This window comes from Pelobates fuscus, chromosome 8, assembly GCF_036172605.1.
Source record: "Pelobates fuscus isolate aPelFus1 chromosome 8, aPelFus1.pri, whole genome shotgun sequence".
NCBI lineage: Eukaryota > Metazoa > Chordata > Amphibia > Anura > Pelobatidae > Pelobates > Pelobates fuscus.
The window spans coordinates 131,731,229-131,803,317 of record NC_086324.1 but is presented as its reverse complement, the minus strand read 5'-3'; the positions used below and the strand labels follow the sequence as shown (position 1 = coordinate 131,803,317).

At 39.6% G+C, this 72,089-nt stretch overlaps 1 protein-coding gene across 1 annotated transcript; it reads right to left on the bottom strand.

Annotated features, from left to right (window-relative positions):
• Positions 1 to 18,364: 18,364 nt before the first annotated feature.
• On the bottom strand, positions 18,365 to 69,160 carry LOC134571750 (BOS complex subunit NOMO3-like). Its single transcript, XM_063430320.1, has 31 exons — positions 68,918 to 69,160; positions 67,932 to 68,021; positions 64,425 to 64,470; positions 63,327 to 63,427; positions 60,446 to 60,552; positions 60,137 to 60,209; positions 55,918 to 56,070; positions 54,588 to 54,725; positions 50,807 to 50,896; positions 49,574 to 49,679; positions 46,823 to 46,973; positions 44,710 to 44,887; positions 44,306 to 44,447; positions 43,816 to 43,947; positions 43,166 to 43,302; positions 42,368 to 42,455; positions 42,200 to 42,263; positions 41,108 to 41,203; positions 38,660 to 38,869; positions 37,780 to 37,862; positions 37,066 to 37,225; positions 36,340 to 36,466; positions 36,143 to 36,256; positions 31,801 to 31,928; positions 31,251 to 31,392; positions 28,507 to 28,590; positions 26,518 to 26,628; positions 25,826 to 25,927; positions 21,435 to 21,554; positions 19,725 to 19,817; positions 18,365 to 18,589 (listed from the first exon to the last, which is right to left on the bottom strand). Exons 1-31 carry the CDS (start codon positions 69,050 to 69,052, stop codon positions 18,458 to 18,460), a joined length of 3,633 nt encoding a protein of 1,210 aa, XP_063286390.1. The 5' UTR covers positions 69,053 to 69,160; the 3' UTR covers positions 18,365 to 18,457.
• Positions 69,161 to 72,089: the final 2,929 nt, after the last annotated feature.

Here is a 72,089-nt window from a genome sequence, read left to right as displayed (position 1 = left end):
CCGCGGCGACATCAGGAAGAGGGCAGAATGACACGGCAAATCACGTGGCGCAGAGCCCAAGATAAAAGCAAATCAGTAAAGAGCTAGAGTTGTGAACAGGAGACAAATAGATGCACTAAAATGAGTGGAGATGCTAAGAGAGAAATAGAGCAATAATGTAGCTATGGTTCATTGGAGAGTGAGACCCTCAGGAGACTCCCCATTTAGGCAAGAACTAAACGTCTCACATGCAGATAGGTAAATACAAGCCTTCTGCTCAATGGGAGATAAACTCAGATGCAGCTCTAGGGGTCAGTGTCAGAGAGAGAGCGTTCCTGAAATCTGCTGATGCCTTCTCATTTATTAAAGGGTTTCCGGCCTTCCACCCAGCCTTGCCTTGCAGGCCCCCAGGTACTCTTCTTGACTTGGCTCTCAGCGCTGCAGGTCTCAGCTGGGTTTCCACCACTGCCCATAAGGACTCAGATGGTTTATTCAGGTGATGTTAGAATATCCTCTGCATGAATCGGGGTAGCACGTAGCGTCCGCCATCTTCAATGCGTTGGGTGCTAGTTGTTGGGGTTTTGCTGCGCCACTTCAGTCAGGGAAGGGAGCCTCCTAGGCTAGACAAGAATCGCCCCTCTTGCTTACCAGTGGAAGCACCATGCCCTGCAAACAAACTAATACCAGAAAACAGCAAACAGCAAAGCAAGGACACTCACCCACCGCAGCACCCGAGCACAACATCACCACACTGCATTACTGGACTGCAGCTAAACGCTCCAGCAACGACCAGCATCCAGGACTGCACCACGGACAAAAGCCAATGAACTATGGCCGTAGTGCTGCAAGGGTATCGGGGGGTCCCCCTGCTACTGCAACCTCTTAACTCTCTAACTTAATTCTACAACACTATTATTCTATTCTCTGCTAACTTACTCTAAACTAGATCGCTGTCAACTATGCTACTTCATGTAACTTTACATATCTGAACCTATTGGTGGCCAAGACATCTCAAACCACTACGTTTAGCGCAAAGGCACTTATAACCATGTTCTTTATGACCCAGTCATTTCTAGCCAAAGGTTTACTGCCGTGACAGTTGCTACCAAGCCATTTTAGACCATAACTCATATTGCACAGAAATCTATTGCTACAATATGTTGAGATGCTCGTGGCTGGAATGTTTGCAGCCATGATGGTCGCGGCCATGGCACCCACTACCATAATATTTGCTGCTGCGGTGGTTATTGCCGTGACAGTGGCTGCCTAATGAGTTAATACCAGGTCGCTTAAAACAGCGACACTACTCACTAGACATATTGACAGGACACCGCCACGACCGATAGAACTAAGTAATATAAATAAGTCCGCGCACAGACAACATCAGGAGGCAAAAAGAAACCCCCACCCCCAGGATGCAGACAACGACCCACAAGGAGCTACCGGTGGTTTCATTACATGGCATAAGAAAGATATGCAGTGTTGTGAGATGTATGGCTTTTTCTTTCTGTACCACAAACACTAACACAACTGTATGGCTTTTTTTTTCCTTTCTGTAAAGCCGAAAATGCCATAAATAAAGAATTTATAAAAAAAACAAAAAACATTTAGATAAAATGGCACAATTCGAAGTTATATTTCAACCCTGGGGCTGTATGTGCAAAGGTTGAATATCCACTTAATTTCACTCTATCCTAAACATTTAGTAAAATCTCCTCCACGCCAGTTCCCTGTAACTTTCTGGATGCCCATAAACTTGAGGCGACTAGGGTCACTGTTTTGTTTAATTTTAAAGTGCTGCAATATGCTGTGTCATTCATGATTCATTTTAATATATCTGATATGTTCTTCCATGCGTATGTGTTGCTCACATATTTTAGGCTACAGGTGTATTCCAGTAAATATAGCACATTCACCGAGTGGCAAGTGATTCATTCTTTTACAGAGAATTCTTCATCTTTCTTAGAGCTTTTGAACTTGGTGATGTGTCTCTTTTTATTGTTTGAACTCCTGCATGCTAAGCATGCTCCAAAACTGTATAAACCCTTCCCATTTTCAAGAAAAGTGGAAACTCACTCTTTCTTGATATTTTTTTTAAAAATTCCCTTGTTTTTTTCTGATAAAGAAGGGTCTTGTTTTTATTTTAAATGGGTTAATGTTTTAGCCATATTGTTATAACTGTAATTACAAATAATCGGTAGATCTTTATCATTTTCTTACTCTGTTTTATCTTTATCTTGTAATAAAGGTTTTTTTTTTGCATGTTTTCAACTCTTATATAATTATTTTCCAACATCTCTTCCTTATATCCTTTTTTCAATAGATCAATGTTTAGTTGTTTTTTTTTCCTGCTCTTTGAATGTATCCTCCTCTGTGTAGTTTCTTCTAATACAGAGGAATTGGGACTTGGGGATACTATTCAGCCATAGTGAAAAATGGCAACTGGAGGTTTGAATAAACTGTTAAGATCTACTATTTGAAAATGTGTACTTGTTTTAACTTTATTGTTGTCAATAAATATATTAAGATCTAAAAACTAGTAGTAGTCTCTCTACTAAAATTGGTGGTTAAAGATATACCCCACTCATGGACATTTAATCTATATAAATAATTTTTCAAAGTGTCCTCAGTGCCTCTCCAAATAATAAATAGGTCAACTATGTAACGACGTTAGGTCATCAGGCCCCTTCACCGAGTTACTGTCTTGTTGTAAATATTGACGTTCCCAGTCTGCCATAAATAGATTGGCGTGGCTGGGTGCGAACCTGGTTCCCATCTCCGTCCCACATGCCTGTAATTGAAAAAAAACTCCATCACACCACAAATAATTGCTTGTCAAGATGAGTTCTATTGTCTACATTATTAAATTAATTTGGTCTAATTTAAAAAGTCTGGATTTTAGGTGAAATGATCGTGTACAGGGAACTTACATCAGCAGTAACTAGATAGTAATCGTCCTTCCAGTCAATCTCATTAATATGTTTCAAAATGCTACCCGTTTCCTTCAAATAGCTGGGAACTTTCGGAACAAGCGGATGTAAGCATTTATCGACATATTCGGATTGCCTGTATTATATGGAGTTTGTCTGAGACTATAGGTCTTCCAGGTGGATGTTCAGAAATTTTTTGTTAAAGTATTTACATTTTTTTGTAACTTAAAATACCTTTTTCCAACCCCTTATTTAAAAAACTATAATAACATTTGTCTTTTATTTTTTGTGTAGGGTCTGATTTAAATTTTTTGTAAGTGCTCTCATCTCCTAATACCCTAAGGGTTTCTTCATTATAATCCTCTATCTTCATGAGAACTACCCCCTCCTTTATCTGCAGGTTTAATTTTAGTTGTCTTTTTTCATTTTTTTTTCCTGTTCTAAATTTTTATTTAGTGCTTTTTTAGCTTATTGATATCAACCAACACATTTTTTCAAAAGTTGCCATTTCACCAGAATCTTGACGTATAGGGAAAAACTTAGATCTTTCCTTTAATAAAGTGTGTACATACTCATAATTTTAAATTATGGTTGAATTGGTAATAACTGGGTTTTAAAAAAAAAAAAAAAAAATGAAGACAGATCGTGTTAAAACGTATGTGTCAAATCTAGTAAGATTATTTGTGGGGGCTAATTTTAAGCCTTTCTTTAATAATTTGATTTGTGCTATATTTAAAACAGCACAAATGTGGAGTTAACTGAAAAATTCCAGCTTGTTGTTCATTTTCCTTTCTTACCTTTGTGGATTTCGACTGTCTTTTTTTCCTTCTCTGTACACCCAATCCTCCTCTACCTGCCCTTCCTCTGTACTCCTCCATCTCTTGTTCCTTTAGACTCCAAAAATCCTCTTCCCGGGGAGTTCCTGCCAATGCTTCGTATTTATTTGCTGTAGGTATACGTCATAGTCTCCTTTTATTTTGTCTAAATTTACTTTGAGCCGTGAGGAACTCATCTGAAGACCCTTAAAAGAAAATCCTCCTTTATGTAAAATTTAACCAAAGAAACCAAGGGTAATTTTTAGGGGAGCCGGAAGTTTAAAAAGACTACTAGTAAAAACCATATCAAGAAAAGAGAGTTTCCACTTTTCTTGATAATGGAAAGGGTTTCTACGGTTGTGGACCATGGTTAGCAAGCAGGAGTTTAAACAATAAAAAGAGACGCATATCAGAAAAATGTAAATGAATTATGAAGGACACAGCATATTGCAGGACTTTAAAACTAAACATAACAGTGACCCTAGTGGTCTCAAGTTTATGGGCTTCCACAAAGTTACAGGGAACTGGCGTGGAGGAGATTTTACTAAATGTTTAGGACAGAGTGAAATTAACTGCATATTCAACTTGGGACGTTACAGCCTCAGGGTTTCAATGTAGACTTCGAATTGTGCCATTTCATCTAAACTTTCATTTTAATTTATTAAGACTTGTATTTAATGCAATTTAATCCCATCATTCCTTGATATCTAACCATAGAATTCTTTGCCTACAACATTTTCACATCTATGTTATAGTACGTTATGGGTTTTTATACATATAGTATTATTTATTTAATAATATTATGTCTAAATAATTATGTGTTGTTTTTTTATTTACAATGTTATATAATGGTATACCAGTGTTTTGATTGTCAATATTGTAAAATAAATATAGCAATATATTGTGTTTTATTAAATTACAAATGAATATGATATTTCAAGGTTACCAGTATTTTTTCATTATTTTTATTAATAATTGCCTCATTTTTGTTTTCCCACTCCTATTATATTCAATTGCCCTTTTATTTTCCCCTTTTAAAATGGTGCCTACACTGTGTTTTAAGCCTCACCATGGTGGCACGAGAGGTTCTGTGCCTGCACTGCATGTCCGGGACTAAGCGCCACGTGATTAGCAGTGTCCTGGTATGTTGGTATGGGTGATGATTGCGGTCATCTGTGACATCACTTCCTTTAGGACAACCAACACTGACCACCAAAAAAAAGTACTTAAAAAAAAGGGTGCCAATTTCGGCATATTTATAGATCAACACAGATGAATATAATAGAAGAGAGGTCAGAGAGACTTAACCCCTTAATGACAAATGATGGACCGGGTTCGTCATGCTGGGGAAGCACTTAACGCAGGACCTGGTCCATTATGCGCCAAAATCGCCGCGGTGCCTCATGAAGTTTAAGGGAAGACTGGGGTTTAAACAGTACATCCCATCCAAAAGATACCAATATGGGATCAAGTTTTATAAATTGTGTGAAAGTGGCAGTGGCTATGTGTACACCTTCCATGTATACAAAGGAAGGGATAGCCACCTTGATCCCCCAGGTTGCCTAGATATAGTAGGGACAAGTGGGGAAATTGTCTGAGACCTAATCATGCCATTACTAAACAAGGGATATCACTTGTATATTGATAATTTTTACAATAGTATCCCACTTCTAAAAATGCTGTACTGCTTTGAGACCGTGGCCTGTGGCACTATTCGGAAGAGTCGCACAGGTTTCCCAAAGGCTTTAGCAGAAAAAAAACGGGGGGTGGGGGGAAACAGCAGCTCTGTGCCAGAATAAACTGCTGGCACTAAAGTACCACGATAAAAAGGTGGTGTTCATCCTAACCACCATCCATGGTGAACGCACTCGCATAGTCGCAGTTCGTGGCAGAGGGGAAATTAAACGGGTGCCAGTCTGCAGAACACATTACAATCGGCATATGGGGGGAGTTGACCTATCCGATCAACTGATGCAGCTGTATTTGATCATGCGAAAGACCAAGACATGGTATAAAAAAGTGGGCAAATTAACTTCCGGTCTGCGGTCGGAGCGAGCTGGACGTACCTGCGTGAAGCTCCGCCGGGATCGCCGGACCAACAGCGAATTTCAGCAATCAGACCGTGAGTTTACCGGCAGCTGCCTGCGGGGGAACCCGAGATGGACAAGCGGGCCCCTAAGAAGCAGACGAAAAAACACGCTGAGCAGGGAGTGACGGTGTCGGATCTCTTTGCAGCCTCCCGCGTCATGAGGAGTTCCACCCAAGATGGCGGACGGGAGAGCACAGGAGGGCCTCGATCTCCGTCCAGTCCTGGCTCCAGCGCGACACCCGGACCCCAAGAGCCAGATACTAAGCAGATACTGGCTACCTTGGCAGAGGTAAGGTCCTTCCTGGCAACGGAAATAGCCAGGAATACCGCTGAGGTCAAGGCGGAAATTCATGCCCTGGGGACCAGAACTGCAGTCTTAGAACAGCGTGTAGAGTCCATGGTGGGAGCCCACAACGCGGCCGCGGCCCAAATTAACCTCTTAACGTCCAGGTTAGCGGCGGCTGAATCTGCGTTAGATGACCTGGGTAACCGCTCGCGCAGGAATAACATTAGGCTGCGGGGTCTGCCAGAACAGGAGGGGGAAGGCTCCCTGATTGAGGTGGTCTCCTCCATATTTAAACCGCTCCTCCCAAATATACCTGAAAATCACTGGCACATAGAGAGAGCGCACCGCGCATTGAGAGCCCGCCGGGCAAACGATAACAGGCCCAGAGATGTCATCATCAAGTTTAAATTTTTTCAAACGAAAGAAGCTTTGATGAGACGCGGGAGAGAGGGCCACATTAAGTATAAAGGGGCGGAATTGGCCTTATATCAAGACCTGACACCGGACACCCTGAGGCAGAGGCGGGAATGGCGGCCTATAACGGAATTGCTCCAGCGGCATTCCATTAAATATGCATGGGGATATCCGTTTCGGCTGATGGCGTTTAAGGACGTCCGCCCTAAGATTTTACATCCGGGGGGCGACCCGGTGTCATTTCTGCACGAACTAGGGGTGCAAGAAACAGGAGGAATTACGATCCCAGATTCAGCGATGGCGACGGTGCATCCCCTCCCCCGAGATTGGTACACGGCGGGCGAGTGAGGTCTGAAGGGTGTTCTATTCCATTTTGGGGCCAACTCCTCGTGGGGATGGCTGGTGGGGGGTGTTCTGCATCCTGATTTTGGGAGGAGGTGTTTTTTCTATTTGCGGGCAAGTTCTTCAGTTTTTTTATCTTTTTTGGGGGTTTGGGGGCTCTTATACCCGCTAAAATTGGGCCCTCTACACTCGGCCTGAGGCTCTCTTAAAGGGGGGCTCCGATTTGCCATGGGGAGGGTTAGGGTTTCTATCTCCTGGCAGGAACTACCTAAGGCGAAGTTGAGGGTAGTATCCCCCTTTTTTGGGCCCTTTTGGGGACTTCGGGTCAGTGCTCATCCATGCCCGCACCTAGGTTTTGACTGAAACACAGTGCAGATGCTTGCAGGTGCATGGATGATTTTCGGGACCTGAACTTAATTTTTTCAAAATAGCCGTCGGGTGGCGGGAAGGTTATGGAGGGCGGCGGGGCGGATTGCGGCAGGGAGATAACTTGTTTTTTCTTTTTTCTGTTCCACAACTATTGCTTTATTTTAATGCATTGCCTGTTTTCATATCCTTCTAAGTATTTATATGTTGGATTGTTGCCATCTAGCTTAAACCGAGGCTAACTACCAAGATACGTAGTGGTGGGTGGCGGGGGTTACCATTGTTCCTCGCTATCTTTTTGTCAGTGTCACTCGAGCCACCTAGTAGAGCATTGTCTCAAGGGGCCCCTTAACCCCTTGAGGACCGAACTTAAGGAAGGAAAGGTAATTATGACATGTATCACACGTCATGTGTCCTTAGGGGTTAAACACGTTGTAAGGCGCGGGATTTGCGATTTTGTGATGGGAGGGGGGTTCTCGTGAGTCTCAGCTGCTCCAATTCTCATTTTCGATTACGGGGACTGTACCATACTTTTTTGGGCTCTACATTTTTCCTGAAGTGTGAGCTGGGGCTACGCTGTACTCACCATAGCTCTCCTGGCCGGGCTTTCTTAGGGGTTTATGTCACAGCTCTCATCTTTGGTGGCAACATTATGCTTTTTAGGGGATCAGGAGGGCAGGAATATCGCGGGATGGGCGGATGGATGGGGGAAGGGGAGAGCCCAGAATGGTGTACAAGTATACTGACCCTCGGCAGATTGTGGTGAGATGCCCCTACTAGGCGACTGTAACGGCAATGGAGGCTTACGATGCTTTACTATGAGAATGCGGTCTCATTTATATTTTAAATTTAGGTTGGTCTGAGTCCCTGCTCCTAGAGGACCTTTCAGGAATACTGGAGGAACAGGGACTCACACCCCACACATGCCTGGCTACCGGTAAGACCAGGCACCTGTTGTATATAATATGTTTCTCGATTCTTGTTTTTCTTCTTTCTACTTTACTCTTTTCCTTTCCCTTTTTGTTCCCTTTGCATTCCCTACCCTACTTTTCCCTGGAGGGGGGCGTGGGGGAGACACCCCTAAGGATTGGCCAGAGATTAAATGGAGTTCACCTGAGGGACGTGCAAGTCCAATCAAGGAAAGGAAGCGGGACGGCCGGTGAGAAAATATTGATTGATGTTGCATGCACTGAGCAGACTAGAGCATACAGGCGAACCATGGTCCTTCCACCAACGAGAAAGGTACCTGGGGTCAATTTAGCGCGCATGCGTAACAATGTGCCCTATCATAGCGAAACCAGTAGGGCGGGTCCATGCCGATAAAGATATTGTCACTGAATGTTAAGGGACTTAACTCACCCAAAAAAAGGCGCCTTATGTTTAGGGACCTCAAAAGATTAAACCCAGACATAGCCTTCCTGCAGGAGACACACATTCAAGCGTCAGCGAAGTTTGCGCTTAGGGACCATACATACCGCACCACTTATGAGTCTAGAGCTCTAAATAAGAGAAATGGGGTAGCAATTTTGATCCATCACAGATGCCCGCTCACTGTTACAAAGATTCACACAGACTCGGGAGGCCGCTTCGTACTCCTGTCAGGAACGCTCTACTCCCATAGTATACATATTCTTAATCTTTATGGCCCGAACGACCCCTCCAAGGAGTTCTGGGCGGAATTGACTCAGGTAATCAATGCATTGCCACATGGAATGGTGATAGTAGGGGGCGATTTCAATGCAGCTCCATGCCCAGCGAGAGGTAGGGGATCTGGTAAAAACCTCCCTAGATCACACAACAGGGGCGGGCAAGACAAATTACTACATATCTTCATACAGGATACAGGCCTTGTTGATGTTTGGAGGGCGCAACACCCTGATGAGGACGATTTTACGTTTTATTCAGCACCCCACGATACCTACTCGAGAATTGATTTCTTTTTGGTCAATCCCTCCTCGGTCCCCAAGGTGTCGGAGTCGACTATAGGCTCCATCACTTGGTCGGATCACGCAGATGTGTCCTTAACACTAGATAGACTAAGTGTGGCGTCCCCGTGGTCCTGGAAATTGAATACGTCTATGCTTCGTGATTCTGAGATTGTTGAGACGGTAAGGGGGGAATTGACTGACTATTTTGCCAGAGAAGTCGAATCAGGACTGTCTAAGGTGACGGTGTGGTCGGCTCACAAAACGGTGATTAGAGGCATTTTGATTCGCGAAGCTACACTAAAGAAAAAGCGCAAAGCCCTATTGCTATCATCCCTTCTGGAGTCTTTGCGTAAGGCTGAACAAAAACATAAGACGGACGCTACACTCACTAATTTGCGGGCGGTCCAGGACCTGAGGGCCTCGGTCAGAGGAACGCTACTTGACGAGACGGCGCTGGCTATCATTTGGTCTAAACGGACCTACTTCGAAAAAGCTAACAAGATGGACACCCTGCTGGCGAGGTCGCTCCAACCACGACAGCGGAGGACCCACATCACACAAATCAAGGATGCCTCGGGTCAAAGCCGCACAGACCCAACAGACATAGCAACGGTTTTTACAGAATTTTTCACTCAATTATACAATCATTCCACAACAGACCCGGCCAGAGTACAAAGTGAGAGGGACAGATTACAAGCTTTTCTTACCGGGCTGGACTTGCCAAAACTAAAAGAGGCGGATGTTGAATACTTGAGGAAACCTATCTCGACAGAGGAAGTGGACGTAGCAATCTCTGCCTTGAAGAGCAATAAGGCACCAGGACCGGATGGTTTTGATGGCTCTTATTATAAAATTTTTAGGGAAGAACTAGTCCCGCATATGGAAGCTTGGTTCAACGAGTTACTGGAGGGAGGACCTCCTGATAGAGACATGTCACTAGCCGATATTGTATTACTGCCGAAACCAGGTCGGGATCTGTCGTTCCCGGAAAACTTTCGCCCGATATCCCTTATCAACCACGATTCCACTACTGGCGAAAATTCTGGCCGCCAGGATTAACCCAATGCTGTCTCGATTAGTTCACCCAGATCAGGTGGGGTTTATACCAAATAGACAGCTTTTTGAGAATACCAGGCGTAATGTGGATCTCATATGGAGACAAAACATCAGGAAAATACCGACAATGTTACTGTCGTTGGACGCCGAAAAGGCGTTCGACAGGGTTAAATGGCCTTATTTATTTACATTGCTGGATCATTTTGGCTTCCCAGACCAGTTTACGACGGCAGTGCGAGCCATGTACACCAACGTCAGGGCGCAAATTTGCATTTCGGGCACAAGGATACAGCCATTCGATCTGAGCAACGGTACTAGACAGGGCTGCCCGTTGTCCCCCTTGTTATTTGCTTTATCGTTAGAACCACTCCTTCAGGCAATACGCGTAGCTTCGGACATTAAAGGGATAGATGTAGGTGGGCAAAGATATGTGGTATCGGCATTTGCGGACGACGTATTATTGACTCTGACTGAACCGAGAGACTCTATGGCGGCATTAACGACCGTACTGAAGGATTTTGGGGAGTTGGCCGGATACAAAGTGAATATGGACAAGTCTAGCGTACTACCTATAAGTATGCCAGAGACGGACGTCACTTACATAAGGATGACACATAGCCTACGAATAGCAAGGGATTACATAAAATATTTAGGCATCCGATTAACGGCAGACCCATCTCAAATGTTTCAACAGAATTACACCCTGCTGATACGGACGTTGATAGCGGACATGGAGAACTGGACTGATAAGGCGATTTCTTGGTTAGGGAGGATCCATTCTGTTAAAATTAATGTACTCCCCAGAATATTATTCCTGTTTCAGGCACTCCCGATTAAAGTAACTAGGTCTGACTTAGGGCCACTTCAACAAACGATAGGCAAATTCATATGGCAAAACAAAAAACATAGAGTCTCTCGCAACATCCTCTACCGAGCTAGGGACAGGGGCGGACTGGGCCTTCCACACTTACATTTCTATTATGAGGCAGCCCAACTGGCCCAGGTTGCAATGCGGCACTCTCCACCGGAAGAAAGGAGATGGGTAGACCTGGAAGCATCCCTTATGGGACTGGATATGCCTCAGTTCTATATGTGGACCCCTAGAGAGCACAGACCACACATCACAGTGCCCTGTCCTGCGATTATCAACTCTCTGAGGATATGGGACGCGGACGCTCCTAAGTTTTTTTTTACCTTGGCATAAATAAAGAATTTAAAAAAAAAAAAAAAAAAAAAAGTGGGCAAATGCACATTTCTATCATTTCAGTTTCAGCTCATTTCTGGGTTGCTTGAGTGCCACAGAGGGGGACCATCAGTGGAGCCTAGCAGAAGATGGAGGCAGGTCACTTCTGCTTCAGGATTCCATCAATCCCCAAAAAGAAAACCCGCAGAAAATGTGCAGGGTGTGTTACAAGAGGGGCGTAAGAGCTTAGGCCAGGTCTTACTGCCCTGATTGCCCCTCTCAGCCCGGCCTATGTATTGGCCACTGTTTTAAAATTTTCTACACCCAGGCTGAATGAGTAGACTGGTTTTGGGGTGCGATTTTAGTCATCTGTTTGGTTACCGAATCTTGGCTTTGTCTCCCGTTTATCCCGTCTTATCTGATCTTTGACCTCGGCTTGTCCTATAGTTGTTCCATTTCTCTTTACTCCTTTGACATCTGGTTTGTAACTTGACTATTCTCTGCTTGTATAGCCCGGCCATTCTAAGGACCAGTATTACAAGTTTCTCTCTCTGTGTTCTGGTTCCGGAATCCGTGACAGCGTTGCCCGGGACGCAGATGACTGGGTACTACCCCCTGATGAGTTTACGCCAAATATTCCCCCTTTCACAGCAAATAGTATGCACTTGTTCACAATTTGAATTGATTAACTGCTTATATTTAAACATAGATGTGGCCTTTGAGAGGTAATTTGTAATCATTAGCTGCTAAAATGAGACTTAGGCCCAGCATCCACTTTTGAAAAATATGAAATTGGTGTGTCTCAGATGTGCCCCTTCAACACCCACATATCCCTGAAAAAGGTACACATGGGGGTATTGTTGTACTAAGACGACATAGCTAAGCAACATATTAGGTGTTATACTGCCGTAGCACACATAAGGATTGCAAAATATACAGTAACATCTCCAAGTGTGTCAAAAAGGCAGAAAAAAATGCTAATTGCTACTAGACTTGGTACAAACTAGCAAAAAAATTATCCTATGCTAAGGTTTAAAATATGCCTTTTGAAATACCCTGGGGTGTCTACTTTAAGAAATGGTAGGCCTTTGTGGGGCAGTTTGAATTAAAAACCTGCTAAGATGCTCAAAAATTGCACATGGGCCCAGCATCAAAATTCAAAGTTTGGTAAAAACTGATATGGCTTGGTCTCCAATGTGCCCCTTCAACATCCACATATCGCTGAAAAATGTACACATGGAGGCATTGTTGTACTAAGATGACATAGTTGAGCAACATATTAGGTGTTAGACTGCCGTAGCAAAATATACAGTAACACCTCCAAGTGTGTATCAAAAAGGCAGAAAAAATGCTAATTGCTACTAGACTTGGTACAAACTATCAAAAAATGAGCCTACACTAAAGTTTAAAATATACCTTTTGAAATACCCTGGGTTGTCTACTTTTGCAAATAGTAGGCCTTTCTGGGTTTTTTGTTTTGAAAAGTGGAACTGCTATAATGCCCCAAATTGAAACATAGGCCCATCAAACCTATCTCTCAAAATTCTACTGTAAATACTGAAATGGACAGGTCTCCTATATGGCCATGTAGCTTCACAAAATAGTGCCAAAGACATACAATGGGGGTATCATTGAACTCAGCAGATGTAGCTGAACACAAAATAAAATTTTGTACAGGAATAGCAAACACCAACTTTACGAAATACACATGAGAAGATCTTTGTTATAAGTTTGTGTGTCAAAAAACAAAAAAAGAAATCACAATTGTACTTTAATATTTAGCAGAGATTGGCGGTGAAATTGCTACGTAAAAAGTGACAAAAAAACATTAGTTAAATAACCTGTGATGTCTAATTTATATAAATATATACTTTTGTGTGGCAATTTTGTTTTCTTTTATGGCTATTAAGCTTACAAGACAAGCATACCAAATTCTAAAATCGCTCCACATTAAAAGTTGTGACCTGTAACTACCAAAAAAAACTTCAAATCCTAGACACATTATATATTCTGTAAATCAGAACTAAATTAATTTATTTTTAATTACTTTCCATAACCTACACTAATTATGCACGCATTGTTATTGCATAAACTGTCAAAAAATTTTTTTTCCTTTTTTAAAAAAAAAAATAATAAGCATTTATATATGTATATGTTCCATCAAATTAAAGCCATTTTTGTCCTTAAAAAAAAACGGTATATAATATGTGTTAGTGCAATAAATGCTTTTGAAGCTGTGTCCTTAAGAGGTTAAAGTGACTGATTGAGCAATTATCTGTACATGTGACCCAAGAGGAGGGTCTAGAAGAGACTTAAGTATGGATGATTCATAGGACCATAACTACAGTAAATGAAAGAGCTCTGCAAGAGTGAAGAGCGTTTTGGCTATATTCAGTCTACACATTGGTTGTCTCTCTCCCTTTTATCTTTCTCTGAGTGAACTTTAAAGGGGACGAGAGATGTGATGCTGCCTTAAAAGCATACAAGTCTTGTTACACACACACACACATATATATATATATATATATATATATATATATATATGCAAATTTAAATGTGAGTAAACCTGCTTCTCAAGAATTTACGCATTCATTTTTAAATACCACCTGCACTATATTGTGTTTATTTTTATCTTTTATATGTACAACCAGTTTTAACAAGATAACGTGGGGTAAGTTACCCCACACACAGATATATTTTGTACTAAGTGCTCCACTTAAGGCGTAGGCTTTTTTTTATTTATATGACACTTACGAGTTTTTGAAATTTGGGTGTGGATGAGAGGGTATTCCACAAAGTGTATAGAGACGCTGTATTTTAACAAATTCACTTAAGCACTTTTTGCATACACACCCCTCCCAAAAGGAGGTGTCTTTTGTTTGAATTAAACCTTACAAGACCCTGGGAACTAGTGTTGGTTGCTCTCAACGCGCAGATTTATAATTCCCTGCAGACCACAAGGAGATGGCACATAGAATGCTGGACCCAACTGACAAATTCTCCTACGGCAGCAACGGGATGACTTCTACAAGTTGGTAAAAGGAAGCACTACTCCCACCCACTTGCTCCCCCCTTGTAGTCTTCCCTTCCATTGTTGTGTTATCCATTTACAAACTGTATATGATGCACATGTAGCACACCACTAAGGATACCCTTATACAGCTCCTAGGCCTTTTTATATTTGGTCAAGCCATTACCAAGACAACTGTATGTGGCTACAATGTCATTGCCCGACATATAATACTCCTCTTCGCTCAAAGATCTGATATGATGTACAATTCCGGCCTACCTGCACCTCTACTGAAGCAGTTTTACAGTCCTCACTGGAGATCCATCCTACAACCTGGATTGACTTGCAAGTATCCTAAGAGGAGAAAGGGTAAATGCACCCAATCAATGCCTTCTTAACTGTGGATCTGTGGAGATTCAAACTTGAATTACATTTATAATCCTGGTCATGTTATGACGTAGACTGGAAGGAGCAGGTGTGGAACAAACTGTAGAAGCATCACAATATGGCAGAGCCTAACCTGCTTCCAGAAGATGGCTAAGCAACAGAATTCAACTTTGGACAGAATTATTGTACATACAGTGATCAGCCACGGCATTAAAACCTCCTGCTTAATATTGTTTATGCCCCCTCGTGCTGACAAAATAGCTCTGATGCGTCAAAGCATGGACTCCGCAAGATCTCTGAATGAGTTCTGCAAAATCTGGCACAAAGACATTAGCAGCAGATCTTTTAAGTCATGCAAATTTCGAGGTGGGCCCTCCATGGATCGAATTTGTTATTCCAGCAAATCCCACAGTTGCTCAATCGGATTAAGACATAGGGAAGTTTAGGCCTTGAACTTTTTGTCATGATCCTCAAACCATTCCTGAACAATATTTGCAGTGTGGCAGGATGCATTATCTTGCTAAGAGGCTTTTGCCATCAGTGAATACCATTGCCATGAAGGGGTGCACATGGTCTGCAACAATCTCTGTGTAGGTGGTACGGGTCACATAAATGCCAAGGTTTCCAAACAGAACATTGCCCAGAGCATAGCACTGCCTCTGCCAACCTGCTTTCTTCCCACAGTGCATTTTGCGGTCATTTCTTCCCCCCCTAAACAATGCAAATACACCTGGCCATCCACCCGATTAAAAAGAAAATGTGATTCATCAGACCAGGTAACCTCCATGGCCAAGTTCTAATGCTCACGTCCCCATTGAAAGCTTTCAGTGGTAGACAAGGGTCATCAGGTCAGGTGTTTGGACACCTTTATCATGCACAGCATTAAGTTTGTCAGCAATTTGAGCTACAGTAGCTCTTTTGTGTGATTGAAGCAGGTCCACCCATTGTCCTCCCTTGCATCACTTCTGTAGGTACTAACCACTGCATACCAGGAACGCCCCAGAAGACTTGAAATTTTGGATTTGCTCTGACCCAATCGTCTAGCCATCACTATTGGGCCCTTGTCAAAGTCACTCAGATCTTTTTGCTTGCCCTTTTTCCTGCTTCCAACACATGAAATTCATGAACTGACTGTTCAGTTACTGCCTAATATATCACACCCCATTGATAAGTGCAATTGCAATGATGTAATCAATGTTATTCACTTCACCTGTCAGAGGTTTTAATGTTGTGGCTGATATGTGGATCCCATAAGAACATGCACTTATTTTGATCAGATCCCAGTCATATACCACAATAAATGTTTTACTGTAGAAGCTCTGCGTTATCCTACATAATTGTAAACTCTGGGACAAATAAAACAAAACAGATTTTACAGAAATCATTTCCTTTATATTCCATCTGAGGAATAGGTCACTGAGCTAATTTGTAAACTGAAAAAATAGGTCAATATGCAAATGTCACATACAATTTGGGTCCCTGATGAAAAGGAATTTACACAATGGTTTAACATACATAACATTGTGCATTCTTCACAAATTTTACGTGTAGTGCACTTTTGCTATACAATATTTTCCCAGTAAAAATCAAAGTAAAACTGTTCATGTATCAGAATTGCCCATTCCCTACACAGCCGAACATCTTGAAAAAGGTAAATACACATTATGTGGATGAGAGAAGCCACTTTAAGAAAAGGACATACAAGCCTAAATATTTGTTTTTAACTATATAAATACCAGTGCAGTGCGCTCACACCCTCCATGACAATAAGATTTAAATCACTGTGCTTTTTGAATTTATCCATTCAAATGTTTTAAAAGTGATCAGTCATGATTCAGAAATAAAACCGTTGTTATTAAGTTTCAGCAACGCAGCAGCACCTCACAGTGGAGAAAGATGTACAATACATCCATTGATGATACATAAGTACAGCAACTATCATATCGCTTCTGTCCAAAATCAATCGAAGGGACAATTACCACCTCAGCACCATAATCACTACAGCCAGTGGGAAAAGTCAGATGTCACTTAAGGGCAAAGCAGGACTGATGCAGGACCGCAATCATTTGCTAAGAGCACTCAGCTGCCTCTCTCAGCCAATGACTGATCTTACTTTGCTCTAATGTGACATCAGTTCTAAAATGGAAACGACTTGGTTTGCCATCTTACCATGAGGCAGCGACAGGGTACTCTAACCATTACAAGGACTGTAGTGGTTTTGGTGCTCGAAATGTTCGTTTAAGGAGGAAAGCTTAAGGCCAAAGCAATCAATGTAACTGAAAGTACAGAAAATTAATAATGAAACAAGTACATTATTTGTAGTTTGTTTTTTTATTCTTTTACAGTAGTCAGTCCGTAATGGCAAGATCGTGTGCAGCGATTCAAGTCTTTCTTTTACAGATTTTTAATCAGTAGATGTACACATTTGCAAATGACTGAAAACGCAAATTAATTTTTAAACACAGTGTCCATGGCCAGTGTAAAAAAAAAAAAATCTGAAATTTTATTTCGATTTATACAGCAAGAAACCAAATTACATGTTGGCTTACGTTTGCAAGAAGGTAAGAATTTAAATTAATTATTACGGGTGAAAAATGTATCCCTTCCACAAAGAGAGCGAGACATCTCATATAATGCTACGATTCTGTTATGGATATAATTAACTCTAGGAAATCGATTTGTTTTTATGCTTGGCAGAGCATTTTTTGGTTTTTTGTTTCAATGTAAAAAATGAAGTTTAAAGCCGTACACAATTGTATTTTTCAAGATGATTTGGCCCATAGTATGCATAACTCTCCAGTGTCACTTGCTATGCTATTGAGCACGCTTGTATTTATTAGATATCATATACATACATTACTGTGTGCATCTTTGTGTAGATGTACATATACATTAGGATTCAAACACAAATGTAGAAATAAGTATTTGCTAGATGGTTACATATGTATTTATATACATGCAAATCCAACTTTACATTTGGCACATCTTTGCCTCCACAACAGGCCTTTCATTAATACTGTGTTGCTGAAGACATAAACAGGGTCATTTACTAGAGTGAGAATTCATAATGAATTTAAGGCCAGAGTAGCCGAACTGACAGCAGAGTTCGGCTTTTTTGGCCTTAAATTTAAAATTCACTTTGAATTCACCTTGACGTCTTACTTTAGTGAATATTCATGAAAATATATTATAGCATGCGACTGTGCTGCCATACGAAGAAAATATTCAACAAATACTAGTCAGTGTTTATGGAGAACAATTATTACCATTAAGGCTCTACAGCTCATGGAAGCTTGATTAGTCAACATCGGCAGTGGACAACTCAGCTGTTAGATATTACTGTGTATTAAAAATAGGTCCAACAGATTGGAGGATAAATTAATTTGTCTTGAACAGTGGATAGGCAGTATTAAACAGAAAAAAAATTCTCCACTGGAAAAAATGTCATCAAAAGTGTGGATATGTGTTTATTTAAAAAGTTCACTTCAATTTTGGAAATCATTTTTTTTATATACATTAAAAAAATGTACAAATGCCGAGATGATGGAAAAGAGAACATTTATAAAAAAGACTGAATTTGAAGTCTGTAGATTCTGCATTTCCCATAGCATGGCCCCGAGGGTCCAGATGTGACACTGATGACACTTCATGCTGTTATACCTTCTTCTCACTTCACGTTCTACGTGTCTTTTGTCTTTTTGGAAGTCTTTTAGCATCCTCTGGGCTGCCAGCGTCTGTGCCCGTCTGCCCAAGAGCACGGACGCCTTGCAATCGACTTGTCAGCTGCAGCAGCAGGGGAATCAACTGACACGGGGTTGAAAGACACAGAGAGAAGTGAGTTTCTTTATCGAAAGTGGAAAAAGATTTAAGACAGGCAACTCTTAGAAGAGTTTTGGTTTACTTCAAGACAGTCATAACTCTACTCGGGTTATAATTAAATTATTTATTATTCGAGCATATCACAATTAATTTAATAAAAGCTGAGAAAGCAATTCGTACTTTAATAAATGTTATCAGAGGCTGTAGTGTATAGATACAGACTGAAAAACAAGGACCAGTGGAGTCTGTGTTTAGATGTCCATTTAAATCACATAAGTAAAAGAGATGAAATATTATGTTATGGTGCACAGGGCAATGTGTGGACAATACGATGATGAATAATTGCTTATAGGAACACTCCAAACACCTAAAGCACTTTAACTTGCTTATGTGTTTATGTGTAAAGAGTCTGTCCTCTGATTCATTGTACATAAGGTGCATATTTCAATAAAAAGCAAAAACCAAGGGATAGCTGCATTGGGAAGTCTGGGCTGGGCTGGCAAACGTTTCAAACAAGAGATCTGCCACTTTTTTCAAGCTGTATTTAGATACATGCCCAATGAAAAAGGCATGATTAAATGCATGCATGATTTCACTGGGTGTAACTACTAAATAGGGATCTTTTTTGGTATTTGGTTAGCGGAGTGCTCCTTTAAGGTAATGTAGATTTAAATTAGTGTGAGCATTATGGGAAATGTAGTTAACATAGATCTGGAATGAAATTTCTAGCCATCACTGCCCAATATTTTGCTCTGCAGTTTTTTTTAATCAAGGCAAAGGGAGGCATTATCAAAATGAAAAGGAAAAAAATAAAAAAAAATAAAACTCTTCCGTGAGCTGGCAAAAACACTCGATAAGTTTGCAGTTTCTGACACAGTGTGACCTACACTGCAGCCACAAACTATTTACACATGTCAAGTTAAACAAAGCGTGACAGATGTTTCAACAGATCTCTCCTGGCACCAGTTTTCTTATATAACTTGAGAACATGTGAGCAAAGTGGTCATTACACAGGTTCCTAAGTAATTACTATTAATATGCAGAAGGGAACGATATAAATGAGTTTGTCTGATTGGCATTCTGTAACGGCATCTTGTTTAAAGAGGAAGGATGTGCTTACCTTTTCATGATTATAAGCAGCTAATAGTAGAAGAAGAGTCAAGGGAAGAGCCAGGTAGGAGCCCTGGACGATATCTTGCTCTGGCAACTTTCGCTAAATCATAATGAAATTAAAACAATAATTAAAACAAAAGTGCAAAGATTATAAGGCACAATTGCAAACATAACAATGCTGGACAATTACAGAAAACAATCATACATTGATCACTCTCAATAGTACAAGAAATGTTCTCGCAAGTAAAATGAAGGTTGGTTTTACTCATTAACATAATGAATCCTATTCAGACAAGCACATCGCGAATGTAAGTACATCCCACCCCAGGTATGAGAAACTAAAATATTAACTACTTTTAGCAAATGTAAATGTAGATCCTAGAAAGAGACAAAAACAGGTTATGAGACTGAGAAACCGTCAATTACAGTCTGACACACAAAAAGCAAAAGATATAGAAAACAAAAAAATAAGCGACACACACAGATGTAAATGCCCAAAGATCCAAATAAACATGAAGAAAGTTACACAGACATCAACCTACACCTCAAACAATTCACAGGCAAAGATAGGGAATTCAAGAATGTTAGAGATGTCCAAAAGGCTATTCTGAAGAGCAAAAAAATGAGATGTCATTATCGACAGACTATATATGCCAATCAAGTCTCATCGCCATCACTACTGTCGGTTCTGTATTGATATCACAGTGGGATGCACCTTTACAAAAAAAACATTTATGTCATAAAGAAAGGCATATTTAGACAGAACTATTGCAAACAACTAAATAATTATGTAATAATTATATTGAAACTATATATATATATATATATATATATATATATATATATATATATCTATATCTATCTATATCTATATCTATCTCGATATCTATTTATTAAAAAACAAAACCAATAAAACACATTTAAAAAAAGAGGATCTGGCATTTCTCTGGAACTGAGGCCACTAATTAAAACATTGAAAATCATCTACGGTTAATCTTATTGATACAACGTGCTCCATTTATATTAAAGATTTAGCTAACTACATCATACTCCAATTCAGACATGGCAAAGTCAGGGCAAACATTGCACCGTTTCATTTCTCTATACAAACAGCTATGTCCACAGGACACAGCTTATAACACTGATTGCCATGGAACCCAGGTCCAGGATAAAGAAGTGGCCTGGGTGCAGTGGTCCTATCAATGTAAACCTTTTAGGCAAAACATTGAAGAGTAAAACACTTCCAGTGGCTAAAATCCACTGGTGGCCCTTCCACGGCACTGACAGAGTCAAACTGTCACATGATGGGCAAACTCCAATAGGAAAGCACTGATCCAATGCTTTGAAACTGGGAAGTCTGTAGAGGAGCATTGGGGACCTGACGAGCATACTCGTCAAAAACCATTCCAGAGGAAGCCATGCCTCCACCATGATTTAGAGGAGTTGGAGAGATAAGTAGCGTTGAAAAAGTGTGTAAAAGCCAAATTGTATTTCAATGGGACATGTGTGAGGCGAGAGGGGGGGAGCAGATCTATCTAACAAGGGACCATAACACAAAACATATTTCACTAGCAAAGCTTACACGCTAAAAACCCATAGTGCAACAGCGATAAGATTGTATTCTTTTAGATATTCAGTATTCCTCTGTACAACAGAGATATTTCATGTCATTTTATGCTGCAACCAGAAGCATTCTTAGTAATTATTTGAAACGAACCGTAGGGCTGAACAGCAATGTGATGTGTTTGTTATATCCAAGAGTGTTGAAGGAGATGTGAGGCAGTATGTAGTCATACTGTGATTTTGGTAAAGAAGAATCCAATTGCACAACATAATTCTGTAAGTGGAAAGAGAGGAAGAGAAATTCATTAATAAAGATTGTATATCAAGTCACATTTCCCTTTTACATCGAAATACCTTCCACAAAAACCTTCTTGTTCATTTAATAAAACCATCTGCCATGGGAGAGGTGGAGCACCAATAACAATGTATGCTGAAAAATTATGCTAGACACTTATGTGTCTAGCTCACATGGTAAATGTACCAAAGGTGGCGCCTGTTCAAGTCTCAGGATCACAAGTTTAATATCTAGCAGGATGAGCTCAGAATATCAATATTTGTAAGATTAATAACATAAGTACCATTATGATAAGTAAAGGTAACTTTTTTTTTTTACTTGTGATTTTTTTAGCTGGTTATACCACACGTTTGTCCCCATGCATAGCTAGAAGCAGCCACATTAGGCGGACCTATAGTCCAGGGGTGCCTAATTCTTCTCTCTCATCTACACACGGCCAGTTAACGTTGACTTATTGTTTCTAGATGCCTGACAACCTGCATCACATACTCACTAAGGAACGTGTGGATCAACCAGGTTTCTATACAAGTCATTGTACCTGACTAATTGCACTCTATCCACTATCAAACCACATGCACGCACTCAGTCTGACCAACTTGCTTAACCCCTTAAGGACCGGACTTTTTTTGCGATGTTGTACATTTGTGACCAGGCATCTTTTTTACACTTTTGTGGTGGTTGTGTTTAGCTGTAATTTTCCGCTCTCTCATTTACTGTTCCCATACAAATTATATACCGTATTTATCGGCGTATAACACGCACTTTTTCTCCCTGAAAATAGGGAGAAAATCATGGGTGCGTGTTATACACCGATATTCCACATTTACTTACCTGTCTTGAAGCGTGGGCCGGCTTCACAGCGCGCACCGCGGTACTGGAACTTTAATTTCAGGTTCCGGTTTCCGGCGGGACTGAAAGGAAGTGTGCACACTATTGTGTGCACACTTCCTTTCAGTCCCGCCGGAAACCGGAACCTGAAATTTAAGTTCCAGTGCCGGCGGGACTGAAAGGAAGTGTGCACACAATAGTGTGCACACTTCCTTTCAGTCCTGCCAGAAACCGGAACCTGAAATTTAAGTTCCAGTACCGCGGTGCGCGCTGTGAAGCCGGCCCACGCTTCAAGACAGGTAAGTAAATATGGGACAGAGGGAAAGTGCACTAGGGGACACTATGGGAGGGGGGGGGACACTATGGGAGGGGCACTATGGGAGGGGGGACACACTATGGGGGTGGAGAATACTATGGGAGGGGGGGAGAATACTATGGGAGGGGGGGGAGAATACTATGGGAGGGGGGGAGAATACTATGGAAAGGGGGGGGAAAATACTATGGAAAGTGGGGGGAACACTATGGGAGGGGTGGAAATTTCCTGGAATTTCCTTCTGAAAATGAGGTGCGTGTTATACGCCGGCGCGTGTTATACGCCGATAAATACGGTATTGTTTTTTTCAGGACAAAAGGGGCTTTCTTTACATACCATTATTTATATAATCTCATGTAATTTAATTTTTAAAAAATGAAAAAATATGATGAAAAATTGAAAAAAATACGTGTTTTTTGACTTTTATGTAAAAAATATTTTACTAATCTACAAAAGCGAATGAAAAAAACTGCTAAATAGATTCCAAATTTTGTCCTGAGTTTAAAAATACCCAGTGTTTACATGCTTTTTGCTATTTTTTTGCATGTTATAGGGCTATAGGTACAAGTAGGATATTGCGGTTTCAAAACCTATATTTTTAAAATGTATCAATAGTGACATTGTAACACTATTATCTGTCATAAATCGCTGAATAACACCCCACATGTACATATTTTTTTTAAAGTAGACAACCCAGGGTATTCAATATGGGGTATGTCCAGACTTTTTTAGTAGCCACTTAGTCGCAAACACTGGCCAAAGTTAGCGTTCATATTTGTTTGTGTGTGAAAAAAGTAAAAAACTAAATTGAACGCTAATTTTGGCCAGTGTTTGTGACTAAGTGGTTACTAAAAAAGACTGGACATACCCCATTTGCAATACCTTGGGTTGTCTACTTTTGCAAATGGTATGCCATCATGGGGGTAATTCTCATTCCTGGGCTACCATATGCTCTCAAAGGCAACGTAACCAACCTGGCCATTTTCAATGTAAAAATATGACCCATATATTTGACCCTGTAACTTTCAAAAACGCTATAAAACCTGTACATGGGGGGTACTGTTATACTCAGGAGACTTTGCTGAACACAAATATTAGTGTTTCAAAACTGGAAAATGTATCACAACAATTATATCATCAGTAAAAGTGCTGTTTGTGTGTGAAAAATGCAAAAAAAAGTCACTTTCACTGACAATATCATCGCTGTGATATGTTTTACTGTTTTGAATCACTAATATTTGTGTTCAGCGAAGTCTCCCGAGTAAAACAGTACCCCCCCATGTACAGGTTTTAGGGTGTCGTAGAACGTTACAGGGTAAAATACAGTGATAGCAAATTAAATTATCTGGACTTTCGGCCTGGGTTGGCAGGCAGGTCCCTTAAATTGCAATCAATAAAATAACTTAATTATGTAAAAAATATTACATAAATACGCACGTAGAATTTAAATATATATGCATATTTATATATTTGAAGTCTACGTGTATATTTATATAATTATTTATGTAATTTTGTATATGGACATATGAATAGTTCGTATTCTTTTTATTTATTTATATATACATAGATATATATACAATTTCATTCTAAGTGTATTTTGATATCAATATATATATTAATATCAAAATACAGTTAGAATAAAATTTCGTATAGATATATAATTTTTTTTTAAATTTTTATTATTATTTTGAATTTTTTTTAGTTTAATTTAAATTACTTATTATTTGTAGTTTATAATAATATATACACAATATATATAGTTATTATATATATACATGTGTGTAATTTAATTATAAGTGTATTTTTATATTAATATATGTACATATTAATATAAAAATACACTTAGTATGACATTATATATATGATATTTAGACTTATATTATATATATATATATATATATATATATATATAATATACGTCTATATATCATATATATATATATATATATATATATATATATATATATATATATATATATATACACACACACACATATATAATTATTATTTTTATTTATTAACTTTAAACTTAATTTTTTTTATGATTTTACACTAAGCAGGGAGACTGCCTGTCAGCACAGACAGTCCCCCTGCAGGCAGAGACTAGGACACCTATTGTGACCATGTGGTCGCCCTATTGGGCGATCACATGGCCACAGGGGTCCTAATCCGCCATGGGGAGACTGTCTGGGCTGCAGGCAGTCTCCCCATACCGGGAGCACCGCCGATCGCCGCCGGGGGAACGACGGCGATCGGGTAAGTACATTGGACCGTTAGGACGATTCAGGACCGTCCTCGGTCGGCAATGCAAAAATGCCGATGACGGTCCTGAACCGTCCTCGGTCCTTAAGGGGTTAAAAACCTTTTGTGGTCCAAATGCATATGCCTCACTGCTTTTTACCAACGATCTGCACCTCAATGCATTGACCTAACCATAGTTATTTCTCTAACAAATAAATTTAAAAAATGTGCAGTTTATTGTTTTGTTTGATGGATATCACCTGCTGTAATGTTTACTACTTTGCTGTGGCTATTATCCATGCTGTATACATGCACATAAAAAATTAATTATTTTATTTTTTTTAAGTAACTAGTTAGTTAGGTGAAAAAAAAGTCCTAGAGAAACTGTTATGTAAAAAAACAGATTACTAATATTATTCAAAATGGTTACAATGTTCCCAATTGCACATAAGAAGCTTTTAAAGGCCAACTAACGTCACACAAGCCAACATCACATATCTATGTTTTCCCCTGCTGCCTTGTTGGGAGAACCGTCCAGTTTTTTTCATCCATCATTAAATCATAAAATTAAAAAGCAATACATTTGAAGAATACAGGAATACAAATATTAATTCTCTTGATTTATATTTGGTTGCAATTCCCACATAAATGTAAATGTAGGAAGGCAGACTGTCTGTAATTATACAATTAATTTGGAATAAAACATAATGTAAGGATGAACTTAACCCATGAAAGGGTAGAGATACATAGAGTTCATGTGCCTGGCTGGGTTTTATTCTAGGAAGTGGAAAAAAAATGCAACATATCGGAAATGATATTCAAAATGTAACACTACATAACACATAAGAAAATAAGAGAATATATTTACCTCTCCATCTCGGAGCAGAGGTGGAAAGTGGAAAAACAGTGATTGCCCCAAAGATACAGACTGTATTGGGTTGTCAAGATTATCACTTTTGTAAAGTTTCACCTAAAAGAGGAAACAGATATGTAAACTATTTGACATAAAAACAACAAATTGTATATTTCACTCTTTTGGGAAAAGATTAATCTTTCATGTGATAATTATTAACATGTTAACAACTACCAATGAGCTGTTCTACAGTCTTACTGCAATCAAAATCCCAGCGATTATTTTCAATAGTTTTACTAGTATCTGTTCAGTGAAAAGGGGCCCTATATGTAAACGTTAAGCCAGCCTTTTGAAGGAGAATTGTCAATACTTTAACCTAACCATCTGACACTTTGAATTCAAGAAAAAAAAAAAAAAAAAAAAAAAAAAAAATAAAAACACAATCAGCCAATACCCCAAAATTTCGAAATGGTTTGCGCTTGAGAAGGACAAACATCATAACCACTTTCTGCGCTGATGACATGTGGAAGCAAGGCAAAACATATACCATAAATGTACCAAGGCAGCCAGGCAAGCAATGTCAATTATAAAATAAAAACTATTGTTAATAAAATAAAAAAATAAAGCACAACCTGTAGCCAACATATCTAGCGGGCTGTACAAAAACTTACTTTTGACTACTGCACTTGAATTGCGGTGAGACTTACCAACAGGGTGGACAGGTATTCAGAAGGAGCGATAACATTTCCACTGATGTCAAACTGGTTTATCTGACGGAAGGCGATAATGTTTACTTCATCAATATCCGTACTGCCAACCTATTAAGTCAGAAAATGTTGTGCTTTGTGAGACACTTTACTGGTCAAATACTTTAATGGATATCAAATATAATTTTAACTATCATGCTTTTTTAAATTCAAAATCTAGGAAGGGCAAAACTCACTTTAAATGAGGAGAGGTTTTTGGGATTTTAATGAATCATGGAAACGGCTCAACTACTGTCATTATATCTTGAAATCGTAAAGATGTATAATAACTACATCTCCATTTTAATTTAGAGCGGTTATTGCAAAACTCATTATTGCCACACAGGCTACTTTTTATATAATGACTCCTGTACCAGTACTCAAATTAACAAGGGCTTAATTTTATTAATTTTTAAAGTGATCTGGCAATAAAGTCAGCTCCGGATGAATATTAAAATACCATTCTATGTTTCACTTACAAAATTGTCAGCAAATGTAAATGTCGCAAGTCAAAAATAAGTAAAGAATTAAAAGTAAAGAAAGAGTAAATAATGAAATCCTCTGTAAGATACTTATTAATGAATTCAATATGGTGGATGGGTTAAGGAGATGTACGTCAAATGAATGTCCATTTATATATTACATAAACAGGGTTATTAATGAAACCAAGGTTTATCAGAAATCCTACATTTTATAGGTATTTGATGGTTCTGACCTTTGTCTCAGTCTTCGCTTTAAAATATACTTGGAATTAAATATGCTGCTGCCTGCACTCATACGTTAGTCATGGTGGGTTCAAATCACATCTACCCACGGTATATTGAAGACAATAATTACTCAAAATGCAAAATAGACAACGGGGTGGGTACATACACGTGTATACATTTGCCATTGCCATTTTTAAATGTCAAAACCTAAAATTAAGACGTCCTCTATGCACTAGACTAGGGATTTGAGAAATGTTAGATTTAATATAGAGTGATGCAATGCCATTAATGCCTGAAAAATACACATTAAGTGTGAGCTTTCACAGGGCAGAGGGCATCTCTCACAATGATAAATGACACCATGCCTCTATTCTGGTATAAGTTGTGTGAAGCGCTCTTGAACCATACAGATATCAAAGGAACCTTTTAAAAGAATCCAACATGCAGCCTGACCCCCAACTTACCTTTATATGTATGCCACTTTCACCTTCAGTAAACCCGATTTGCTAATACTTTCACAATGTTCCACCCCTCCTCACATTACATTAAATGCAATGTAAAAAATAAAAAAAAATATGTGCATGCAAACAGTGTTAATTTTGTCGACTAACAATTTTAGTAAAATTTAAGTCGACTAAAACGGCTTTTTAGTCAAAAGACTATGACTAAAACTAAACTGAAATTTGCCGCCAAAATTAACACTGCATGTAAGGACCCCAGAGCATAATGTCTACTAGAGATAATCTATAAAATAGATATCACAGACATACATCTCACCGCATGGCAGTCTGTGTTCACCAGCTTTCAATGCAAGGCCTGATACAATATAAAGACGCAGAGCTGCGATAACAGATTATTAATGACCCCTGCATTTGAGGACCTACATGCATAGAGTCTAATTACACATAACCTTGATAATCTCACACCACATGGGCAGATTGGCTGAGGCACACTGGATTGACGAAGAACAGACTACACACATGAAACCGAGGTCTTCTAGTTCAAACAGTTATGCTGATTTGCAGGGGGTTTCTGATTCAAGACCTGCGTGCCTCCTGTTTTGTTATTACAGCTGAGAGATCTGCATATCTCAACACTTTGACTTACATGTTTACAGTTTAGGGGACCTGCGTGTCTTCGCATGTCACGCCCTTCATTGTTACCTATGAAAACATTTCTACGAATATATAAAAAATAAAATAAAGAAGAACATTGGACCATGTTACATAGCGTTAATACTCACATCTATCGCCCGATAAGATGGCAGAGCACGTTCAATATGATCATTTCCCTCGGCTTTTAGCTGCACATGATAGACACAGCCCGGCTGCAAAGACAAGGATGTACAATCACTGTCATGGTCATGGTCATGAGTCTGGTGGTGTACAAGATCTTCAGAGAAGTAAAGTGGCAACATAGAAATACATGCAAAAAAATACACATTCTGTGTTTAATACATTATTTGTAAACTGCTGATTTGCTATGTACAAATACACCATAGGTGTTAAGCTTTAAAAGAACATACAAAGCAGCATACAAACTTATATACTCCTTGCATCATTTACAGCATACAGTTTCCAAACAAAAAGAAAAGTGATGATCCAAAACAACGAATGCTAGAGGGCCAGCCTGACTCTGATAAGTCATGGTAAAGCTAACTTGCCCAAAAATCACTCTTTTTACATGGCTGTCAACAGATTACAGGGAAGGAGCTTGTGCCCCAGCTGAAATTATTTTTTCTTTAAAGGGACACTATAGTCACAAAATAACTATCTTAATTAAGAAGTCTTTGTGTATAGATTATGCCCCTGCAGTATGAATGCTAAATTATCTGCCATTTAGGAGTTAAATCAATTTGTTTATGCAGCCTAGGAACTCCTCCCTGCATGTGACTTACACAGCCTTTATAAACACTTCCTGTAAAGAGTCAATGTTTACATTTCCTTTACTGCAAATTCTGTTTAACCCCTTAAGGACACATGACATGTGTGACATGTCATGATTCCCTTTTATTCCAGAAGTTTGGTCCTTAAGGGGTTAATGTAGAATTTCTTATATCGTGCTCTGTTTATAGCTTTCTAGACTCTACAGGAGCTTCCTGTGTGTAATTAGAGTTTAATTCAGAGCAGAAGATACAAACTTTTAAAGTAAGTTCCATCTGATTGAAAATTAAACCTTTGTTATTTTCATGCAGGCTGTGTCAGTCACAGCTAAGGGAGGTGTGGCCAGGGATGCATAAACAGAAACAATGTGATTAAACTCTTAAATGGCAAAGAATTGAGCAGTGAGACTGCAGGGGCATGATCTATACACTAAAACTGTTTAATTAAGCTAAACTGGTTTTGGTGACTATAGTGTCCCTTTAACCCCTTAAAAACACATGACATGTGTGAGATGTCATGATTCCCTTTTATTCCAGAAGTTTGGTCCTTAAGGGGCTAAATACAGAATCTACATAAGGAGCTGTAATGGGTTAGGCAACCGTTGGCACTCCAGACTTTGTGGACTAGATCTTCCATAATGCTATTACAGCTGCAATGCTGGCAAAACATCGGGGGGGGGGGGGGGGGGGGAGAGGAGATGTAGTCCATAACAACTGGTGTACTGATCACTGCCTACCCCAGTTGTAGTGAGAGCCTGTAATCTGAACAGTCTTTAGTGCATGGGTAGAGAACACAGTGAAACTGATCTACTCCAGTGATTGCCAAGCTCAGCTCCATAGATTCTTACAAACTGCACTTCCTATGAAATTCTATGCAATTTAATAGAATTGTAAGAAAGTATGAGAAGGAAATCTTCATTACCATGTAGACCACCCACATGTGTAAGTTAGACTTAATTTACACAATATGTGGGTCACAAAATGGCACAATGACACATGTCTTCATCCTTATACATTATTTTGCTGCTGCCAGCTCATGGAATACATATTCTATTAAACTATTTTCCATATTAACATAATGATTCAGCATGATGCTTATATATGCTGTTACACTTGTAGACTTTACGTCATTGCACTTTCATTACTCATGTTGTGGGAGTGAGCCGGTGTATGCCATAATTACCTGTAAATGGAACCTGCTATATCCCTTGGGGATTCTTCCAAGGGATGATACATTTTAAAGTGGATTTATGGTTTCTACTTTTTATTTTTTATAAGCAGCAAACACTGCATCTGTTCTATGTCAACAATTTCTGACAGTAAAATGCTTCTGTTGCCATCGGATAAACTTACAATTGATAGGCAAAAAAGAGTTGTGGCATCTGCCAGAGATTTAAGGGTTTTAAACTGGATCTATCACTTTTGAGGGGGTCTTTGTTCTACGAAGGCAACATCTCTGGTTAGGGTTCGGTGACCGTGTGGTGCAGGGGAAGGTAGGTTTACTTGTCTGAAGCGGTCTCTTGTGACCATTGCTATATTCTTCCACCAGGCCTTCTTAGGCTGCTGATGCTTCATCTGCCAGGTGCCATGAGAATACTACACTGAGGTCTATGGATGACCAAGCAAGCCTTCTTAGATCACGGCTCGCGATGAACAAGACGATCCTTAAAACCCACAGCCATCACTTGAAATTGTGAAAAATTGGAAAAAGGATTAGAGAAACGTGATGGCAGAGCTCTGCCTTTCGTCAACCTCAGAGCTGCCAATTAGACAAAAAAAAAGGTCTTCTGGTATCTATGGATTGAATTTCACTGACATTCAAATGCAGTCAGCATTAGTATTTCCCAACAACTATATCTTTATAAAATACTGAGAAGTGGCAGAGCCGCTTTAAGTGCCAATTTAAAAACCAAAACATGTGCATTTCTGATGGCAAGTCATGTTTGGTGCTATTTGAGCCCTTGTGAGATTGGGTAACAGTTGGTTCATTAAAGGCTTCTTCCTCTTGCCATGCAGTCACAATTTAGAACGAAGGAAAAGATCTGCTTTGCAATCAGAAACTAAATGTCAGCTGCTAACATACGAAAAGAGGCAATCAAACTCACCCTAAGTCCACGTAACCTAAATTTCCCATCCTCATCTGTGAGTGTGTCTTCCCCATAAATGGAACAATCGTTCTGTCCAACTGCTTCCACTGACACACCTTGCTCGGGTTCACCGTTAAGAGAAGACACTGTTCCATAACAACTGTAAGAAGACAAAAGTAACAGGAAGATACAGCACTGACTCACTGCTCCAGGGCACATGTTCTACAATATGCACTTAATTGCTTCTAAGCTAAAACGCAAACACGACCCTTCATATATTTTTATGATCTTTGAGTTCCTTACTTGTACTTTAATTCTACATTATCAGGGTTGCCCAACAGGTAGATGCCCAGATGTTGTAGAACTACAACTCCTATGATGCTTTGCATGCCTTTAGAATGACAAAGCATCATGGGAGTTGTAGTTCTACAACATCTGGGGATCTACCTGTTGGGCAGGCCTGATTTAGACTGTTGCACATCCTTCCACTGCCATCACAGTTACATCATTCCATGCCCTGTGTTTCTTCCTCTTCATTTGGCTCAATAATGCAGGTTTATAGACTGACCTGTAGGCTGTCCTGTAGCCAGTGATGGTAATCTTCAAGTTCTCTCCTTCTTGTGCTTCTATCATTTGGGAGGAGGGCTCAAAACGAAATTCTTTCATCATAGGCTTAAAATAGTACTGCCCCGGGCTCTGAGAATAGGGTACAGGACATTGAATGAAACACGTGAACATTACTTACAGTTTCACTATTCAAAACGTTTTGAGGCCCAGTTTAAAAGAATATTAAGTGGTAAAGGAGTTGTTGCCAAAGATCCAAGAATGCACCAGACAGAGCATCATTGGAAAAAAATGTTATTTAAAATTTTTTTAAATAGAAAGCAAAAAAACATCATGGCTCTGTTTATGATGAGCTTCTAAATCTTGTTTCACAGGAAAATGCACTTTAACCACAGGTTGCTCTTGAATGGGCGGTTTGGCCACAATCAGCATATCATTGCCCAAGTTTTGTACATAGGTTTAGCTTGAAGACCCATTCTTCAATAATTATAAAAATTCAATCTTCCATTGGAGCGTTAAAGAAGTCCCAACTGTACAGGGAAATATTGTAGGCAGTTGCCTGGGCATGGATGTTAAGTCTCAACTAATGGGGTTAAAAGGATATTGCAAGCAACACAAGCACTACTGCTTAGAGTCCCCTGGTACCGCACAACCTTGGTCTCACTGATAATTTGAAATTCCCACTTGGACATTATCAGTGTCAAATTCGTCCAACCTGTAGGCTGGGTTAGCCAAACACTCTAAACCAATCAATGCCAAGAAGAGGGTATTCCGTCAACATCAGGGAGAACTCCGGTCTATGTTGTCTGTAAACTGTTTGACATTAAATCAGGGATAATCTTAAAACTCTACATGTAGCCTAACCACTTGGAGAGAGCTGTAGTGATTGTCTGGACTAGCATGCCCGTCTAAGAGTCAATCGTCTATATAATGCAACATAATGTGTTCAAACTTCTTGGATTTCTCTTTATGTTCTAAGACAGAAATTCATTTTGTTAACAGGGAGAGTATCATTGTTCAGAAGTTAAAATCACATCATCGCTGGTTTAAAAAGCCAGTTCTTGATCTCAGTGTTCATACTGAGTGCAGGGTCATGTAACAACTGCTCCCGCTGCATAAAGAGTACTTAATGCTGAGTGACACAGGAGAAGATAGGGCTTCTAAACAACGATGGCAGAAACAGCATTTCATAGTAAAACGTAAACACTTAAAAATAAATGTTTTCATTTTGTACGGATCATATCCTTTCAATGTGTTGAGTGCTAAGAAAGCAATTATGTAATTCAAGGCGCTCTGCTAAAAAAGTAAACATTTCAAGACACTTTATAAAGCTCCTTAGGAACAATGAGAAGAATGACGAGTCTGTGCTTTTACAGTAGGGAAAACGTACATGATGACAGATTACATATCAATTTGAGAACATTACGCGGAGAAGGAGAAGTTTTGGTATCGGAGCTTCTACTGACAGGGAAAAAAACATGCAGGATTCACTAACAATACTATTACATCTAAGAGGATATCGATCTGACAGTAAGTGAATCATTTCAAAAGGACACAGTTCACATTACTCATTTATTTATTTCAAATAAAATATTGGCTATTCTCTATATCATATGTGTTCTTATGGTGCAAAAAGCGAATTTTCAAGGCAGTACAGGATGATTTGGGGGAAACGGCAAAAAAAGCCAAGTAATTATTTTACATAGACTTAAATTATATCAATAATAGAATGTATTAAAAACACAGAGTACTGCCTAATTAAGCTAAAGTTGTTTTGGTACCTACAGTGTCCCTTTAATATTCTAATGAGGCTTGTTTTGAACCAGCAGGGGGGAGTTATCTAATGGTTGCACCTGAGGGAGTGTGGGATGATAGGTACATATAGCTTATTCACTGGCAGGTTGGTATAGCTGTAGATAAAGTATCCGTTTAGATATGAAACGCGTCGTTTAGGCATGTGGCAATGTCTTGTTTTTTCTTCCCCTCCATATGTCTAGTCGTTATATCTGTGAATGTTGTACCGCTGGTCTGCCATTTATTTTTTATTTAGGGATGACTAATAAAGAGAAGTTTATCATTACAACCCCTGCTATTTATTTCCTCTTTGGAATGCTTAGACCTGGAATATTGATTATTTCTGCCTTGATGGGTTACTCCAAGATGTGCTCAAGAGGGGATTACTGAAGGTCTCCATTGATCTAATATTAAGTTACCCAAAGAACCAAATAAAAAAAATAGTATTTGGAAAGCACAGACTTCTCACATTTTCTTTTGCAGAGCACAGTTAAAGGGACACTCCAGGCACCCAGACCACTTTTGCCCATTGGAGTGGTCTGGGTGCCAACTCCCACTACTCCTAACCCTGCTAGTGTAATTATTGCAGTTTTTTTTTATAAACTGCAATAATTACCTTGCAGGGTTAACTCCACCTCTAGTGGCTGTCTATTAGACAGCCACTAGAGGGAACTTCCTGCTCGATAGCACAGGAAACCTCTGCTAGAGCGTCGCTGGACGTCCTCACGCTGTGTGAGGACCTCCAGCGTCGCTCAAATCCCCATAGGAAAGCATTGAAATTCGTTTTCAATGCTTTCCTATGGGGAGACGTAATGCACATGCGCGGCATTGCCGCGCATGCGCATTAAGTCTCCTCGGCCGGGGGGCGGGATCAGTGTCACCCACCAGCCGACGGAAGCACAGGGAGGAGCGGCGCGGAGGAGGAGACAGCGGCGAGGGACATCGCCGCTGCCTCAGGTAAGTGACTGAAGGGGTTTTCACCCCTTCAGTAACTGGGGATTGGTGGATGGGAGGGAGAGGGACCCTCCAGTGCCAGGAAAACGGATCGTTTTCCGGGCACTGGAGTTTCCCTTTAATGGACAATTCCCAGGGAGATCAACACCGCTAATGATCTCCCAGACGCAGAGTGGAGCTGCAATGAGGAGGTCATTCGGCTGCTGGATTACAGGTAAATAATAATACCGGGGAACACCCCAAAAATAATAATTTTAAAAAAACAAAAAAACTATAGAGTGTTTAAAGCAATATAAATAAATCTATTTTTAAGCAGCAAATATATAATTTAGCCAAAAAATCTATTATATATTTACCAGCGCTGGAAGTTGTTACTTGCCTACACTGTCAGGTCTGATGGTGTCATACTATTACTACAGCATCCACGTCTCTTACAACCTTACTGCTGGCCCACTCTGAGTCAATTGGCTCTGCATTGGAATATTTTACAAAGAAACGCAACTCTCCCTAATAATGCTAACATGCAGATCTCACTGCTGGCACATCAGCGTTCCAACGTTCATTATCAAGCTTGGAATATACTGAGGATTGATTGACAAGTGCGGACAAACCAGAGTTTTAAAGAGCATTTCTACACAAAGTATAGATGAAATATAAAGGAACATAGTCACCCAGACCAATTCATCTCAATTAAATGGCCTGGGTGCAGTGTCCTTGTCCCCTTAACCCTGCAATGGCAATGTTAAAGGGACCTTCCACTGCCCAAATACAACATAAATAAAAAACACTTAAGTATATGTACACCAACTAAAGAAATGCATAATTAAATGCATGCAAGTTTTCAAATTAGGGTTTATATAAAAACAGATTGTAAAAACTGCAGTTCTCTTGTCTAACTCTGCCCAAACTTTCAGTGGCTGTCCAATAACAGACTTTCCAATACAGCTCAATGAGAAGTCCGGTGCTCTGAGAAATTGCTGCCTCTTGAGTTTAGCTGCACTAAGCCGATCAAACCAGGAAGTAACAGAATCTGTTGTCTGAAAGCCAAGGGGGTAACCAGCCTAATTCCTATGGCAAAGTTTGAATGTGAATACACGCGCCGCACATGCGCATTAGGTCTCTATGAGAAGCACTGGATTTGTCCTCCCCAGGTCCTGTGAGGGCACCTGGGGAGGACAGGTGAGCAGCACTGTGAGAGCCTTGGCACGGGAAACATTTCAAGACAAACAGGGGGTTGATGTGACCTAATAGTACAAGGGACAAGGATATTATAATGTAGTGAATACAGAGTCGTATTCCTAACATAGTGTTCCTTTAATGCCCTTTAATATCAGTTGTGTGCACCATTACCAATACCATTAGATTTTTGCACGTGAGAAATGCACTATAAACTGAAGACTGACTGTAAATATCCCCTCACAAGCAATGTTTATTAAATCTATATATCTATAAATTCTTGCAAGTCTGCTGAAACAGTAAGATGGCTGCTGACTTTGCCCATTTTTTTTAATAATACACCTTGAAATTGTAATTCGATTTAACACCACCACCAATGTTTACCCAAGAAAATGAAATAGAGGTTATAAAGTATACATTACCAGATTTGAAAACGTTAACATCCCATTATCCTGAGTAAGGAGGTTTGAACGAAAGATGCCCCCACTAAGGGACAGGAGAACTCCTGCGAGGGGTTGCCCATCTTCAGACCGGATCTATGAATGGGAAAATAGTGACACAATTAGCTTTTGCAAATTAGTACAGAAAGGGAAGACCGGTAAATGGCTCTGAATCATACCTCAAATGTAACTCCAGCAAGGGCAAATGCATTAAACTCTCCTACTGTTCCATCAACAGCAGTCAAAACGTAACCTTCTTTTTGAGCAGAAACAGTGTACTCCAAGTCACTATGTAATGGTCCAACACTATAAAAGAAGGAAAACAGGACAGAAATAGTGAAGCAGTAGAAATGTGTGAGCGACATAAGTAGAAAAGTCAAAAATGTAAGATGAGGATTGAAACGTAACAGACAAAATGGAATGTAAGAAATTTTAAACTCTTATTTACAGGTGCTAAAAAAACAGAACTACATGGAAATAACAGTTGATAACGAACCCAAAACAAATTCAACATTAACGTTTGTGGAACACTCATGGCTAGATTTAGTACCACAGTTCTTATGGACCATCTGTGCATAATGGAAAATGCAGTTTAAAAAAGTTGGAGAACCAATAGTTAGACATGACTGTATTGATAATACATGAAAACACATGTATAAAATAGCCCCCAAATATTTTTATGTTCCTATTACAACTTTCCATTGCAGATAACTGAAGGCAACAGTTCTTCTGCCATACATAGTTTAATAGTTATATAGGCTGAGAAAATGAATTGCGTCCATCGTGTGCAGCCTTTCACACATCTTTTTCTGCGGTTGATCCAAAAAAAGGCAAAAAAAAACCAAACATTATGACCAGTATGTATTTATACCAACGGGTTTCTATTAACCAATCATTGCACCCACCTATATGAACCTTTATCATCTGTGTAAACAGTTATAAGGGGTGATGCTGCTCCCTTTTCACTGATCACAATTTCAACACCTTCCAGCTCTGGGTGAATCTGTCCTTCAATAAACAAACCAGCCTTTCCATGAATATGGATCATCTTCCCAGGACAGCTTTCTAAATTGGGAAAAAGAAATTGGTGGTCACAGGCAGCAATTAAAAATTACTAGAAGCATTCTATTTAGAACAGGAATGTGTTTTTCACTGAAGCGAATGAAAACCCATGGGGATTTACGGTTTCACAAAGATGCTGAAAATCTTTATACTGCTGCTTATTCTGATGTTAGCTTGTGATAGGACTCCTTAACGGGAAAATCTAGCCAATTCACATGCGTTGAGAGCATCATTAAAATATTCCCAATGTAATATTATTTCACCTGGTTTCAAGAGAAAACATAATTTCTTGAAATTCTTTGTCCATAGTGGACTTCCCAAACTCCAACTTGAAATATGCAAGAGTTGCACATCAGCAATTTCTCGGTCTCTCTCTCTTTGAAATAAATACATATATGGATGTGTATAAACACATTTGTGTGCGCGCGTACACACACACTCAAATCAAAGATAAACAACTGTACTGCTGAACACTGGATTTAGATTTGCTTTTTTTTCTGCTGGTAGTTTACAGCAAATTCAAAATTAAGTTAATTGGGTTTTTAAAACAATTTTACCTCCACTAACAAAAGACTCCACGGACGGTGGGTAGAAAAGCAGTTCTTTGGATGATGGCGTTACTGTGATCTTTTCCCCAGATCTACAAAGCAAGCACATAAAGTAATTATTAAAGACAAATGTCTACGCTACCATAACTGTACCAGGACTCATATCTGTGAAAGTTTCACATTCCTATCTGGACCCTACTAGTGATACTGTACCCGAAAGTAAGGAGCACAGTTAAAATTCACACTTTCTTGTCCCCATTAGGACTTAAGTTCTAAGTCCAAGGAACATAATTGTGCAGAATGATTATATACGTACATGCACCTTGTAATGTGCTCCAGAGATCAGTGTTTGGTCCAAGGAACTAGGACCGTCTTGAAGGGACGAGTATAATCATTATAATACCAGAACGAGTATAATCATTATATGCAGGCATTTTCATGCAAACACAACCTCATCTATATGAGGAGGTGCTGACTGGTCAAAACGGCGTTGGCCCCACTCCCATGCCAAATTTAGCCAATCCAATGATGTCACCAAGAAGGTGAAACAGGGGCGGGGCCAGAAATAAGAGATGTTTCCGTTTCTTTTAAGCATGTATGTACGTGCTGACAAGGGGGGAGGAGGGGGAGGACATGCAGTGCAGGGCTTCGCACATTGGCTCAGATAGACTTTCATTAAGTTATAGAATTTTGTTTTTTGTGCCTTTGATTTATGTTGTTTCAAGATCATTCCTCTACATACTGGTGGAGTACGTTTTGATAAAGCAATGACTTTTTATTTTCTACTTATGACACAATTATCTTAAATAGGGTAATACCTAAAATGTAATAATGTAAATGCAACTTATCGCAATCGCATCTGCTTGGGGTATTATGAAGCAGAACTCACCTAGCCCAGTAGGAGAATTCATAAGAAAAAGGCCCCTGCAGTTCTTCCACCACTTCATGGACAGGTGGTTGCACATCAGCCTCTTCAGAACCAGCTTTTTCCCTCTCTTGTCTGCGTGCTTCAATTTCTGCCATCTGTTGCTCCCTGCGTAATTCTTCTACAGACTTTAATGGTCCTAAAACAAGTGCTGGCTCACTCTCTATGGAAGATCTAGAAAAGAAAAGGAAGGGGTTAAAAGAGAAGACTTTTAAAAACAGTGTAAGGAAGTCCTCCTTATATACTACTTGCACTACAAGTAACGGTGTCTAGAAGTGTAGCTATTTAGACAGTATCACAATCAGCCAGTCAAACATGTTCTGATGTACTTATAGTAGGGAATATTATGTAATAACACAAGTGAGCTAAAAAATTTGGACTAATCACTATCCCAAAAGGCAAACTCTCCAGATTTTACCCATTCTCTCCGAGTCTCTCTCACATATGGATTTTAGTACATTAAACTTAAGATGAAAAATTCCTTTACCAGTGTAAGAAAATCAAGCAGAAAGCTATGCTTCTCAATATGCCAAGCACAGGCTGGCCTAATGCTCTGCTTCCAAAAAAACATTTTTCTATATTGTTAAACTTCAGTCGTTTTTTTTTTTTTTTTTTTCCTCAGGCTGAACACTTTTTAAAGTTAAGTAGCAACATCACAGGCTTGTCAAACATGTCTGAAATACCGTATATGGAAAAGCGATTTAAGCAATCAACGTGAGCTACCCAGGCATGTTAATGGTTATGAGAAAAGGGGTTGTAAAACATGCGTGTAAAACAGGAGTATGAGAAAATGATAGTTAAAAATAAAAGAGTGAGACATACACAATGCAGATTAAGCAAAACAATAGGGTTGGGAATGATGCAGGCTATATGCACGGTGAGTGAACAGTATAATGTGCTTCGCGGATAACAGATGAATGTATATACCATTTCTTATGATATGATGTCGCACACATGAGTGAGGATTTGCCAGTGGGACCGTATAATCAAGCAAGGGTAAGTAGACGAGAGGAGAGAAAAGGGACAGTAAGTTATAAAACAGTTTAACCACTAACGCAGAATTAGGGTCATTAGGCGTAATATCAGATTAGTCTCATTATGCCATCATATTGAAAGTGTTCCAATTCACATGATACCAGATGTCGGCAGGCTGTCTGCGTTGGTCGGGGAGTAATAAGAGGCATTCCATGAAATGGCATTCTCCTGTGTCGTGGCTGCATAATACCCGGCTGCATTCAGTCTCAGGAGCGGGCCTCCCGGCTCGACCGAGTGAACGCCATTGGCCTTGCTGAGCGGGATCCCCCCCAAGTGCGCTGGTTTGACTCAGGTGCTTAGGGCTAGACATGGGAGATTTCTGTTATTACCGAGGCCCAGGCAGGCGGTGGCTGATGGTGGGTCTGCGTTTCGTGAGTCGGGATGTCCTCCTCACCCTCCATCGCGGTCAGAGGCTTGGCGGTGAGATTTGGTGTAAGTTGTGAGTTAAGTGGGTCATGGTGCCGTTGAGGGATGTCTGGGACAGCTTAGTTCTCTGCCAGTTTGGCCCACAGTTGTGCCTAGAAGAGGGCAAAGGCTTTAGCTATGCGGTCCTCGTGGGGGGGTCCCACAGTCAGGACTCTATGTAGCCGCCATCTTAGCTTGGAGCATGTGGCCCTGTAGATCCTGTTGATTGGCACCTTTAGGCGTTTTACCCCTAGTCGTTCACCAGTGAGCACCCAGTGGGGACCGGGATAACCTCAACTCGTCCAAAGGGGGGGTAGGAGTCCAACTGAGTCGCTTGCTGACTTCAGTGTCAGGAAGAGTGGCCGACTCTCCCCAGCTCCAACACTAGTAAGCAGCAGCGTTCCGGTCTCCCGCTCTTCTACACATATCGTGGCATTCAATTTAAGCAATGCGTAAATTTAATTCTCCAGAGTCTATTCATATAGTGGTGTAATAGGTGTTTGGACACGTTGACCTGCCTCTTGTCTTGATTTAGCTTTTCAAAAATGATCTGCACATAGTTATAAGTCCATGTCAACAAGATGGCATAGCAAAGTTACTGCTGCACAACATCAAAAGCTAAATAAGGATGTTAGTACCACTATAATAAGATCTGGCCCATTTAGAATGCATAACTAAAAGATGAAAGATACAACCCAAGATGATCTAAGTAAAGAATTTACATTAGCAAGGGTGTTAGGCTTGCATACAACTGATGTCTGGAAAAGTGACAGTTCTGCTTTAAAAGGCTTGACAAAAATTGGACTCACAAGATTCTTTAAGAAATTAGCAGATGTTAGGAGTCCCCTAAGTGTACATAGCAAGTACATTATTAAAAAGGTTGGTAATGTGCATAAGCATATTTTTAATTATGGATCAATGAATTTGTTCAAGAAGAACAAATTTAATTTGTCAGACTACAACTGCACTTACTTAATAGTGACAGTCACATCCATTAGCTTATCAGCGGTAATAGCCCCGAGGACATGATGTCGCACTGCTGTCAGAGTTAGAATGCTTGGCGAAGACCTAGTAATTAGAGCAGAGAAAAAAATTAAAACAAGACTGATAAATGAACTAAAATTTCTACAAACATTGTTAGTGAAATGTTTCTTAAAATTAACAATAGAAACTGTAAAAACACTTGAAATATATTTTTAAAAACTTGAGTGCTACATGTACACCGACTCAAAAGCTTAAAGCACCTTCAGATGTTTTGGACTACATCTCCCTTGATGCATTGCCAGCATTATCAGAAGGTTCCCCATCCCTGGAATCCCTATTTCGTTAACTTTAAAAAAAGGTGTTTAATCTCACCTTTTTTCCAGCGCCGTGCTGCTCTTGTTGCGACTGGCCGTATCCTGCTCCGCGTCCAAATTTTACGATCTCAGCAAATCTAATGCTTCCCCATAGAAAAGCATTGGGAGGCATGTCAAAGTACTGTGCCAATGCATCTTTATGGGGAGCGTTCACTGTCTGCATGCAGAGTGTGGAGACACTGAACACAAGTGCTGCACACTGTGCATCACTGACCCGGGAAACACAACTAGTGGATGTCTGAGTGACTCCTACTAGAGGTGTTACTAGGCAGTAATGTAAACACTGCCTATCTCTATAAAGGCAGTGTTTACCTTAAAAAGCCTGCAGAGACATGCAAGACACCATTACAACTGCATTAAGATATAGTTGTTCTGGTGACTACAGCGTCCCTTTAAAGTAAGTCAAAGCATGGATAACCGTGACATAGCCAGAGCTGCCGACTCTAATTTTGCGTTTCCAACGTGAAAGCAAATTGAGCAGCGTAAAGAAATTGGAGGGGCTGTTAACCCCTTAAGGACACATGACATGTGTGACATGTCATGATTCCCTTTTATTCCAGAAATTTGGTCCTTAAGGGGTTAAAGCAAGGGTTACACCAACCAGAAAAAACACAAGTGTTTCAAACATCGATTTTGGTTGGAGAAACATTTTAATACAAAGAATAATAAATGTGCTTTTTAATGTATATTACACGAGTTTACTTACGTATCATAAGTGTAAAAAGCATGTTCAAACCGATGGCAGGATCGTGGAGTAACTTTATAAACCCCTGAGAGAGATATAAACAAAATGCAAAAGTAATTCAGAGAGCATGATAAAAAAAGTACCACTTATTGTTTAAATGTGCACTTCCAGAGAACTCAGAACAATTACCTGGCTTTGAAAGGCAGAACCTATTGACTCCCTTTGTTAAATTATAAACACCAACGTGCTCTGGTCCATTACCATCCTGATAAAACTCCTGTAAACAAGAATCAGAGCAAAAACTTTAAAAACTGATAGAGTATCACAGTTTTCTGCCACTTAAAAGTGTTACTAGCGGACCTGGACAATATGTTTTGGATAATGTTTTTGAATGGAAATATTTTAACATATATGTGTTCTAAAGCATTATTAAAACAATCAGTATTTATCAGACTTGTTCAAAAATTTGTTTCGGTTGCTTCGTTAAATTCCATTTTATTTATTTATCCACACCTGAATAAATCAATTCTCCTGGGACTTGCCTATCGTGTCTTACTCAATGACCAATACTCCACAGGTAAATCATGGACAGATTGATGTGTTCGGGTGTAGAATAAAAGGAATTTGATTTGCACAAACTGGACAAAACCAATGTTTGCACAAATCTAGCGTTTATCGTATTATTGAGTTAGTTACTAAAGTGAGAATTCATATTTAAGGGACTGCAGCAGGCCAAGGCAAACAGGGTGACAAGGAGGCGATTACAGAACTGCCAACCCGGTTGCTCACAATAATAATCCAGTGTGCACAATTCAGTAGATCATGCTCACGAGGTAACTATGTCGAGCCCATAAAAAGGTTAAACATTAATTATGTGTGTGTTTCAACAGTAACAGTATGGTATGTTTTATCAATTTAAAATTTGCTATTGTGGTTAATGTTCCCTTCTGACTTAAAGATTTGAATACAGACTTTAATTCCACTCACCAGTGTGATTGCATGAGAAAGGGAGCATCTTAACATGTAACCCGTTTGCCTCAATTCTATACCAACAATGTCTTCTTCTGCAACTTCAAATTCCAAGGATTTGTTTTTCCAGCACCAGTCTTCCTGAATTATGGTCACTTAAAACATAAAAAAATTATAATAATTTACATACGTATACACACACACACACACACACCTTTTATCTATCAAAATGTTCACTAACCACTAGACATTTTGAGTGAAACTGTAACCCTGCAGAGTACAAAATTGCCCCTAGTGTATATATGCTATAACTTCCAATGGGGAACAACATTTGAGGATTCGCTAGTAGCATTGGATGTCAAGTTTTAAGGTGTGGAGGATGTGGTGGGGCGTTTGTGTGTGTGTCCGGAAAGTATCCAGCCATGTAATATGAAAAATAGAGACATTTACAGGAAATAAATATTTTTTAAAAAGGCGATCGAAGATACAAGAAACATTATACATAGGATGCCTTAGTCCCCTTCAAAGTAGGAACCTTGCAACCCCACACAGTTCTCCCAACGTCACACACACGCACACACTACTCCCTCAGTAATTCATAAAGCGTTTTATAGTGCCCCCTCTCTCATTTGTTACAAAAGATATTCTATGTTCAGAGTGAGTCTCACCTTTATATTTTCCAGGTAAAATGTCTTCAAAAGTAAATGACACAGTTTCAGTCTTGCTGGAAACCTGTAAGCTGTGCTTCTCCCTCTGGCGGCTTGTAGACTGTAAAGTTACAGTCAGATCACCACATGCATCTGAAATATAAACCAATATTGCAGAAATAAGACCGCACTCCAACATCAAGACATGGAATATGAATAGGTTTGCCAGTAACCTTACCCTCTCCCATACACATGGTTACAGTTCTATATATATATATATATATATATATATATATAGTGTGGAGGACATGCAATTAGAATTACACATGACCTGATGTACATACTACCGGTTTTGTGAATCATTGCTGAAATGGTGTTATAGCTCGTGTGTGGATGGTTGCCACTATATTGCATGGTTGCAGTATATCCACCATAGCTTATAGTAATGATTATAGTGCTAAAATTATGGATAAACGGTTAAATGGCATTGCACACACTGCTTCTTACATACCTAAGCATGTTAACTTCCCAGAAACAGATGCCATGAACTGTGAAAATGATACATCCATAACTGGCTGGTCTGTTACAGTCACCGGGAATGTGGACGGTTTTAGGGCAAGGCCTGCTTTGGCTTCAGCTTCCGGAACAGTAACCTAGAAAAGTGGTGGTGGATACAATTTTAGACTAATACAAGAGTTATTCCTTAGCAAACAAACCAAAACATAAAACAGTTTGATCTGTCCTGCGATGACATAGGTATGACACACACAGAGTGTCAGAAAAAAAATAAATGTGTACATATACGGACAATGAAGAGACTGTTTAGAGGTAACGGGACAGAGCACGTATTATGGACATTAGCAAATATTATTAAAATGCACACCCATCCTGAGTAGGAAAATAAGTAATGATCACCTGGACATTGTAGGATCCTCTTCTAGCCTGGAAGCAGAACAATCCACGGGAGTCTGATTCGGTTGTAAGAAAGGAGGTCCTCTCCTTGTCTTGAGGTGTTAGAGTAACTTTATATTTATTAAATTGTTTAATATTTTCAGGAAAGTTCGTAATAGAAATTTCTCCACAAACGCTAAATCTGTAAGGAAAAATGCAAGAGGAAGAAATATATATTTGCAGTCGGTACCAAAACGTTGATTTATATTTACATATATAAAACAAAAAGAAAAAACTCACAGGACTATTTCATAAATATGTTGCTGTTTTCATTGAACCAGACTCTGAGCAAACTCAAATCAAGATCGACTTTTCAGTCCGACTGCACTTTTATCAAGCCTTCTCAAAAGGCTATTTCATTCGAAACGTTAGGTGACAGTAGGCAAAGCACCCTACTTACAAAGGTGTGTTATATACTGTAGATATAGACCTGTATTATTTTTAGCCCTGTTTTACTTACTATTTAATGCATTATATGAAAGAACAGTTTGGATACTATTTACATGATAGTAATATCTGTTCTCTTTATACTAAACTAGATTACATATTTATAACTATTTGATATAAATAAATAATATTTGTTTTCCTAGCACTATAGTGTTCCTTTAAGAAAAACTTTTTTCCTTGCATTATAGGTTTTTTAGGGTTCCCCCCTTCAGTCACTTACCTTAACCCATCGGCGCTGGTAACCTCTCCTCCTCCTCGAAACATCAGCACCGAATGCAAGCCGTGCACGCATCCAAACAGCCATAGTAAAGCATTACTCATTGCTTTCCTATGGACGTCCAACGTGTGTTCAATGCGATTTTCGCATTGAGGATCGTGGAAGTGCCTCTAGTGGCTGTCTGGAAGATTATATGAAACTGCTATGTTAGCTGTAGGGTTAAAACCTGGCACCCAGACCACTTCATTGAGCTGAAGTGTTCTGGGTGCCTATAGTGGTCCTCCAAGTTATTTGTGCATTAATATTATTTGTTAGATATTTCTATTTGACAGTTTGAGGAACTGTTTTTCTTACTGCACATTTTACATTTTAACAGAAGTCTACATTGAAATTTTTTTGTATCCCTATATACCAACTTATATGTGGATCTAAGTAAGGCAGGCACTGCTTCACACATTTGGTGCCTTATTAAACTCAGTAAGGCACACAGGACCGGCCAGGGAGTGCAGAGAGAGGCAGATCGATGGCAGGAACCTTGTGTAAGAGCAGTGTCTGCTGCCATTAGTGGGGATCAAAACGGAGCTTTGCCGGCGGATTCTCCACTGCCAGCTTGGTTCCTCCATCCCCTGTAATATAGTCAGGCACGGCAAGGACAGCAGAGCCGGTCATTAATATTCCTGCACCCCTGACATTCAGGAACATCCAGCTCCCTCCTGTAATTCAGACAGGCACCGGACTGACAGTGGCTCCGAGCTCCACCAACCTGATTTACAGGCAGGATCCGCGCAGACAGCAATGCCTGCTACTTGGACCCAGCTCCCCCCTGCACTTTAACGTAAAAAAGCAGGCAAGCAGTGTGAAGTGGGGCCAGCCTTACTTCAGTTTTAGAAGCCCCCCCAGACCCTAAAACCAGCCACATAGTGACAAGCAATACAACAGCAGGTGACTGCCACTAAATTAGCCTGGCAACTGGGCAGGCTGCTCATTTATTCTATTTAATGTTTTATTTTCCCGAGGAAAATATTGTACAACTCAAAATCTCAACAAATTCTTTTTCTTTGCTAAACACATTCTACATAGCATTTTTATGTAAAATCATTTTGAAAAGTAATCCTTTGGCGGCATCTTGTGGCTGAATTTTGTATTACAATTATAATTTGTAATTTGCCTCAAAATGGCCAATGCATTTAACTCATTTGATAGGAATATGGCTTATAAGCATATTCCTAGTCATGATTAAAAATGATTAGTGGCAGAGTCAAAACTATGTGTCCTGTCTAGAACCACACCATCTTGACATGTGACCAGATGTTACTGAACAGCAATAATGCTTATTGAAATGCAGCATACAAATGAGATTTACTTCCACTCTACGAGAACCGAAACAAAAATAAATAAATAAAAGTGTCTCACCTCGCCGCTACGATGTCAGCAAGTTGTGGAGTATTTGGGGCAATCTTTACTGTGAGTGTATCAAAGTAAACATGTTCCTTCTGGGCATCGATATTGTAAGTACCAGCAGTCATGTTTTCCAAACGAAAAGATCCATTTGCATTAGTTGTAACTAGAAAACATTTAATACAGCTTCATGATTAAAGCAAAAACTTGCAACACTAATTTTTTTTTAACAATGTTGAAATCAATGATTGTTTTACATGCGGGACAAATGCAATGAAACTAAAACCCAATTAGGATACACTTTATTGTGTAGTGGCTTTATTGGTTTCCATTTTCCACCCAATGACATTCTGCCGATCATGCAGTGTTCTAAATTGCATTTTCATACTAACTTTGATTCTGTTGTAATTTTTATTATACTTTGCAGAAACTGCTGTACCGCTTCTTTTTGGTCATTAGATATGTAAATGTTACGCTTTTGGGAGCACATGTTTGTTTGCCACCAACCATAGCATTAGTATTTTGTTTCTGATTTGTGTGAGCAACTTCTTTAACAGCTAATATAAAATCTATGGCTGCTCTAGCGCACATGCGGGCTGGAGTCAGCAATGCATCAACCTTGTTGTAGTACTTTATTCTGTATGCCAAGGAAAACATGTTGTCGTAAGAGACTGATTGATTTCTGAAGAGGCGAAATAAATAAGACTCTATAGCCACCAAGAATCAGAACGAAGCATAAACATAGATATTATGAGTTGTTAAATGATCATCATAATTTATATAGCGCCAACAGATGCCATAGCGCTTTACAATATTATAAAAGGGGGGATTTAGCTATAAATAGGACAATTACAAGAAAACTTACAGGGACGATAGGTTGAAGAGGACCCTGCTCAAACGAGCTTACAGTCTCTAGGAGGTGGGGTGTAAAACACAATAGGACAGGAGATAGCAATCAAATAAGGTGGGAGTGAAGCAGAGATGGAGGAGAGAGTAGAGTGCTGCCCTTCAGGAGAGAGCAAGAGACAGGTAAGTGAGATAGAGGTTACTCTGGGAGGCCATAAGTTTTCCTAAAGAGAAAGGTTTTAAGGCACTTCTTAAACGATTGAAGACTAGGGGAGAGTCTGATGGCGGTAGGCAGGCTGTTCCATAGGAAGGGAGCCGCCCATGAAAAGTCCTGCAAGCACGAGTTGGCTATACGGGTGCGAGTAGTGGATAGGAGAAGGTCACCGAGGAGAGACCGAGAAGGGGCATACCTATGGATCTGTGAAGAGATAAGAGGGGCTAGAATTGGTCAATGCTTTATAGGTATGGGTTAGCACTTTGAATTGACTCCTATAGGATACAGGAAGTCAATGTAAGGACTGACAGAGGGGTGAGGGGTGAGAGGACCGGCTAGAGAGGAAAATCAGTCTGGCGGTAGCATTTATTACAGACTATAGCGGGGCAATTCAGTTTTTGGGAAGACTAATTAGGAGATGGTTATAATCCATGCGGAAATTACTAGAGCATGGACAAGCTCTTTACCATCTTAGTAAGAAAGGGGCGGATGCGGGCTATGTTTTTAAGATGGAATCTACAGGATTTGGTAACATGCTGGATGTGAGGCTCAAAGATGAGGCTACAATCAAATATGACACCAAGACAGCGCGCTTGCGAGGATGGACTGATGTGGATACCACTGACTTGAAGGGAGAGCGCAAGAAGAGGATCAGTATTAGGAGGAGGAAAGACAAGGAGTTCAGTTTTAGAAAGATTGAGTTTTAGAAAGCGGGAGGACATCCAGTCAGAGATGGAGGAAAGGCAAGAAGTGACACGTTGCAGGACGGCAGGGGAGAGGTCTGGGGAGGAGAGATATAGCTGGGTGTCATCAGTGTACAGGTGGTAGAGGAATCCAAATGAGGCAATACATTTTCCAAGAGAGGCAGTATAAAGAGAAAATAGAATCAGACCAAGGACAGAGCCTTGGGGGACTCCCAACAGAGACAGGATGAATGGAGGGGGGTATCATTAGAAAAGGAGACACTGAATGAGCATTGGGAGAGATAGGAGGAAAACCAAGAGAGGACAGTGTCACAGAGACCAAGTGATTGAAGAGTTTGAAGAAGGAGAGCATGATCAACTGTGTCAAAGGCAGCAGAGAGGTCAAGAAGAATTAATATGGAGTAGTGACCTTTGGATTTAGCTGCGATTGGGTCATTAGTAACTTTGATAAAAGCAGTCTCAGTAGAATGGAGGGGGCAGATGCCAGATTGAAGAGGGTCAAGAAGAGAGTTGGAATTGAGGAAGTGGACATACGGGTAAAGACAAGTCTTTTTCAGGATAGGTACTACAGTAGCATGTTTAAGGTAAGCAGGGACAATGCCAGAAGAGAGAGAGCAGTTAAAGATGTGTGTTAAGGAAGGCACGAGACAAGGGGAGAAAGATCTGATAAGGTGAGATGGGACAGGATCAAGTGGGCAAGTGGTGGGGCGAGAGGAAAGGAGAAGCGCAGCCACCTCTTGTTCTGTAGTTCATGATGCAAATGTCTCTTTATCAAAGTACGATCCTAGTATCAAGCTCATTCAAGTCCTACGCTACTGGACAGGCCAAAGAGAAAAAGAAGCCTGAAGGGTCCCCTAATCAGGGAAGAATTTCTACTTGCTATTGGCTGGTGGAAATTGCAAGTCCTGTTAGTATAATATGTATTGTATGAAATACACTGAAATGCATGGCCATGCAGTGTGAAGCTAGCAAGTTGAAAGAAAATGACTATATGTGACTCACCTTTCATTTGATTGTTAAGCGTGACAACAGCATCAGCAACGCCTTCACCTTCAGGTCCATTCAAAACCCTTCCAGTCACAGAGAACCCCATCACATGGAAGACAGGCTGGTAAATACAGTTATATCGTAAGTACACACAATGGTGGAACCTTCATAATTTACTAACATTCTTAAGTGTAACAATAGAGCAATGCACCACTTAAAAACTTACACATGTGGGTATATTTCCCCCCTCTCCCCCACTCAGTTGAAATTAGAGATAAGATGCTTGAGCGTGCAAAGAGAGTGCAAAGTGAGTGAGTGTCAGATGGAAACCTAACTTTTCAGTCTGCAGTAATATAATGAACAGATTCTGAAATTAAGTTACAACAAACAAATCAAATATTTTTAAGACACTAGATTTATTCTGAAAACTAAAGACACACTCTAATCACCATAACCACTACAGAACAATTTAGAGGTTATGGTGCTACAAGTCTGTGTGTAAAGTCCCCTTTTTCCATCAAATCACTTGTGAATGCTTAGTCAAAACCATGGACTATCTACATCACCCATAACCTGGCCTCTACTGCTCAGTAAGGAAGATATTTACTTCTACATTATCTGTCCAACTTTGGACTGAAACGATTACTAAAGGAGCCGGGAAAAAGTTGGTCCTTTGTTTGCAACCGATCAAGGTTTGACATAACGTGGGAGTGGATCATGAACAGTATTAAATTGGCTACAGAGGGGCCAGGCTTCTGGGGTTAAGGCTCCTTGTAGTGGTTATGGTGCATAGAGTGAACCTTAACCAGGAATATTAGTCATTTCACCGTTAACCTTTGGTGAACAGATTTTCTCTTAAAGTGCTATTTTTAAGGGTTACACTAGGAGATGGAATTAGTGCAGTATAGTGTATTACCATCTAGTTACTCAAGGTTTCTAGACAATAATTAAAAGGAGAAAAACAAATGTGATTTAATAATAATATATTGGATTAAAGCATTTATTAACACACATTTTGTATTGAAAACAGCCACAATTGATCTTCAGAATCAGTGTGAAATAGTCACAGCTAAGTTAAAGTAATTGTATTGTGTATATGATGTGAGCTTGCCAAAGCCATGAAAGCGTCAAAATGTGGCTGAATAAATGTGTTAACCTAAGATGATATCTATATGTGGCTCTGCTTTCATTATTCATTTATTTAAAATGCTAAGTTAAACACCATGTTTTTGCTGATCGGTATTGTACCTCTAATCGGAGGCTGTCATGTTCCACACGGAAGTCCAATCGGGATGGAGCAACATCAAATGTAATTCTTTCACCCCTATAAAATGGAATCTGCAAAACACAACGCAAGCTTAGAATAGTGATGCAAACCTAATTTTTTTTTTTTTCAATTGGAAGGAAATGTTTAATAAAGTTGTCAATAGTGATATTTGGGTAACACATATAAAAAACTATTCTGTGACTGGACTTTGTCGATATCCTACTTAATGGGAACACATCCCCCCCCCCAAAACTAAAATAGAATTTGATGAGCTATAATGTACAGGTATGATAGAAATACAAATTTACATTGCGAGTTGTTGTTTGTTTTTAAATCGAACTTTTATGAAAATAAAGAAAAGAAAAATACAAGAAGGAAATTGAAAATACTAAAACCATTTCACATCAATAAAGTGGTTATATGATGCCGGAGAATCCCAGTGCCTTATCTTCAAAATGTAAATGGTTTTGAACCATTTTTAAATAGTTTAACACTAAAGTTAAGTAACCCACGCACTGGTCCAGCTTCCTTTTTGGAACAGCTCTACAGGCTGTAGATATTTGAAGCATTACTCGCTATGAGCATAGTTAAATGCTAAATGAGAAGGTTAAAATGCTAAGCCTATCAATGCTGTTTGAGCAAAAGCTTCCATATTTGCTAAGCAGTTACAGACAGTACATCAGACCAAAGTCAGGAGGACTCAATTTCAGTGTTAAACCATTTAAAATGGTTTAGCACTTCAAAGTAAGACGATGTCAGAAAACTCCAGGCACCACAATCACTTCGCTGGCGAGAAGTGGTTATTGTGTCCAGTGTTCCTTTAAAGTTTTTGTTCTTAAAAGAACAGATAAATATGTCATAGATACTGGGGCAACTCCCTCCAATACAATTGATGGACACTGACGTGATCTCACATTACAATTGAAATATGAAATAGTTTATGCCCAAAATATGCCCATCGGTCATGCCTAATATTATTTAAAGAGCTTGAAATTATATTTACATATTGCGAAAGTGGTTTTGCTAGGAAATGTATAAATTGAGAGAAAAACCTATTTAAAAATATTGTTTTCTCCCACCTGTCTATCAATTCTTCGGCATAAACAGTTGAGGAATTGATTGATAAAGGAAAGCAAAAGACAGACAATCCACAAGCGATCCTTGCACTCCATGCACAGCGCATTCAAATACACACACACACACACACACACACACACTCTCTAAGCACAAGAACCATTGCAGCTTAAAGGACCACTCTAGGCACCCAGACCACTTCAGCTTAATGAAGTGGTCTGGGTGCCAGGTCCAGCTAGGGTTAACTAATTGTTTTATAAACATAGCAGTATCAATTAGTTAAGCCTTCCCCTATTTCCTCTAGAGGCGCTTGCGTGATTCTCACTGTGAAAATCACAGTGAGAGCACGCAAGCGTCCATAGGAAAGCATTATGAATGCTTTCCTATGTGACCGGCTGAATGCGCGCGCAGCTCTTGCCGCGCGTGCGCATTCAGCCGACGGGGAGGAACGGAGGCGGAGAGGAGGAGGAGAGCTCCCCGCCCAGCGCTGGAAAAAGGTACGTTTTTACCCCTTTCCCCTTTCCAGAGCCGGGCGGGAGGGGGTCCCTGAGGGTGGGGGCACCCTCAGGGCACTCTAGTGCCAGGAAAACGAGTATGCTTTCCTGGCACTAGAGTGGTCCTTTAATGTAGTGACTATGGTGCAAAGAACTGTCCTTGCAGTCTTTTATTTGTGAACACTGCCCTTTCTGTGGCAGTGTTTACATTTGTCCCAACGGACACCTCTAATGGCCATCATTCTGGCAGTAACTAGAGGTGCTTCTTATTATGGTCCTGCAGTGTTTGCAGGACCGATGTCTTGCATCTTTACATTCAGCATGAAGATGCTCCCCATAGAGATGCTTTGGTATAATGCATCCATATGAGGAGGTGCTGACTGGTGATTGCCGCACATGTGTAGCAGCCCCCCCAATGATTGTCTATAGAAAAACATTGGAATGGCTAAGATAATTATCTTTAATGGTCTCAGCCGTGGGCAGAACCAGAGGCAAAATGGGCAGCGCATGCAAGTTTAACCATTTGATTTTCATTATATAGGGGGAACCTTAAATCTAAATATGCTAGTAATAAACCTTAGAAATATGTGTATGTATTTCTAAAGTTAGAGTTTCCCTTCAAGAAAATAAAACCCTTTAGAAACCAGTAAACGTAGCTGCAGGACAGACTCCTCACTAAAGTACAGTTAAAGGAACAGCGCACATACAAACAAAAACATAGTTTTGCCGATATTGAGATAATGTGACTTAGTGGTTGGATTAACACAATATGGTCATATGGTGGAACCGAATCCCCAGATTTATTTGCTGATATAGGTGATTTTAAGTAGCCTGATAAAATGCAAAGTTGTGTTTTTGTTTGTGTGTGCGCTGTTCCTTTAACTGTTTTTGGTATTTGTTTTGGTCTTTACGGCAGCACCGCTGCTTAGAAATGCATGTTCTGGGTGTGCCCCCAATTCCCATTTTTTTTCCTGTGTAGTCTCCTCACTGTAGTCTAATTCCTCCGCCTGTGAGATCATCAAGCTTCATAATCTCCATCCAATCCAATGTTTCACGTAGAAAAGCATTAGATGTGCATAATCCACTCAAATGTCAGCATACTTTGCCTGTTGATACCATACATAGAACCAATTCAATCACTGAAGTCTAGTTTTAGTCTGACAGCTACTAGAAGTGTAGGGACTGCAAAATGTAAACAGTGCCATTTCTCAATGTTGTTTTTATTTGCAAGGCTGAAGAAGCAGAATTAGAAACATAGAATGTGACAGCAGATAATAATCATTCGCCCCATCTAGTCTGCCCAATTTTTGAAATACTTTCATAAGTCCCTAGCTTACACCCCAAGATCATTTAAAGGAAAAAAAGCAATAGTTTTAAAAACATAATCTAGCCCCCTGGTCCCCCTAAATATAGTCAAATCTTACATTTATTCCAGTCTGCTGGTGCTGGCTCTGACCCTGGTCTGCCTCCTTGGTTGACATTATCAGATGATCATCAGAGCCAATCACAATGCTTTCCCATAGGAAAGCTTTGGATTGGCTGAGACTGACAAATAGGCAGATCAGGGGCAAAGTCATAACAAAGTCAAAAACAGCCCTGGCCAATCAGCATCTCCTCATAGATATGCATTGAATCAATTCATTTTTATGAAGAAAGTTCAGTGTCTGCATGCAGAAGGTGGATACACTGAATGGCAGTGCTGCTCACTGTGCATCACTGTCCCAGAAAGCACCTCTAGTAGCCATCTGAGGAGTATCCAGTGGAGGTTTCCCCTAGGCTGTAATGTACACACTTACTTTTCTCTGAAAAACAGTGTTTACTGCAAAAAGCCTGAAGGCTATGATTCTACTCACCAGAACAAATACAACCAGCTGTAGTTGTTCTGGTGACTTTGTTTCCCTTTAACTAAAATGAAGAGACATCAAATTCTGAAAAATAAATGCTCACAAGGAGCTACTTAATTATAAAGTACTTCTGTTCTGAAGTGTAAAATACAGATTATTGTGATCAATCCAACACCTTGTTGGTGGCTTTAACCAAGAAAGCTTCCTTTGGTTAGCTCAAGATAAGAGAAGATTAGCAGGCCAATCTGAGCTGAAAAGCAGATGGTTCATTAGAAAATGTGCTGAGACAAGCACTTTGTAAAGTACAAGATAGACAGGAATATGTGTAGAGGATAGTTCTTTTCTCATACCACACTGTAATCCCCGCTGGGTAAGGAGGAGAATGTAAACACTCCATCTTCTCGGGATGTAACATAACACAGGTATGACAGGGATTCATCTTTTCCCTGAAAGCCGTCAACAGGAGCTAAATCACAGCCCAATATATCCTACAGTAATGAAAGCAGAATAGATATTTTAGAACCACACAAGACAGAAATCATGTTTGAAAAATGTGTCAACTTACATAAGAAGAAAAATCCCAGAATTACAATTTGCAGACAATTTGTTGTAAATGAAAAGGGGATGGCAGCTAGGATGTCGTTAGTCAACAGTACACATCACGTTAAACAACTGCACATCTTCATAAACAATAAGCTCAATAAACAGATATGCAATGATAGTTGGGCTCTAGTAAAATGTGCATACAGGGAATAGTGGGATTCAGCAGAAATCTTGGTGCTCTATTCTAAGTGGTACTGCAACATATTGTAAAATGTGTGACATTTAGAATATAAAAGCAAAAATAGAAATGGATCAGCAAAAATAGAAACAAAAAAAAAGGAAAAAGCACAAGAATGCACGTACACCTCAGTGCTGATAGAATTTAATGAAGGACATACAAAAGCACAAACATTTTGGGTAATTTGTTTTCAGTTACTGTAGTATCCCAACCTCAGCCTCCTTCTATAGCTTTATTGGAGCAGGGTTGTCCCAATGAAGAGGGGAGCTGTTATTTGAAGAATAATCTTGTGTCACCTATTCTACATTTCAAGGACGGCTTCACTCTGGCAAGTAGGAACCCATTTTCTTCTTATGTGCGTCACTAAAGCACATCTGTTAGCATTTCAACTGATCATATGAAAACCAAGTGCAAGCATTCCCCTTTTTTATGCAGCACCTAGCCTGCTTACCAAATATAACTGATTTTATTGTGCAACACTAAAAGGAAAAGAAAAATATTCGGAAATCAAAACGAATGGAACTTAATACATGATTTCCTTTAAAAGAATAAATAAATACAAATTGCAGTGTCTTGGGTTGTAGTATTTCTCATGCAGAGCAAACCTGCCTGACATTTTGAGTTAGATTTGAGAGCATTCAATTAGAGAAACCCGTAGCAATTTTTCCTCTGTAATGACACAAGATTAACTCACTCAAGGTGCTTCTTATCAGGAAACACTATAAGCTTTGTTCACTCACATATGGCTGTATACTTTGATTTGTGCCTTCTGTATTACACCAATGATTTCATAGGATCCTCCACTCCCTCAATGGCAATCAACACAAGATATGCATTAAAGTCCTAATGATAGTAAGGCATGTAAACTTTGAGCATGTGTTAACGTTATAGATCACTACCTCTTTGTTGATGGATGAGGAAAAGAGCAAAAACATAACGCCCTTCATTGGTTCACCATCGCTGCGAACGGAACCCAATACATCATAACCGGCAACAATTAGAGGATTTAGAGCTTGGGCATTGGAATTTGTCACTTGCACTTCCGTTGTTGCCTACACACAAAAAAAGGTAAAACATGATAAGCATTTTATAGTGACAAATTACTTTAAATATTTAATACTGGAAGGGTATATATATATATATATATATATATATATATATATATATATATATATATATATAGTTTCCTATGTTTACACTGTTGCCGTATAACGGGTCTAGTGGCTGTTACTCAGACACTGACTCAATGCATCCCTGTGAGGAAATACTAAGTGGAGTGAACGCTGTGATTTGCAGGGCATAGGTACTAGCCTCTCAATGCTTCCCTAAATGGATTGGATAAGATCATCAGCCGGAGAGACAGAGCAAAGCAGTAAGACTGGCCCACTGGTACTTGTGTGGTGGCCCAACAATACTGAAAGAACAATAAGGATGTGGAATTCTCTGCCTGAAGAAGTGATTTTAGCAGATGCTTAAACAGCAACTAGATGCATAATTGCAAAAACATAATATTCAATGATATCATTTTTCAACTGTAGGGAAATAGCTTCTTGATCCAAGAATAAATCTGACTGCCATTTGTGACAGAACACCCCATCACTAACAATACTTTGTTTGCATGATTTCCTCATTCCAGTTCAGTAACTGAACAAACCCACAAATTCCCTTTGTTATACCTCCCGTACTCAGCCCACCTTGGAGCTTGTTAACCTCATTGACACCTCCATAATCGGTTCGCACCTCATTAATACAAGTGTTCTGCTGGGTGGCCGCCATTCGCATAGACGAACACTAGGAAAATGAGTTGGAGGCCATCTTGTCGTACGAAAGCAGGCAGCGGTGTTCAGTCGTCGAGTGCATGGAACTGAAATCGGACAGACTAACTCGTGAACACCGCTGAACTTCCATCCTCGCCTGCTTTCGTTTCCTTACACCCCAGAAGAGTGCTCTTCGGTAGGATTGATCGCACGAACTAGGCGAACAAATCGCAACCTAGGAGTCAGAGAATCTGGTCAATGCTTTATTTGTTTTTGGACTCCCGAAAGAGACCAACCTATTTTGGGCAGGTGCCACGTGTGCGGTTGGTCAAAGTTTTACCCCAGTGGCGATTAGACTGTGTTACTGGCATCTGAGCGCTATTTGGATATGTTGGGCGCTCAGATCCAGGTTATTCGGGATATAGGACTTGTGGGGGTACCTTGTAATATGGTGTGTGTTTTGAACATTGTACCTCTATGCCTGTGAGATAATTAGTTTAAGTAAAAGTACACTCACATTTCTCCCAGATACAGGGAAACCAGGGAGGAGTTTGTATGTAACTGTATGGAGACTCCCTGCTAGGGATCTGTGTTTAAATTGCCTGTACCATGATCCATTAAACCAGTTCACTCCCAGCATTAAGTCTCGGCTAATGTCTGTGAAGGAAAGCTATAATCACTCCAGAGCTTTAAACACTTGCCAGCTATAAATCACTAAAGCAGCTATATCACTGAATCTGGCACCCTCAGAGTTCCAGAGAGGGAAAAAAGGACATCCTTGGCAGCATAACCCGTGTTCTTATCCAGGTGGCCGCTACACCATTTTTTTTCTAGTTTGTTGCAAAATTGGAAGGGCTTCCAACTATTTTTTTTTGCCTTCTTTTGGATCAACAGGAAAAAAACAGATGTCAGGAAGGCTGAACTTGATGGACACGGGTCTCTTTTCAGCCTATGTAACACTATAATGTTAGGAATATAAACATGTATTACTAATGATATCGTGTTTCTAAGGTTAGAATTAAATATATTATTTTATTTATTTTTTTAGATAATGGGTCGCCCATTTTAAATGTTAAAATCAAAAATAAATACTGTGTTTACTCATTGGTAATCTGGTGTCAGAACAGACTTTACCAGATAGTTCCTCTTATCCAAACATTCCCATAGAAAAACATTGATTGCACGTGGCACCTTTTGCAGTAATCATCAAGCTCCCCAATGGAATGCTTCTCAGAGATACACTGAACCCAATGCTCCTTTATAAGAAGCACTCACATTGTTCGGCAACATCACACTGGACATGATGATGCTAAATGTGAAGTCCTTCAATAAAAGTGAGGCTTTCAATTAAGAAGCACCTCTAGTGTCATTCTCTCTGACAGCCACTAGATATGCGTCAACAACTTGTAAACATTGCTGTGTCCCTTGAGAAGGAGTAGTTTTGGTGCTAAGAATATGCTTTGAAGTGTACCAAAGAACTATGTAGTATACCATCAGTTAATATGGCTTTCTTTCTTAAAGGTACACTACAAGAAGAAAATTTGCCCAACACATCTCATCGAAAAACAAAAAGTTTTTCAATTTTTTGATGCAACAGAATTTTTCATTTTGCAAACCCAAAAATAAACACCAAAGCCACTGGCACCTATCTACTTAAAAAAAGGGCAATTGGAAATAAAGGCTGGAGGAGAAAACTTTATACCCACAGCTACACTGTAAATGCAGCCACCATTTAAGAGAGAACACTGTAGCAGACTCCATTCCCTTGTGTTCGGTTGGCCGTGCACCCTTGTTTGTCTCCTAAATTACTGGTGTGTGATCCCCCCACCCCTTTTTATACCTCCTTGAACACCGACCTCCCCTGGTTGTTAACCATCAACATACTGGCTCGAGTGCTCTCCCTGGGATCGCCATTCGTATAACCGTAAGCATGTGGTCTGTGCATGGCGGCCATTTTGTCTCCTGAACACAGGCAGCGGTACACGGTCGAACGCCTGTAACAGTTTTCGGCCCACGCGAGTACACGAACCCGGGCAGAGTTTGTACTGCTGCCCATTCTATTTCCCGACCACCTAAACGAACGATGTTCGGCAGAAAAGATAGGGGGAGCGTTCGGATTTCGCACAGGAACCCCTGAAAGTCGACCGGCCATCCTTCCCAATCCTCTGGAACTGTTGGTCAAAACTTTACTTGAATAGCAATTTCGTTCTACCGAACCAATCTGAGCGATTTTTTGATATTTTGGGCGTCTCAGATCAGAGCTATTCGGGGATATGATTTTTGTGGGTTCCTGTATTATTTTCATGTATTTTGGGGGTATTTTAAAATATGTGCGTAAGTTTCTGTATTTGAGATAAAATCGAGGTATCCTAATTTGAGTTCAATTATCTCTCAAACACAAAGGCTCTTGAGAAGAAACCCCTGTGTTCTTGATGTGTATAACCCATACTAGAGGCCAGTGCTTAAAAGCAGTGTGTGTCAGAATAAAGTTCAGTTGTACTTCCAGAACTGTGTGTTGTCCAATTACTGGAGAGGAGGCGGGCTATTTACTTGGTAGTATCCTGTTCCTGAGTTTTACTATTGATGAACAAGCGGAGGATAGCCCCGGTCAGGACTAGAGCTCTGCATGCTCCAGGACCTAAAAGGGAACATAGGATTGTACATTTCCTAAAATCCCCTGAGTAGCTCAGACCTGCTGTAGTACTCGCCATTAGGTTTCTTTACGGATATATATAACTTTGTATCACAATAAAATAAGAGACAATTTTGTAACTTAATTCAGTTGCACATTACTCATAAACCCATGCAGTGCAGGGTTAACAGGAAAATACAATATTCCAATACAGCTTAACAGTTGGGAAAACACCTGACTGGAAGGTAGAGGGCAAGCAGTGACTAGAGATTTGTTGGCAAGAGGAACATTTAGAAGTCAAACTGTAAACAATGAAGAGTATTTCAGGGTTATTCATCAAAGGAAGAATTGTCAGGAATTCAACGTGAATTTCAAATTTTAGACAAATATAGCTAAACTGGAAGCTTAGTTTATTTAGAAAAAAAACATTCCAATCCAGCTATTCTAGTCTTTAATTTGATAACACTTTGAATTTCAGACAATTCTCACTTTAGTGAATAACCCTGTTTAGCATTTAGTTTTTTTTCACTTATTACAGGTCTATTGAAATAATATGTGCAGTATACCCACTGACTGCATCTTTTAAATAGCTTTTAAATACTATTCTAATACCAAATGAAAGCTAAATCATGATACAGACTTAATTTATAGACCACAAATGTCATTGTCAAAGGAATAACACAACAACAACAAAACATGTTCACACTGAAAACCTATTTATATACATACCTCTTTTAAAACCCAATTCTGATGGGAAGCAATTATTTCATATTCTCCGGGGAGCACCTTATAGAACACAAACCTAGAACCAGAAAAAAGGTGTTCATTAGTAGTATTCATAATTAGCCAGTAGCATTTCTAATGCAATTAAGGAAAAGTGTCTGGCTTTTGATGGCTTAACTAAGGACAAGACATTAAGTTTTTTTTAACAGGCTACAACTGGGTAAAACCTGCCTTAATTTGTAGAAATAAGAGCTTTAAATATTATGATGGATGAGTATTTGGAATATAAAGTTGGTCTTCAATCAAATAACTTACTTTCCTCCTGTTTGAGTAACTGTGGTTTGAAAATTCACTCCACTTCCAGTTCGTCTCAAGGCAACCTGAACACCCCCAGGCCCCAGATTCTGATTTCTACTCAATACCTGGAACAGACAGCAAGAGATCATAACATCTCACTCTAGAAATGTTAATTCAGCATGCATTTAATATGTATATAATGATATATGTTTGTGACTGCTTCCCTCCCTTTAGGTTTGGTGTATTACAACAGATGGTAGACCACATACGCATGTAAAAGTATACTGTACATGTCCCATGCAATATATTTTATATACAAACACATATAGTGATCATTTGATACAGAAAGACTCAGTAACCATGTTATTCTGTAGTCCTGCTCATTAACAGCATTGCATCTCAAAGTAATGTATGCTGTAGACATAGTGAAGATGTTTAGTTTTATGTATCTGAACATACATTAGATGGTAAAACCATATCCAAGATACTTGGGCCAATGGTATCATCTGAGCTTCTAGATATGATGATACCAGTAACTGAGAAACAGCAGACCTCCTGTGATTTTAACACATTGTAGCCTCGAAGAATATAGAGTAACAAACAGCTAAAACAGGGCAAGCACACCTTGGTACCTCGTTCAATGCACATTGACTAAAACCTGGCATATTCTGATACTTAGTACCTGGCCTCTTCTGCATGATACACCCCACCTTCAATGACAATGATAGGCTGCAAGTTTTAGAAAAAACAAAACAAAAAGAGCCTGGGCTTTGAATGCGGGGAGAGATGTATTTTTTGTCAAACAATGAACGAATAATAGTAAAAGAAGGGGGAGAATGGCACCCAAAGACTGCTTAAACAATAATCACTACAAGACCTATAATTGTTATGGTGCTTAAAAGAATCATATGTTCTGTTATTACACTCTAGTGCTTAAACACCTCATGCCAGCAAGTTATGCATCAAAGCAGTATTCTAAGCACCATGACCACTGCAGCTCATTGTAATAGTTACGTTACTAGCAGTTTTTGGGTGTCGTCTCTGTTGTTTCTGTCAAACTATTTAAGTGGACCGACAAAGCTCAGGGTTCTCCCGTCACCTAATGTTGTCCTCTGCTCCTATATTGTGGCTGAGGTAATGTTGAAATCACCTTTCAGATTAGACATCAAATACAGGATAGCAATGATTGGCTAACTGTGCAGATCACAATTAAACCATGATTTTCATACAAAAAAAAAACCACAAGTAGTACTTGCACTCAATCACAATAGGTATCAAGGTCACCTCCACAGACCCTCAATAATATTATACAAAAAAAAATATACCAAATGATACCGCACTCAATAGAATAGATTTAACTGAATATAAATGTATTAAAAATGAATTCCAGGGGGGAGTTTCTAAAGCGAACACTTGGGACACATTACAGAAGAATATATCCATCTGGAGCAAACAGGAGGCCTCCCAGCCAAACCCATGGGTGAGATCAGTCCATGACCCTTTTTTCCCCCCCAACAATCAGTTTTGTTCTGGGATCCCTATTTTTTTAACTTTGATGTACATTACCAGGATTTTGTCTCACACAACTCAATACCCTTATGTACAGTCTGTTGTTTTGCTGGACCATGTGGTTTATTCTGTGCAGAGGATTTTGAAACAGGCATTAATGTTTGTATTTTATAAATGTTCATTTAGGAACCATAATGATGTGAAATTTTGCACTTTATAGTATAGTGGATAAGATATTTTTCATATTTAAATATATGGTGTTCGCTTGTCTTTATATAAGATAGCTTACATTTGTCCTTAGTGCATTTTTGCTAATAAACTTATATTCAGTTATATCTATTCTATTGAGTGCGGTATCATTTGGTATATTTTTTTGCATGATTTTCATACACTAGTTTGCACATGGGATTGTCCATGAACATACATTATAATTTATAAACCAACATCCTCTTTGGATTTGTGCAACATGACAAAAGCAGAAGTGGCAAAACAAGTTTGACAGGATCAGGAGGAGATAAGGGCCCTCATGAAATGAGCTCACACAGCCATTTTCCTTATTCAGCGTTCATTTCTCCCCCCCCCCCCCCCCGAGCAAGTCACTGTATAATGATACTTTGTCACTTATCTGGAGCAAGTATCACGTGTCAGTCGATTGGGAGTGTGTAGTAGAGATCGACCGATATTAATTTTTTAGAGCCGATACAGATAATCTGTGAACTTTCAGACCGATCGCTTACCAATATTCTGTATATTTATCATATTTTTTTTTTGCAAAAAGTGTTCTTTTCCAACCTCCCCTATAGTGTTCTTTTCCAACCTCCCCTATAGTGTTCTTTTCCAACCTCCCCTATAGTGTTCTTTTCCAACCTCCCCTATAGTGTTCTTTTCCAACCTCCCCTATAGTGTTCTTTTCCAACCTCCCCTATAGTGTTCTTTTTCAACCTCCCCTATAGTGTTCTTTTCCAACCTCCCCTATAGTGTTCTTTTCCAACCTCCCCTATAGTGTTCTTTTCCAACCTCCCATATAGTGTTCTTTTCCAACCTCCCATATAGTGTTCTTTTCCAACCTCCTATATAGTGTTCTTTTCCAACCTCCCATATAGTGTTCCTTACCACCCCCAGTCCCATAGTGTTCCTTATTACCCCCACCCCTTATGGATGCGCCGGCCTACGCATTCATTATAGGTATTGTCAGTGATTATTGGCCGATACTTAAAATTAAAAAATATTGGAATATAGGCAAAACCGATAATCCGTCGAACCCTTGTGTGTAGGTTTGCATTTTCAAACAAAGTGTTAAAAAAGTAGATGAAAAAGGGACCAAAATCACATGGACTGGAATTTCCTGTACTGAAATTAGGATTACTAAAATGTAGTTTGCCTGAATTACCTTTCCGTTAACCATGAAGCCCGTAAAAACAAAATTAACATCTCCTCCTTTAGTGCAAATATCGTTCACTCCATCCACATGTAGAGGGACACTTGTAGGCTCTATAATAAAAGAATTAAGTAACATTCGTTATTTAAAAAAGTCATTAAGAAAAACATATACAATTCATGCATTCATAAGTTATGTAGAAAAAGAAAAACAATATTTTAAAATTACAGTTCTGGATCCTATAATAATTTCCAGATGAAAAGGTGCAATCCGGATTAAAAGGTTTATAGAAATACGTTGTTTTAACTTTCACAGTGATAGTGGTGATATACAGTCCTATGGCAGTGAAATGGTTAAATTGGTATGCAGTGATGAATGTTCCATTGTGCATGTACCACTTCTGCGTATATTACTAAAAACTGGCGCTCAATAATGGTGAATCAACATGTTCAAGGGCCAGTATTGTAGGTGCTGCACACAAACAAGCAAATACAATGGATTTTGTCACTTTGTCTCAAAAATAAAACTACATTAAAAAACAAAATGAAAAAAAAACAAAAAACACACACCTTGGATTTTGCGGTTTCTTTGAAGCCAACAGTTAAACACAAATAAATCCCTTTCAAATTTAATGAGGATGGTTTATACAATAAAGAAATACTGTTTCTAATTAAAAGAGCAAAGGAAAAGATATTGGGTAGATATAAAAAAAATTCATTAAAATGAACATGAATATCAGATATTCCAATGTGTAAAGAGGTAACATTGTCAACAGGCCTACAATACTGCCAGAAATAAAGCAGGAAAGGAGACACATTTCTTTGCTGCTTGTGTAGCAGGTTTTAATCATTATACCATGCTGTGTATATTATAATTATGATATAACGATATATGTTTTGCGATTAGCACTCATACATCAGCAAACTAATCCACATTTAGTAAAAGGCAACACGATTGTAGAAGGAGGATGTTGCACACCTGCGGTCCCCAGGTAGTTTTTGATGATATCTAACTAATGCAAATAGGAGAGTTCTGGGAATGAAAAAACATATACACATCAACCCCGTAGGAGTTGACAGCAGCTATTACTGTGAAGAAACAGATACTTACCAAAACTCCAGCCTAGGGGAGGCTCGATCTTAAGCACAAAGTCCCCCTGAAAAAACAAAGACACATCAATAGCTGCTTGAAGGAAATGCAATAACTTTCACAGCCATGAACATCAAAGAAGCAGTTGCACTATTACACATAATATAATGTTTGTACGTTCTAAGATGATCAATTGCAATTATAAAAGTGACTTTCCAGCATTACGTCTACTTAGTTGCTTCTGCACAACATAAATTGATACTTGATCTTCCACTTGGCTTGTTCCATGTTTTAATCTAATCTTATATACCCATCAAGCCTCTCCTCCAATTACCTGGCATCCCCAATATGGAGATCCATCTACTAGGCTGTGATTTTACTCTATAACAACCACTCTTTGTCCTAGATCATGCTTCAGTGCTGTGTGTTCTATCTTGTCCTTTTTCCAACTTTCAATCCTCATCCCCTTTATTTTTACATTCATCTTGACCTATTCTATTTATCCCATTCTTTTTATTTTGGCATACAACCATAGCACTCCTTTTTCCTCAACCGCATAAATTCATATCCTTCCCCTCCGCCCCCCACTCCCCCCGCAAATCTATCTACATGGGATCTTCTTCTCTCCTAAAATGAAGGCTTTCCTATTCTGCATATAGTTATCTAATCCAATATCTGTTCCCCTCAATCCTCTATCCATGTATGCTCCCATCACTTGCCCCCCCAATTAAAACACAGGGGGCTAATCATTAAACAATGGTGTTTAGGCATTACTATAGCAATTGTTTAATATTCCCTACAATTAATAGTTTAGTGAATAAACCAATAATGTTCATTAAAACAGAACTTTCATTATTTCTCTTTATCTGATATTTTCTCGGTTACTAGGGGGTAAGTAGTACTGCAGAGGTTTAAGAAAAAAATAAATCTAAATCAATGTAGTACTTACACGCTCTGTGTGAGTTCAACACCATCAGGCACGATTAGACACATGCACAGAAATATCATACAAGCACATGCGCACTCTGGTATCCCATCTATGTAAGGGTAAATCAAATTTACACTCTACCCTCAGCATGTTATATAAATGAATAACAGTTAAAAAAAATTAAATTAAACAGCAAAGCCAGACAACATTCAATTAACTATCTGGTTGCAATCAGATGTGACAGCTCCACTTTAACTCACTAGAAAAAACATGATTTAAGAACTATTGTATAATAAATGATACCATACCACCCGACAAGTGCAAGGCATTAAACGGTCGTTCTAGCCACCTCCCTTTCCATGTGCCTAACTCACTACAATTATTTTCTTTGTACTTTATGCTTTTATACAGTGCATCTTTCATATACTTCCATTCATCCTTCCACAAAACATAAGGCAGTACCAAGAGATCTGGTAAGGATGCCCTACAAATACACAATTCTGAAACAGCCTACATATTTAGCTTCAAGAAAGGGTTAGAAATTATGGTCAAAATCCCTCCCAGTCAGGTTTTATTATATGGATATTCCAGACTAACAACTACATGTAGAATCAGCTGATTAAGTTAAGATCAATTTAATATTTTTTTGAATAAGCTTTTGAATTGATTTAATATTTTTGGGTACACTATTAAAATGTAATCATTAAAAAAAATTAATACTTTAAATATTGATTTATTTATTTTAGAAATAACTTTTTGATATTTAAATATTTTGTAAAAAAATGTTTACATTCAAATCCATTAAAGATTAAAATTGAGGCCTAAATCAGTAAATTGAAGAGAAATAAATCATAAAACCGCACACTAATAAACATTACAAAAAGTATTACTTTATTTTTGTCACATAAAGAATAAAAATTAAACGCTGATGAAAAATATAGACAATCCGCATAGCATACAGCCATTCAGGAGTATAGTTCCTAATAAAAGCAAATTCACATATTGTATACAGCCATTTGCATCGGTCATATAAGTTGAAATAAATACATGTTTATATTTCTATAAACACCTGCAAACAAAAGGCTGTAAGACGGTAACACTTATTAGCAGACTAGTGTTAATTGTTTAACATGTATTTATTTTGACTTATTTGACAGCTGCATATGACTATATGCAATAAACATTATGAGAGTTTTCTTTATTTATGAACAGTAGGCCTACATTGATGTGTGTGTATTGCATGCCATACTATAGCAATGATCTATTTAAAAAAAAAAAAAAAAAAAAAATTATAGTTAACGAAACAAAAATAAAGTAATCCTTTTTTATTTTAAACAATTATCGGTGTATTATTATTTAGTTCTATATCCTAGCCAGTTTTGGAGAGGTATGTTTTACATCTGCATCCTAACTTGATGTATGACGTCTGCTATTTATAGTCTGGTGTGGCCCTAGGTATTAATGTGGAAGTAAAATAAAGAGATCTAGCGTAAAATTGTTTATTTCTAAAAATCAATGTGCACTGCAATTCAATGCTCATTAAACTCATTGCTCCAAAACAGTTTCATATTTTTGCCAAAATAGTGCAAAACAAGGATATCAACACAATGTACGCATTGTGGAGGTCAATTGTGTCTAGTTACGCCTATTTATGTTTTTGCCTAATCGTGCATGTTTCTGTATAGCCATCTGACAAATCTCTCTAAAGCCCTGAGTGACACAGATTTGTTTTTAACATTAATCAGGGATGGGCACATCTGCAGAATTGCACTTAAACCAAGTCTCGAAAAATATCAGGCACTGGGCATGTGAGAGAATCCAGAAATTAAACATGGCGCCCAAATGCTTATCTCCATAGCAGGGCTGTTTTACCATAAGGGCTGAATGAGAGACTGCAATGAAAGAAGTCAAGTCAGCAGCAACAAAAATATGCACATAGAGTAGTTATGTAATGGGTGAGGGGCACAGAACTAAGGCCAGCTTATTTTATTAAAATATGGTGTGTGAGGGATAAAATACATAGTCATTAGACACTACTCAGCCACTTTAACATAAATCTTTACATCTTGGTTTGTCCATGACGGTCTGTCATTTCTACACTTTCCATAATATTGAGACAGAAGTAAAGTCAGTGAAGTGCTCACTGGGTTACACTATGGCCTTCAATCTCGCAATGTGGTAACGGGAGGCAACCCTGCATCCTTTCTTGTGCTAATAGGAACCAAATCTTCCTCATGCGCACAATGGGCAGTATTGTGGAAAGCTCACAACTGATGTAGAACTTCTAGAAAATCCTGTTGTGTAAGTAAAACACAGTTGTGCATACATTATTGGGGTGACCATGGCACTGACATGGAAAAATAAGGGTGCACACCATGATGGCTGAGTCACTTCCTGGTCTGCCACAAACTCTGCACAGATTGCAGCAATGCCTGAGCTGTCATGGCAAGTGCAAAAAAGTCAGAAGGGATGAGTATCTTTTTCATAGATTTTTAAAGCATTTTCAATAAAGTGTATTAAAGAGAAAGAATTAACTTCAACCTTCGTGGTTCCTTTAACCACAAGCTGGTTATTAGAGAAAACTAATAGTGGCCACTCACCTTATCATAAAGAGGAATCATGAAGTAACCGTTGTTCGGTGCACAATCAGTCTGATATTTCAGAGTGCCTTGTTTTGTATATAACTTAATCTATAATGTAAGAAAACAACATTTGATTAATATTCGATAATAATTTAAAACATGTTTTTTGTGGTAAAAAAAGATTCTTTATAAAAACAAAAGTAATGTGGAATTCTCACTGTGTAAATCTAATCAACTCCATATCCTATTAAATGGCGTGCAGAGATAAACTTTTGAAAGACATTTTGTAACAACTCTGTGATGCCTTGTTTTAATTAGTGTATTTAATATTTCTATTTATATAAATCCAACATATTCTGCAGATGTTCTACAAAGAGTACAAGCTAAATAGTACATGTGTCCTTCAAAGAAGAACCAGAAGTGATTAGAGCCCAATAGCAACACAAATCACACCTTCTATGGCAAGGTTAGGCAACCTTCTGCACTACAGATTTTAGTGGACTACATCACCCATAATGCTCTTACAACCAAAAAGCAGGAAGCACATCAAAGGGAGATGTAGTCTACAATATCTGCGGTGCCAAAACCTTCTTACCCCCTGTTATATAGCATTTCTTATTGCCACAAACTTCCTTTATTTGCTGGAGCTGCTCACATCATTCATATACTTATCGAATCATATCATATAGTTAATGGCTCAATAAAACAAGGTTAGCTATAAATGTAGGTGAGGGTGAAGTACTACAACTTCCATGCTGCTTTGACAGCTTGAAGGCTGACCGAGCATTGTGGGAGTTGTAGTCCTACAAACTAGAAAATGCTATATTTGTGAGTCCCCCCCTATGAATAGACCATGGCAGGGGCAGACATGGATTGTAATGGGAGACATGGGGGTCAAAGGGCAGTGTAGGCAGTGAATGAATGGGGCGTGCGGCCTGTTCCTGTCCCGGATCAGGGAGGGGGATCTCCCGAGTGGCCCCCCGGGGCCTGGCACGGACACCCACCTCGATCAGGGAGTAGTTAATGTCCACCTCCGACTTGACAAACCCCCCGCAGCCCACCACGATATCATCCGAGCCCCGGCTCCAGCCCCAGCACAGGGCGCTCACTGCCGCCACCAGCTGCAGCATCTTCATCATCCCGCCGCTCACTACCTGCCTGTCCCCCGCCGGCCTGCCCGTTCACTGCCTGCCCAGCACGCTGCACCCGAGCCTGCCTCGATCTGCTGACACAGGCTGAAGGTGGCGCGGACAGCACGCATGCGCACTGCGATCCTGCTCCGGGGACACGGGCAGCTTCAGGCCGTTGCTATGGCTGTCAAGTGATAGAGGCCAAGGGTTCCACGCGCCGGAGCCCGCTGCCATCTAGCGGCTAGGAGGAGTTATGACAGCATTGACCTTTCACATAGTGAAAAGGAACATTGTGAAAAGTTACCATTATTTATATAGCGCCAACATACTCAGCAGAGCTGTACAATAGGTCAACGAAACAGACGCTAAATTCTAACAAGTACAAAACAATAGGGAGGGCCAGCACTCCACTAGAAATGTGGGTGCAAATCTCCAAGGGCGACTTTCAACGCCTCACGTGCAGTAGAACAATATTAAGGAGCCACAACACCAAAACAAATGCCAAAAGGGTTTATTCCACAATGCTTCGACCCGACTTCAGGGTCCTTGTCAAGTCTATCGTTCCTGTAAGTTTTCTTGTAATTGTCCTATTTATAGTTAAATCCCCCCTCTCATAATATTGTAAAGCGCTACGGAATCTGTTGGCGCTATATAAATGGCAATAATAATAAGTCTACATTCCAATATACAATGTGTAGCTTTACTACCCATTAGATTACAAGTAACACCACTAAATTCTAACAAACGTGATAGGCATACTGGAACAGTAAGCAAAGAAGACCCTACCCAGACTAGCTTACAAACTAAAACAAATAAGTAATCCTCATTAAAAGCACCTGGTGCTTGTTCCAGTTTTAGAACATTTAGAGCTGCTCTTCATACATGTGACCAAGACAGCCATCAGACATTTTGAGGCCCTTTGAACAGTTTAAGGCCTGGTTGTAAGGTGGTCTGGCTGGGATTTGAACCTAGGTTCCCAGTTCTAAGGCAGTGAGTGACATTACTCTGCTCTAACCAGCCAATATCAAATTATATCTCTGCTGACGTCACCACTAAAGTGTAAGGGAACTTTTGTAGATAATTACTTTGAAAAGTTTTTCTAACAGTTTTGGAAGAGCTTATCCAAAAATATTAAATTAAGGCCTAAAGTAGGAGAGGTGTATTATAGGTCTTGGATTTGCCCATAAATGAATAGGATAGTAGCTTCGGGAACAGAGTTTAAAAAAACAAGCAGTGGTCTAGGATAACCAAGCCAGAGTCAATGAGCACATAATGGAGATTGGTCAAGGAATTAGCCAAGGTAAAAAAAAAATAAGATAAAGAGCAAAAAGCACAAATGGATCACTACGGGAAAACCACGACAGTGCAAAGCACAAAGTGCGGAGATAAATAAGTCTAGGAAGCACATTATTGGATGGCATCATTTCTGTAATGCTAAATGGTACATGGGCGGTGTCACACATGATGCTTATAACTGCGCATCGGAATTGAAGCATGGAGTTTGACTGCCATAAAATGACATCAGACTGGAACATAAAATGGCACACACCTGTGGGAGCCTTAACAGGTACCATGGTACCATCACAAGGACCTATCTCATATGGTGTTTGGTTTTTCTATCTACATTGGTGTTACCCTCCATCTCCGCTTGTATTTAGCCTTTTAACTGCCCACAGCCCACTGTTTCTTTTATAGGCCACATAGTGTCTTTGTTTTCAATTTGAGACTGCTGTATTTATCAGAAAAGACTGTCAGTGTTAATTGCAACTTGAATCACAGGTAAGAAAAGACTGACACAGAGACTAGCAGGAAAGCAGGAAACTAGCTTGGTGTGTCAAACCTCACTTAGTAGACATATGCTGCTGTGGTGGAAGCCCCTGTAGAAATTAAATTTAGTAGGCCGAGATTTCCACGTGGCATATGTGTATGTTGGTGTATCAGTTAGTCAGTTACACATAGCTAAGATACAATCAACAGTGTACTGAGCAAGTGCAGGAATGCAGGAACTGAAAACATTTCCCCTCCTCCATTGTTCTGGGTGAGCCATGTGGTCTAACAGGTAAGGGAAGTTAGGCTTTGTTCAGCTGATTGGGTAAAGAGTATATGTGGGTAGAGTTAACTATAGGAGGAGCTATATGTCTATATCATGCATTTACACAGTAAGTTCTGGGCTCAGACTGTTTGTTGTGGTGACGCTAGTCCATCTGAGCCCCGGTCGGTGAATCGAATAAAGATCTCTTCCTTCCTGAAGAAACCTGTGTCCACTTCTCTGTGCTTGGCTTCCGTCAGTTTCTCCGGTATCATTTGGTGCATTGGCCGGGAAGCTCATCGTTCAACGGTAGCTGAGAAGCAGAGGCGTGAGACGGTCTATCTTTGCCCACGCTCTCTACGGCTGCACCCCTGAACTTCTGCGTGGACCTCCCTTCGTCTCGGCGCCACTGGTCTGTTGTCCAGGAGATCATCGGCCTGTACTTAGTAAGTGCTGGGGTGCCCCCGTCGATGAGTGTGAACCCAGGTTCAGGAACGAGGAGGTAAGACGACTACTGTTTTAGACAGTGGACCCACTAGGGGTATTGGATACCGATTGTGCGGTAGGCCCATAAGGGGTTATTTGTGTATGGAATCTGCCCCCTCCAGTGGAGGGAAGGAGCGAAGGCGCACCGCTCGTAATTAAACGCCCTGTAGTCAGCCCGTTTAATTTTGGTTTGGAGTCAGGTTGGGTTCTGTGTAAATAGCCCAAGCCGGACACCGGTGTCTTGTCTAGACTAGCGTCCTAGGGTGTATATTACGTTCGCTAGGTCGGAGGGACCGGGAGACTAAGCGGCGTCTGTGTAAATTCGGTCCGCTAGATCTCAACCTATCTTGGCTAAGTGGGAAGGCGTGTAAATTTGGAACCTACTAGATTTTTTATAGAGTATATAGACTAAGAGGGTGCTGTTGTAAATTCCGCCCTCTAGTTCGCTATATGTGGTGCTTGGGCAGCGTGGCTAACCAAAACGGATGTAAATAGTTTTAGGTAGTCCATCGAGGTACTGGCCAATAGATT

Bases quoted from the DNA above. Each gene is read 5' to 3' on its own strand.
- LOC134571750 (XM_063430320.1), bottom strand. From the start codon at position 69,052: ATGATGAAGATGCTGCAGCTGGTGGCGGCAGTGAGCGCCCTGTGCTGG. The intron at 42,456-43,165 runs GTGAGTGGAATT...TCTTGTTTACAG, and splicing joins TTTCTCATGCAATCACACTG to GAGTTTTATCAGGATGGTAA. The intron at 37,226-37,779 runs GTAAAATTGTTT...TTCCCAATTTAG, and splicing joins GGAGTCTTTTGTTAGTGGAG to AAAGCTGTCCTGGGAAGATG.